We start from the raw sequence: 72,089 nt of genomic DNA, 5'->3' as shown, positions 1-72,089 counted from the left end.
TCTTCTTCAGAGTCACTTGAGGCGGTGGCTGCTTACCCTGCCCTTAAAATGAAATGAATGAAATAGTTTATTCAGTACATAGGCCCTTTCCAGGGCACTTATACAGGGTGGAAACGATAAGTAATCTCACTCGATTATTTTTAAACTATACAAGATATCGAAAAACTGGTTACCTACTGATTATCAAAGTGCTTCACAAGCTCTTTCAGAAGGTACCAATAATAGGTTACAGAATAAACTACAACTATACGAAACTTCAATGTTTCCAGCTTCCATACCTACTAAATGTATGCCAACCACACAATATTAGAAGTTTAATTTATTTTTGTTAAATACTAAGCTTAAAAAGTCGATTAAATAAACTCGTAATTTGTAAATTATTTGTGGAAAACATTCGTTTTAGGCTTTACTTGCTTTAATATTATCAAGAGATGAGTGCCATGACTGTGATAGTACTAAATGTATGGAAGCTGGAAACATTTAATTTTCGGATAGTTCCAGTTTATTCTGTAACCTATTATTGGTACCGTTTGAAAGAGCTCGTGAAGCATTTTCAGGATCAGTAACCTGTTTTTCGATATCTTGTATAGTTTAGAAATAATCGAGTGAGATCACTTATCGTTTCCACCCTGTATACACGTTCCAAATATAGCTTGCCCTACCACCACTTCGGGACAAAATATTTGCTGGTGCTGAGAAGTGGCGGAAAAAACTCAGTCTCATTCAACTCTTTTTCAATCAAATACCTTGCTGTCGGGGCTTCGTGCCGTCGGCTTGAGACTTCTGTTCCACCTCCTCCACATCTTGGTAGTACCAGAGCAGTTTGTTCCTCATGTGGGGAAGGAAGAGCTGGTTGATGTCGTCCAGCTAAAACATTAAACTATTTAATAAATAAGAATGCTTTATAAAATCCTAGACTGCATCTCACTTAACACCAGGAGCGATTGCGGTCAAATACCTGCCTTGTTATGCATTAAAAATCGTCATTACTTAGTAGATTAGTGTAGGACAGAAAAACATTTCGAAAATGTTTCGACTAATGTGTAAAATTCTTGATCTATATAAATAACCTCCCTAGTATATTGAACGAAGGATGTGTTTTGTTTGCCGATGACATCTCAGTTCTAATTCCCTGTAGTAACACCGCAGAATTGGAAATCAAGCTAAATTCGGTGCTGGATAGGATTATGGGTTGGCTTGATTCACATAACCTACAACTTAACCTGAGCAAAACCAAACTTATACAATTTAAACCCTACCAGAAAAAAGCGCTACAGATATTATATCACTACAACAATATAAAACTAGACACTGTAAACTCTGCCAAGCTATTGGGCATACATCTTGATACACATTTGAACTGGAATAGGCACATTCAATACTTACTGAATAAAATATCGTCATTCATTTATGCACTTTATCATTTAAAGCGGGTAACAGATTTCGGGACGGCCCTAACGGCATACTACGCCTATGCGTATTCGAGACTTTCCTATGGTATAATTATTTGGGGGAACTCTTGTGAAGCAAACAAATTATTTATACTGCAAAAAAAGTGTATTAGAATATTAACAAATATAGACCAGTTGGAATCATGTAAACCGCACTTTATCAAACACCAAATACTCACGCTAACGTCTATATACATATTTGAGTCGTGTAAATTTGTTAGGAGCCACCCAGAGTTATACTCACCACTGGAAGGTTTAAAAAGAAACAATAGAAACCAAAATAAACTTAAAGTACCTTTTTCCAAATTAAAATTAGTTACATGTAGCCCTCCGACGATGCTAATAAAAATTTACAATCATATACCGAATAACATTAAAAATCTAGAAAAATCAACACTGTTCAACAAAACACTAAAATCATTCTTAATAAATAAAGGCTACTATGACTTACCAGAATTTTTTAATGACAAGCTTGACTAAAATTTTATTAATCATTTTCTGACATATTGGAATGCTTCGACGTCTCAATTCAAATTGTTTTTGTAATTTAATAAAATGGAATAACGTTTTTTTTTCCGTATAATACTGACCATTTAAGACTAACTAAATGTTATTTAAAATTATTTTTAAGGTAAATACTAACCCTCTCTCTGATGTTTTGCTGTGCCCTTGCAGGGCGTCACATGTATACCTACCTCTATTTTGCAACAACATATAAATTGTAATGTGACATGCAATAAACGTTTTGAATTTGAATTTGAATTTGAATTTGAAAATACAAGAGGGAAAAGGTTTTTTAGGAGTATGTGTGATTGCAAGCAAAATAGGAGACTGATTAATGCTACTTTTTTGCGATTTACATCTATGGGGTCTTTGAGAATAGAGTTGAACCTGGTATATTTTATTGTAAGTACTTATAAAATTCCCAAACGTCTTTTAGTCAGTCCTTAAGAATTGCGTGTGTGTAAATGGGTAGGTAAATACTTTTTTTCGATTAGGTAAGTAACATCCAACCAAACACCATTTTTATGGGAAATGTGGCCAAATCGAGCCTCGTATTGTGAAAGAATTTAAAATCTTTTTTCAGAAGATCTTACATTTTGTGTAGAGCCATACTTTTAACTCTACAAGCCCTAATCCTAACTAACTACATGAACACAGAACACCAGTCTACACCTGATTCAAAATATGTGGCGTGGCCGTTTCGCCATCGTCACATGGGCGTAAGGTGAATTTATTAGTTTTCTTTTGTACAATAAAGTTCTTGTAATAACGAGTTACTTGATGGAAAGAGTAGGTATGTGTAGATTATAACTTAGGAAGGATGTTATACCTAAGGAAATAAAAAGCATTGGAAAAGATCATTTGTTTTGTAAAAAAATAAAAGAATGGCTACTAAGTAAATGTTTCTCCACACTAAAAGAATTCTTTGATCTCAACTCAAGATAAATAAATAAATATGTATACCTAAGCAATTGTCTGTATTATTGTTATTTTGATAATTTTGATTTTAATATTTTTATGTATAATAATACTAGTTATAATGTTGCAATGCCCTTACAGAGCCATGATTCGGGACTCTGTATTATTATTTAAGATCCAAGTGTACCGACATGATGCAATAAACATTTATGACTATGACTATTATTGCTTTGTTTTCTAAATAATTGTGTTTTGTTTAAGAGCAACTTACCATATTTCCTTCGAACACATGGTCCATGATGGCGTGTCTGGGGAGCCCGGTGCCGTCGATGAGGAGCTGGAAGGTGAACTCCAGCCGGGGGTCCATCTCCCCCCTCCTCGCCTTGCGCTCGCATTCTTCCCGACGTTTCTATAAATATTAATTCCAGGTTATCTTCATGTGATAGGTAATGTTTTTTATCTGCACTTAAATCTTTTCATTCGTTCAGCACTTGGCCTGGACAAAGACTCAACGATTTCCACAGCAACCGGTCCTGCGATGCCCGCAATCAAATCATAATAAGGAAAAATATCCCATAAATCTCTGGTCTCAACTCCCTGAATTTAGCACTGATTAATTTTGGTATTTTTCCTTGATACATGAGAAAAATCGTCTTAGTAAGTAGGACGCGAGTTATGAATTACAGCAGCTGGTCGGATCTTTTTATAATTTTAAAGCGTTTTTTTTTAAATATCTCTATCGACACTTTTTCAGATCAGTTTAAGCAAAGTCACTATGTAAAAAATATAGGTGTATCACTGTATCAAATGTGGCCTCTACATAATAGAAAAACTGATATTAATTAAATATTTACAAATTTTGCTAGCTTTTCTTCATCCATGGTGGTTTTAAAATGAGCTCAAGTATAACTAACAAAGGGCACCAAGATGCACCACGATATTAACAAAATAATTAATTGTTTAAAGGGGTAGCAATCGAAAGCTTTCGTGTAGTTCGAAAAAATATCATTTAAATGTCGAACTTATTAGACAATCGGGCATGCAATTAGAGTTCTGCGTCGGAGGGCTTAGGCCAAACCTGGAGAATATCCATGACATCTTCTTCTTCTTCTTCCTCGCTAGATCCTGGCTTAATCCCATGGACGAACATTTTGTATAAAATTCAGAAGTACGTATAAAATCTAAAGTGTCCCGTGCCGTTGTTCTCAAGGAAAAATGAGCGACTAAGTCGAGCACACATAATAATGTGTGAGCTAATTGTGCTTCAAACCGTCCACAGACCTACCCACGATCTGATTGTAAATTTTAAAGTTAGCGTGTTTAATCTTCTTTTTGCTGCGACTACAAATTTTGTAGGAAACTTTTGGTGCTTTGTGGCAGGTCGTCCGCGCTGTGTCGCGCGGCAATGGTTGTGTAAGTTAGTCTTGTTTTAAATGCAAATTAAATGGACAAGTAGTGTCATTTCGGGGGAAGGGGGTGGTACGCCGTCGCACTCGCCGTCAGTAATACGGGGGCAGCACGCAATGATTTAAATTGATCGACCATTTAATAAACAGGTGGAGGCGTCGCCTGAAAATAACGTCGTGCGTCACAGCCATTGTATCATCGCGAAAATTGTTCTTTTGATGGATAAAGATGGCTGACGGCATGTGTTTGCGGTTTCAAGAGAGCCAAAATTTTGAAGGTGCAAAATCCACGCTGTTTATTGCGATATAAAATGTTTTTTACTGATACTGAAAACAAAGAAGAGTTCCCAATATTTTATTTATGTAGGTCCTAGCTAGACGATAAGATATTATTGTATTTTTTAAAAGGGTGATAATAGAAATGAACTGACTTTAATTGGAGATACGAAATCATAACAACTAACTCTAACGTGAAATAAACTTTGTAGAGTTCCAAGTATGAACCATACTGGTCTAACCATACTGTATGGTTAGACCATGGAACAAACCTAATTAAAATTATTCAATAGGAAAGAAAATTTTGCGCTTCAGAGGTTCCACTAAACGTAGAATAATAGCTAGATAAGTGTTGCCGTAATAGTTGCCTGTATAGTTCTTAAATGCTGCAGACTTCAACAATGCAGGGAAAAAACTAAAAACAATAAACCATAAAAATAAAACGTACTTAGTAATGAATTGCTCTGTCCAATAAGCTTGATAAGCAAAAGCAGCCAATGGTTTCAATATAAATTTTTCAGCTTCAGGATATTATGAAAACTACATCATGCAGCGTACCCGTTTGTAAGAATCTAGAGTTGTCGTCTCAAAAATAATTTTATTATGCTTGTGAGGGACAACTTACGAGTATAACGAGCTATATAACTTTATTCAACAGATATTTCAATATTAAGAAAACTGTAACAATATAATACTTAGTCATAACAATAACCATCACACATTACACAAATCACATATCAGGTGAGATACAGGCCAAGAGCTTCCTCGTTGTGAAAAAAAAAATTTTCTAAACTTCAATATAAAAATGTTCACCACATCACACTTAAACGTTAAAAACAATGAAGAATGATCATAGAACGCTAGGTTCCGCTATCTATTTCTAGGCTAGTATTAACTAAATTAAAAATAGCGAAGTGTACGGAATTCTGATATTATTTTGCAACCGCTCTTAGCTACTTTAATCAAAGGCACTGTCTCGTTAAGAAGTATTCAGTGCATTAAATATTACAATTTGTGTCGTCCACAATTTAGCTTCCAAGTGAATACAATTCTGGTGCATTACTCGACAGGGCACGGAGCGCTATGATGGTTCGCAAATGAAATTGTGAGTACTTTTAAATATAATATTTAAAAACATTTTAGTTACAACAATTTTTAAATAAAGTGAAAGCCGCATAATAACAACAAGTATAAAACGGTGATAAAAAACTTTCAAATAATTTAATGGTTATTTGTTCGAGTTTCACTCATCCGAAAAAAGTTAGATGTGCCTTTATAACTATCAGGGGCGGAATTACATGCAATTTGTTTAAACGCGCGCAACATTTAAACCAACATTTAACCAGTACATCGTAAATTAATACACAAAATGGTTTTTTTAATAAGATCCGCTGCAAACATTGTTGATTTTCTTTATGCACACTTTTGCACATTGTATTCTGCGTTTAATGCTTTTTAAGTGCATGGTAAATAATTCAAATAATTAATAAATTGATGATATCCGTTTCATGAAACCACACGTGGACTTTACTTCTTCTTGAGAGAATTTGATGGGACGCGCACGATAAAGTTTTTCCGTCACAGACAAAATTGAACGCGGGCGAAGTCGCGGGCGGGAAGCTACTGGTAGTATTCAATAAACTCACATCCCATCAAAAACAATACTTGTCAAAAAAACCAAGTCTCGCAACTCAGTTGTTCTACGGTAAAAAGTTGTGAGATCCATGTAATACCAAGTCCAGGCCAGGAAATCTTTAACGTTTTACATAAATTATTGACTTGGCCATCGCACTAAATAATTTAATTTACACGTGTTTTCATGCGATGGCCAAGTCAATATGTTTATGTAAAATAATGTTATTGTTTTAATTGCGCACTTGGGGGCCGCTAAAAGGACTGGCTGGAAAGATTTAATTAATGTGTGTGTGTTATAAAACTTATTTTTGTAAAAGTAGAAGAAAGCGTTATGGAAGTGGAAAATGTAATAAGCACGGACTTATCTTGTACCTATATGAAAATGTTTTATCCCTGAAGGTTCTACTTAGTCTAATCTTCAATAGTGTGCCATACCGTACACCAATATTATACGACTGTTAGTATTAATTGTTTTGGCTTAAAATGTACATACAGGATGTCCTAGGAAATAATTAAAATGCATATTATGATAAACATACACGTTCATACTTTATACAGGATGGAAACGATAAGTGATCTCACTCGATTATTTCTAAACTATACAAGATATTGAAAAACTGGTAAACACTTTTATATTGTGCGGCTGGCATACATTTAGTATGGAGGCTGAAAACATTGAATTTTCGGATAGATTCAATTTATTTTGTAACCTATTATTGGTACCGTTGGATAGAGCTTGTTAAGCACTTTCAGGATCAGTAATCAGTTTTTGAATATCTTGTATACTTTTTAATATTATGTGGTTTTACTAAATGTACGGAAGCTGGAAACATTGAATTTTCGAATAGATCCCATTTATTTTGTAACCTATTTTTGATACCGTTGGATAGAGATCATTAAGCACTTTCAGGATCAGTAACCAATTTTTGGATATCTTGTATAGTTTAAAAATAATCGAGTGAGATCACTTATCGTTTCCACCCTGTATATACCTATTTAATGAACTCATTCTTCTTCCTGTTCGAAAGTGTGCAATTGCGAATCAACTCGGTAGGTAACCATAAAAAATTTAACTTCATGCTGAAAAATTACTCTAGTATTATGTTGACAAAATATTGTAACTTCACAAATTACATAAAAGTTAAATTACTGTTCCAAAATTACTGTCTGTAAAAAATATTAATAATGAAACGAATTAAAAGTTAATTAAAACTTGCCTGTAGTTTTTACATTTCAAAACTGACAGACTACCAAATGGAAATGTAAATTAAAAGTCACCACTTAATTAGTTAATAATGAAGTTTATGAACAATTTTATAGAGCTCTATATTTTAATTCAGGCTTCGTAAATACATTTTTAGAATAAGTATATTATTATTAATCATCACACTTTCACTTGTATTCCATCCTTTGGAGTTTGGAATCCTGTAAGCCACAGGAATTGCAGATACAATTATGTATTATCATTTTGCTTTTAATATTAACACTGATTATTTTGTAAACCAAAATAATTAAACCGTATAAGAATAAGATTTTAATTTAATGAGATTGGGCACATTATTATGAACGGTCACAAAATTAAATAACTACCTAACTTGTTAATAGTAATGGGTAGTTAGAACACTTAAGAACTTTCACATACGTTAAATTACACTTTAACGTAAAAAAGAATGAACTCACGAAATTGCTGATGACTTTTCCCAACAGTGTCAAATCCATTTCCACTAGTGTTCCTTAATCCAGCTCTTTATTAAGACTTAACCGCCATATAGTCACTACCCAAGGCCGCCTCGACGGGCGCCGCGGGTGGCACTCAAACCATAAAAACTCTTCATGACGAAAAAAATGCGCAAAATACCGTTGATGCGTGCAAACGGAATATCGCGACTAAACCATGATAGAACGATACCACTACAATGTCGCTCGCATTCGAATTTTTATGCTCACATGTCGAACAATAACGTATATCATGATAAAATATAGGGGACCCAGCACGAAACTCGATTCATATAAATATGACTGGTCCCGAGGTCGTAACTTATTGTGACCGCGAGCTGTGTTCGTGTCTGAGCCATCATACATGGTATACAGGGTGTCCCAGAATGGGTGAATCAAACTGATAGAGGTAGCTCTACTAATGTACTATCCCTAAAAAATATGAAAAAACTTTTTTATTTCGGTTTTTTTTTAATAATGTGCTATAAACTCGAAATCTAGTCATTATTTTCAAAAGTTTGTTTACAGATAAACGAAGCGATCACGTACAATTAATATTACCTAGTAAGAAAAAAGTACAAATAAACTCCAAACGCAGCAATTATAGCCAGATACTTAGGCAAAGCTGATTTATTTTCACTTTTTCAAAAAATATTTTTTTGTGTCCTTATGCGCTTTATTTTTTTTTTTCATATTTTTAGGGATAGTACATTACGCACCTTCGGTAGAACAAGGGCACAATTGCACTTTTTGCAATTTTACAGGAGAGCTATTAATTATTAGCTACACATTTTTAAAGTATTTCTGCATACTTAACTCATTTTTGCAATTTTTGACAATTGTGCCCTTGTTCTACCGAAGGTGCGATTAGTAGACCCCTATCAGTTTGATTCACCCATTCTGGGACACCCTGTATGTATACGAGATAACTTATATTCGGTTTTGGCGTTGATACAACATTTACATACAAGCGACTTGTCCTGGATACCTCTAGGCCTCTAGGGTATTGATAGAGTCACGGTTCATGCGAAAATGTTGCCAATCTTTTCATCACAAATGCCTAATCCTAATGCAAGTGATGTCAACATTTCTATAAAACACTCTAACGCCGTATTCACAAACGATGCTTGCTTAAGTGAAGCAGCAAATCCAACGCACAGCGTTGAATAGAGCTCTGTGATTGGTTCGTGTTGGACCCTGTGCGTCTACGTGCCCTGTGAGACATCATAGTATTTTTTGTGTATGTATGTTTTAATGTCATACATTATCATATCTATACCAAGAGAAATAACATAATATTTATGTCTCGAGTTTAAAATATTTTATGTTACGACTTTGGTTTGCGATTTGTCTGTTTGTACGTTTATTTGCAAATTTTATGGTAATAACTATTATATAATATTTATGTGTACATACCGCTCGCGTGACGTACACGATTATTCAAAGACAAGTTATTTATCAAACACGGTTTATTGCGACATTCACGCTCTTTCTGCCTTCCTGACCTTTTTCGCGAAAGTAAAGCTTAAAGTTATGTGAAACATGCATACACTGCTGACTTATATTTTCAGAAATTAAAAATGAAATTTTCACCTAAAACCACACAAGAACTTCAAAATGTAAATAGCTAGCTATAACACAGTATATATGGCTATAATATTGTAGATATGCAGGGGTAACAAATCAGTAAGGTGACTGAAATTAGTTCCAGCGTGCCTTTTCAGTGTTTAACCCACTTGTTACGGAATTAACTTTTTCTATCACTTGCCTTAAATCAGTCATGATACATTTATCTCAAAACAATCGCTCCAAAACTTTATAGTTATTTACGTCAGTGTACTTATAAGACTTGGACAGTACTGCGACACACCTCATCTTTCAAATGTTGCATATTAAAATTGTTTAAACTACCCACATTAGTAAAAATATTTATGTAAAAACTAGCGTTCTTTTAAAAGAACGCTAGTAAGGTGACACGGTAATATTAAATCATAAGATAAGAAAAAAAACAGCAAACAAGTAATTCAATCGAACTCTTGATGACTCAATAGTTCCTGAAATGAAAGTTTGTGAGGATGTATGGATGATGGATGTATACAATAATATTATGCACTTAGTTTTATATTTTTTCAAGTCTATGTAAGGCTTACCAGTAAAATATTTTATACAATTTATCTCTTTAAAAATTGAAAAACGCGAAAATTGACCATTAAAATAATATAAAAAATATGATATTCGGAAGCAAAACATCCATGACTCCGGGTATAAATGCTTCGTGCTCATCACACTAACATTTGCCCCCAGCGGGATTCGAACCCGCAACCGCCTGGCTTATGTCCGGTACGCGAACGATTACGCCAGACGGCCGTCAACAGCCTTGAAAATAAATGCAGTATGCTTCTGCACAAACTGCACCCAGACGGGATGAAATTGGGGAGGAGCCACGTCCGGGCATTATTTCATCTCAATACGATACCATATGCAACCATAACTTAGCGCCATCTATCCAATTTGCAACCAACCTAAACCTCACAAAAAGCAGCGAAATGATTACACAACCTGAATTTCTCCGTAAAAGAAAGTTCGTCGAAAATTTTCCGTAGCAGCGCTGAATCGACTCTAGGTACGGTGCGCTTTCACTGAGTCGTATCGGTCATAATAAATTATCGGTGTTCGTATTCACAAACATTACTATGAGGTCTCACAGTGCGCGCGGACGCACAGGGTGACACACGAACCAATCACAGAGCTCTATTCAACGCTGTGTGTTCGATTTGCTGCTTCACTTAAGAGCGTTTACGCCGTTTGGCGCNAAAAAAAAAAAAAAAAAAAAACTTACGGGTCGAATTGAGAACCTCCTCCTTTTTTTGAAGTCGGTTGAAAATGCTACGAAATAATCCGTAGCTGCTACAAAATAATCCATAGACGCTACGAGTTATCGTAGCAAGCGACTAATAAAAAATATAACATCACACATTGTTGATTATTTTGAGTTAAGGGTTATTATTTTAAAATAAGAGATTCATTTTCCTATGATATAGGTAATGATTTTGGGCAGTATTTCATAACCATGGGCTGCGTACGATTAATTTCTTAAAAGTATACTTGCTACGAACTGCTACGAGTTGCTACGAATTAGTATGTACTCACAATTTTTTAATGTTATTGTATCTCATTAATACTATTTTAAGTCTATCGAAATACTTAGGTATCAAAGTGCACTAAATATTATTAAGTATTAGAAAAAACATGGCATATTCGTCATACACTAGTATCCTGAGCTTCGGCAAGTACGTTATGAGTTGGTTCAGGGCATTGTCAGAATCCATATAAGGTTTGATAACTTCCAGTAAGATATATGGCAATTTCTTTCTACACTGGATCCATCCATGTGATATGACCTTGAGATTCTATTTCAATATTTTGGGTTAGTTGTTAAAGTTTTATTATTTAAACTTAGCAGACATCAGAGGCTTTAGTTTGCGCATTATAAAACAATAATAAGTTATCGACAAATGAAAACTTTTATTCATAGTATTTTAATGCATACACTTAAGTACCTAATAAAAATGGAAAATGCAATTTCTTAATTATATTGTAAAAGTCCATGTCCGCTTCATCAACTTAGTAGGTACATGACGCCATGTTTTAATTCGATGTGCAAATTCACATTTCATTTAATGGGTACTTCTCATTTACACTCAAATTTGATGGTCACACAATAATAGTTCATAAACGGTATACGTTAGAACAATAACTTTGAAATCAGATTATAAAATATCTATTTAGCTACATCTNAAATCATCGTAATTAAATATACTTTCCACACAATAGTCAAAAAAATATCTTCTTAGAATTATTTTGAATTGAGAAAGCGAAATACGTTGGTCACACGATTTTAGGTACCTAAAATTTTGAGTAATAATACAAGATTGCCGTTAAACCGAACATCAGCAACCAATCACAGTGTTCTATTCGGTTAACGTCAGTCGCGCTTCGACCATTGGGGAGGTGAGGTAGGTCGATCGTCGTTCCTCGAAAAAAATACGTAACTTTTTGTGATTATCCATAGACATACCGTCGCTTGCTTGAACAATATTTTCTACCTCTAAAATTTAAACAATTTAATTGAAACTTTGCCATTGAAAACTTAACATGTTAGACTTATTTGTGTAGTATTCAACTTGAACCGTTAATTTCAAATTTAAGGATAATTCATAAAAAACTAAAATTTTCGTCACTTTCGTGGCATCACCTTCGTGGTGTTTTATACACGAAGGTGATTTTAGGCCACGAAAGTGATTTCTTGCTTTGGTTTATTTTAAAATATAGTGTCTGGTGTTTATGTTTGTACAATATTTTAATAACTAATAAATTATACGTGGTAAGTAGGTAGATATCAGTACATCAATAAATAAATAAAGGCCTCGTATTTTTGTTGTCGTAAAGAAACACCGAGCATAGCCCTCTCCATAGCACGCTGTGCAACTTTGAGCTTCTGTATAAGGCCTATAGTGAGGGGCCACGTTTCCGAGCCATAAGTCATCACAGGTAACACACATTGGTTGTAGACTTTCGTCTTCAGGCACTGGGGTATTTCGGACGAAAAGATTACGAGATCGAATCAGAAATGAGGAGATCCGTAAACGAACTAAAGTCGCTGACATAGCCCGACGGATCAGCAAGCTGAAGTGGCAGTGGGCAGGGCACATAGTACGCAGAAATGACGGCCGATGGGGCAGCAAGGTTCTGGAATGGAGGCCACGTACCGGAAAACGCAGCGTGGGACGTCCACCCACAAGGTGGACCGACGACCTGATAAAGGTAGCGGGAAGGCGCTGGATGCAGGCCGCTACCAACCGTGCGATGTGGAAGTCATTGGGGGAGGCCTATGTTCAGCAGTGGACGTCCTGTGGCTGAAATGATGATGATGATTTTTGTTGTCTGTCTGTATGACTGTATGTATGTCTGTATAATTATGTGACTGTGTATCTGTTCGTAAGATAAATTTAATCTGAAGTTTGAGTTAAAAGTTGTACAACAAAAATACGAGGCCCTCTGGCCTAAATAAAAAATATATTTTTGTTACTGATACTGATAATCAGTTAGAGTTCTTTTTTATTGAGGTACTGATAATCCGTTTTTTGCTTCTTTAGCATTTTCTGAAATGCTTAAGAATGCCACCAGCAGTGTCACCCTTAAAACCAATTGCGTAGAATCTTGTAGGTAACTTAGTAGGTGACGTAATCGGTAAAATTTTATCTTGTATTTAAGTAGGTACCTATTTATATTATGTTATTGCTATTTATCTATGAAAATAAGACAAAATATATCTTTTATAAACACTTAAGAGTCATATACAGTTGTAAAGTTTGAAAAAAATATTGCTGTGAAGTACAAAATCACTTTCGTGGCATCAAAAAATTCAAAACGTTAAAGCTTCCAAACGAGACTTTCTATTTGACTGATTTACTGAGAATACAATCTTCACATCAAGCGCTACAATTTTTGTTTACAAAAAGTTGAAATAAGTTAGAAATAAAATTCGCCACGAAGGTGACGATGAGAACCGTGGCGATGAGAAATACCCTAATACTATCCAGATCCTGTAACCCCATATAAAGGGACAGTAGAGTAATGTATTTAAGCAAATAACGACCTAATGAGTTTCTAATAAAGTTCAACATCACGTCAAATCAAAGACCCCTTTACTCCATCCACACAGCGCGTTGACGTCATATTCGGTCTGCGAAATTCATCAATTAGGACAATTATTGAGGCATGGAATTTACAATTAGGCTAATGCCCATTTTCACCAAGAATCATCATCAAATATTTTTTATCATATTTTTTTACAATATTTTTGAGCCTGACTGGCATTACCAAACATAATATTTTTAATTACTTCCTATTTGTAGTAAAAACCAGTTCCTAATAATAATTGAAAAATATAAATACGAGTACGGTACAGAAAACCGCAAAGTTTCATTAAAGTAGATCATCATAGATTCATGGATGTCGAAAAAGGTGATTCTTAATCACATTTTATTAGCGCTACGATAACTTTCATGAGTTACGAGTTTGCGTCGTATTTGTCGTAATTAGTACATGCTACAAAAAATAAATTTAAGTTAACTAGTATTTAGTTTATAATGTACAAGTGGTTCAGTAAAAGTTGAAGAAACGATGAAGAATGTTCACTAATTTTGTTTTTTAGCTGTCTGTATTCTCTGTTGAAAATAAAAAATATTCGTGAAAGCAAGAAAGAATTATTTCGATGCGTCAATTAGTTTCCAAGTGAATGCTGGCGGCGGCGGGCCCTCGCTCCATGCGCGTGATATCATTTTATAGGAATTGGCTCAACGTTTGTAAGGGTGGAATCTTGCAAGCTGAATGAGGGTTTTCGCGATTGAAAAATCCGCCAGATGGCAATACGTAAACGAGAGGTCCAAATGCTGCGTGATTGGTGGATTTTGACATATCTGTCAATGTCATGTCAAAAATAACCAATCATGCAGCATTTGGACCTCCCGTCTACGTATTGCCATCTGGCGGATTTTTCAATCGCGAAAACCCTCATTGACCCACTTCCGGACAAACGATTGAGCTGAAATTTCGCATTGCTGGACATACCATGCTATATTATGATGACATGGAGCTGATCTGATGATGGAGCTGGAGGGTGGCCATAGAAACTCCGGATTAAAACTACTTAACTCCATCGAGTTTGGGCACATTTGCATTTTATGTAAAATCTCGCTGCCTGCTGCTGTCTTTCCCGAAGACTATAATCCGGGCATTTTCAAGGCGAGAGTGAATAGGCACTTACAGGACAGATATTATGTACCATCCTAGACTGCATCCCACTTAACATCAGGTGCGAATAACTGCCTTGTAATGGATAAAGAAAAAATCTTAACTGTAACAAAGGTTTCAAATGATTTTACACAACTAGACATTCTCAATTAGCTTACGAGCGCAAAATCATACTGATTCTTCATACGTCATACCTACTTCTCAAGCAAGCTTAGGAGCAGTAAAGCCAGAATACGTTGGCATAAGTTACATAATAGTTTGTCAAATGGCGTCTTGTCGTACATCAATCCGTTGATTAGATCAATTGACCCCTCTTTGCGTTAGCTCAACGTCGCGATGACGTCATATTCGGGATAGGGATCGCAAAATTTGTCCATTGAAATATTGAAATAAGGCGTGTTAGCTCAACCGGTTAGAGCGGCGGACTCCGTCCGCGGTTGGAGGTTCAAATCCTTCACACGCCCCACTAGCACCAACATATTACCAACGCTTATGTTTCTTTTATCAATATTTTTTTGTAATATCTAATAGTAATAATTAAATATAACAAAATCGCTTTCGACCGGTGTGCAAATACAGGATGTTTCCTGTAAGTTGTCAAGCCGAAGCCAGGTGATAGGTGAGAACCATAATACCTATCGACTTCATCCTCAAGTATGTTCTACGATTATTCGTAGCTTAACTACTACTTACTTACTTAATTCGTAGTTATCATTAATTTAGTAACTTTTTTAAATTTCTTGACGGCTTTTACATTTTGTTATTTTTTATACGTGGTGACTTTTCTCAGATTTCTTTTATAACAGAATCGCTTTTAATGAAAAAATGTTTATAATACATTCCTATTTTTGATGCTAGATACAAAATTATTGCATCTTGAATCAAAATATGAAATCAATTTTTGAGAAAAGAACTAGCTACATAATTTACATTATTTCAAAATCTACACACTGCTTTTAATGTATTAGATAAAAAATCAAATAAAATGATACTTTAATGTATTGGTAAGGAACTAAGGATAATATAAGGAAACCAAAATATGCAATAGATATTTTTTTACAATACGAGCCATCCTGCCCTCACAAACTTCGTACTACCGCCAGTAAAAAGTTGTCTTGTTTGTAGAATGGTGTATTGGCGAAATTCCGTAAATTAATGTGAGACGTGAAGTGCCAAAGTGCGAAAAATGGCGGAAGAAATACTTAATTTATTTTATAATGGTAAATTTTCAAAGTATTTTGACTGGATAACTTTTTTACGCATACATTTTTATTGTTTTTCATCCGCTGCATAGATGGCGCTGTTTACTAAATAGACACTTGTTTCAAGTTTTTTTCTAAGCCGCATAGTTGGCGCCCGTCGCATAGATGACGCTGTTTAAGAAAAGCGATTTATTATAAATATATTTTTACTTTAAAAGTCGAACATAATTCATAAGAAAATGATAATCGATTTAACTAAAATCCATTTTTTTTAACATCCCTATAAATGTCACTGTCAGTTATAATATGTCAATTTGTGTGTGGATGGGTGGTGGCAGTGTTGCCAGAAGGTTACTTTTGTAACCTTTTAGGTTACTTTTGAACTGCATTGGTTACTTTTAGGTTACACTAATGAAAAGGTTACTTTTAGGTGATTTTTCAGAAATTGTAGAATTAACTTTTACAGGTTATTCAGTAAAAATATTAATAGTGACAATTTAAAAATTATGTCATAAACTGCATTTAAACATGAATTTGATTTATTTTTTTGTTAAAGACAATGAGTTTTGGACGGTTTTATACGACCGGTCACTTTTCGGTCTTCATGGAATGGTCAAAATTTCGAATTTAGGAAAACATGAATCGCTCCGTATGAAGGTTACTTTTTTTTATATTTCTGGTAATTTCTGACAAGACCCGACTGGCAACACTGGGTGGTGGTGTATTTCAGTGCTGCCAGATTAGGCGAATTATCGCCATTTAGGCTACCTTCGGGGGTCAAATGGCGACCAAAAAATGCGAACGGCTACCGTAGGCTACCTAGAAAAAAAGATCGGGCTATTTAGGCTACTTCAGGATTACTATGGAAAAAGAAATTTTGCATGTAACAAAAGTAACGAAACGTAATAATGCACATCCACCTAACACTTAATCTGAGACATCCATCGTTCTTTCCATTCGCTCACTCTTCATAAGAGTGAGATAGAGCTATTGTGTACTGTACGTACAAGTATAGATATAAGATACTAGCTTTTGCCCGCAGCTTCAATTGCGTGAAATTTAGTTTGTCACAGAATATGTTATTCTGAGATAAAAAGATTGATGCTGTAAAGTTTCATCAAAATCTATTTAGCAGTTTTTGCGTGAAAGAGTAACAAACATTGTTAACATCCAGACATCCATACAAACTTTCGCATAATAATATTAGTACGATAGGTACTACTCGTATCTCATGGACTTGGCGTAACTTTAAAATAAACGCGCTCAGTACATACATTACGCACACACTTACACGCATTATAAACACACGATTTAAGAAAACAACATAGCCGCAATATAGGCAATCTGCTGACAAGTTTGTGTGTGTGTGTTTGTTCCGGCGTTTCTTCTCAGCACTTGCCATATGTTTGTCTCGAAGCGCTGGTAGGGCCCAAAAGATAAGGAGACATGTAAAGTGCCCCATAAGGGCTAACTTTTCTTTTTTATTATTTTCTATAATAATTTTGACGTTCATAAGTGCCACTTGTGGTCTAAACTGAATAAATACTTTTGATTTTGATGTGTGTGTGTGTGTGTGTAGTTGTCAGCTGATTGCCATGCTGTCATCTTAAATATAGTTCCAAAATACTGAACTGTCTGTCCTATGCATGTCATTGACAGTGGGGCGCCACCGTCAATACCGGATCGCTGGTTCCGATTTTTGTCATGTTGGAAATAATAACTCTATGTGGAAACCATATACTTGAACGATGGTAGCGCCCCCCTGTCATTGAGTTTGGTGGGACAGTTCAGCCANCATCGGCCGAATCCGGCCCATCATGGCGGTTGTTTACTATGCAGTTGATTTCGTTTGAGATTTTTCAAGGGACCTTATCATTGTTTTGTCTGAAGAAATGGTGCAAAATTGTATAGTGCGTGGTTGCGGTAGTTCGTGTTGTCCTGGAAGTGATATAAAATTCCACGCGTAAGTGTTTATTTCGTGATTTCTGACAGTGGATCATTGTTAACATATTTCTTTGTATTTTCACAGTAATTACTTCCTAAAACGTTTTACCAGTATTTAAACTTATTATTAAATGTTACATATGTCAAGAAAAAGAAGATTTTACATTGAGTTTCATTGACTTTGAGCAAATTTAAAAATTTTGTTTCTATAAGACATTTTGAAGTAGTATGACCATATTGAGGATATATCGGGGACTTTCTGTGGGACCTTACTTATCTAATTTTGCATAATGTTTTCTACGGCCGTTTACTGTAATCAATCCATATCCAAATCCGTCTGTCAACTTCCAAATTAAAATCTGTTTTCTATCAAATATCCACAGTTTTCAATGCCTTTACACTTTCTTAATGTTGTAATTCATCTTAAAACAAAAACATCGAAAACCTTTTTTCATAATCATATTAAGTGCACTTTATCAAGACACACTGTTTAAACGTAAATCAGTCTTTGTCGTCCTGAGAAAAATAAATAAAAGGTTACCCTACTTAGAAAGAGAGAGCCTGCCCACAGAGAGCGAGATAGTGATACATAGGTTGTGCTTCAAGTAGGTATTCTAAGTCTGGCCTCCATTTTTATCTTTAGCTTCATGAGTTCAGCGTGGGTCATCTATTTACTTCTAATCTTTGTATTTACTCGGCACAAGTCAGGTAGTGACGTCACATGAAAATGTTGCCAGAATGAGTACTGACCAAACATTATCTATCTCTTTTTTTATACGTCACCATGGGTATAATAAGTTAGAAGGAGATAAACAGCTGTTTGTCATTAATGTGTCGATTTGATATGCATTTGTAAGCAATTTTTGTATACTCAAAAGGTTAGGCGAATTAGGCTACTTTAAGAAGAAAAAAATATTAGGCGATTTAGGCTACTCGGTAGGAAAAATTAGGCGAATTGAGTTGGCTGATATCTGGCAACCCTGGTGTATTTATTGATCGTTTGCGAAGTTGCGAGCACTTGCGAGTTCATCCTTTTTGAAATTGATCGTAATTTTAAATCAAATTAAACAATGAATATTCCCTTCCCAGTACTGTATCCTCGTTTAGTCGATTCTAAGTGGTTCACTGCGGACAACCCTGTTGATGAGGACGCGGAATTAACAGCTTTGGAACAACAAAACCAAAATCGGGTAGGTACCTACCTAGATGTAAAAACTTTTAAAGTACATGAATTTTACCTATAATTAATTGCTCATTGTTCAATTAAAACTGTAGAATCATTTTATTTCACTATCGAAAACCGTCTATAATAAGGACACCTGTTTGTTATTTCTACATAAATTTTATTATTGAATAACTAGACTTTCCGCGCAACCAATTTAGTACCGCCATTTTAACCTTACCTGGACTGTGATTTAAATAAAAGAACTCGGCTAAATCCCTCCGTTTTCGAGCTTTAGCGAGACTAACGCACAGCAATTCATTTTTTATTTTAGTTAAATTCCGTTGGCCAACGATACATGAAAAAACCTCCACTTGGAAAACCTGAACCCGAACCAATGGAAGAAGCGGATACTGACGAGGAAGAAGGTAATCCCATATTTTTAGCTTTATTTTATAGGTAAAACATTATGTGCTGGGCTAGAAGCAAAACTGACTGATTTTAAGTCCGATCATGTATATGAATTTTTGGTTTATTTTATTAGTTTTGCCATGTTAAAATCTAGCGCCTGATATTCTAATTATTTTTAAATAAATCCTCTACTAAAGATATTAATTGTTAACTATTATAGGCAAAGCTGTTTTTCTTATGCCTGTTTTCACCATCAATCCCTAATTTTAAAGTGACCCCTATTTAACAAAATTCCTGTGATTTGTTACCATAGCGGTCACTTAAAATTAGGGATTGATGGTGAAAACGGGCATTAATGTCTTACCCTTGACTATAACTGTAAAACACAATGTATTTTATTTATAGGAAATGAAGAATCAGATGAATCTGAGGAATCTCATGATGAAGACGAAGATGTAGAATTGAGAACTACTTATTCACCGCCCAGGAATAACAATGAAACGGAACCGGACAGGGACAGCCTTGATTATTTAAACGACACTCTAGTGTTGAACACGTCTTCCGACAGGGACAGCCTTGATTATTTAAACGACACGCTAGTGTTGAACACGTCTTCCGACATAAGTATTGAATACTAAAAACATACTTATTTCATTTCAACCAAGCAAGACCCCCGCTGGTTGATAGTTGGGCCTGGTTTTAAGTTGTATTAATCGGCCCAAACTAAATCGGTGTAATCTTTCATAAATCTCCATACTGATCAACTAAAAGTCTGTGGTGTGCGCCCAGGCTAAGGCTTAAGTTATTGTTATTAGGTATAAATATTTTAATCATTGTTATTATAGATTAGGTTATGGCTTTTGCTTATACCATCTGAAAGAGGAATAGTAAATCACTCCATCAAAATAATAAATATATTTACACTGTGATGGATTACTTAAAATCATGATCATTATAGATCAGGTAGGACAAACAAGCAAATGCTAAACGTTATTTTTTAGATGTTCTATTTATTTGCTAGGCACTTTACTATACTTACCTACCACTGTACTTAGCACAATTTTGTTATAAAAAATAAATATGCATGTAGTAATGAAACAAATGCAGTTTAATTTCATGAATAATAATAGGAAAAGATAACTAGTAACCACACATGATAAAACATTTTTCCAATCAATTTGCTTTGCACTGAAAAATTTTGCCGACGCGGCTTTGCCCAAGCGAAATTCGTAATTCTACCGTAGTAGGTACTTATTATTATTCTGTGATTCTACTATTAAATTGCGAAAGCTTGTATGGATGTTTGTAACTCTTAGGCCCAGAACAGACGGCGAAACGAAACTGCAACTTCTAGTTTGCAAATCTAAGTTTCTGCCATAGCGTCCGTTGAGAGACCACACATGACGCGACCAGTTTGAAACTTTCAGTTTCATTCATCAGAAGTTGCAGTTGCGTTTCACCGTCTGTTCTGGGCCTTACGCAAGTTCGGGTTACACAAAATGGTGTGACTCAACGGGGACAAAGGAAAGTTTTACTGAATCTTTAGATTCGAGTGTGTCTTACCTACCCTACTATCCGTTCGCTTTAAGTTTGCCGCTGGCGATATGATGTCACTCGAAGGGAATCGTCTAGAACTTGAACAAACTATAATTAAAATATTTTTTGTTTATTATTTATTGATAAAAATTTTGTATTTGCGTAAAATAAGACACATTAATTGCGTTTTAAAATCACTAACTGCGTTTATCGCGGTTGGGAGAGGAGACGCGCATTCCACGGACCAGCAAACTTAGCGCGAACGGGTAGTACGTAAATATTTCCAATCTTTTATCCAAATACGGAATGTAGGTAGGTATATATGGAATAACCAGATCCAATCCAAACAAAAACCCTACCTGAAATACCACTTCATCCATATTTCAACACCTCTGTCAGCGTATTGTCAAGTCACAACACGCACTCACTATTATTTTGAAAAGTTAGCACAACTGTTATGTTTGTCCTACGCAACATTTCCGTGTTGTCGTTTACCCTCGAAAGTTTTTTTGACTGACTAGCAAGATCCGACGTCATGACATGACATGTTCGATACCATGCCTTACATAAAGTTATGGGTAATGTTCTTGGGACGGTTGCGTGAACATAATGAATCAGTTTTTGTTCAGATGGATTGTGAGGGGTTGATAAAAATCGAATCGTATCTAGCTTAGTTTTGCCGAGAACTTTTGCATATATTGGAAGGCTTTCATATTACATAAGCAACGACTGAATTGATGTACCTAAGTATTTTGAATTCATATGGGTGAAGTAGAATAACTGGCAGAGAGTGCCTTATGGCATTAAGTTCGCCTAGCGTAGCAATTTAAATACATAATGATATGACTATGTTATTCATTTTCAATTTGTGTTGTTAATTTGAAAACACCTAAACGTTTCTTTGGAACATCCTGAAAAAGTGGAGATCGTTATTTTTTTTACTCTTAAATGGTGTTTTAAATAAAGTCGTTGATGAAACTTAGAATGAAAAATGCGATAGATTGTAAATAAAATAATGTTTCGCGCACAATCAGTTGAGGACGACGTCATCTTTTTCTCTATTTAATTATTATACGTAAGATACTAACTTTTGGCAACGGCTTCGCCCGCGTGAAATTTAGTTTGTCACAAATCGTTATAAAAATTTAGGCTAATAAGTATAATATGTATTCTGATGTATATAAACAATAATACTGTAAAGTTTCATCGAATACCGTTCAGCAGTTTTTGCGTGCAAGATTAACAAACATACATCCACACAAACAAAAACCAACATAATTTATTAATGGTACGTGAACGAGCATATCACTTAGTTTTAAGAAACAAAATCATCAGCTCTCGTTTTTAGCTCATAACTAAATAAATGAAATACTTAGCGACTCTGTTGTCTTGGGACTTCATTATTTAATCCGACGCTGATATGCTTAAAGGCACTCAGGGATAGTCTACATGTGGTATCCATACAATACATTACTCTTATTAATAGCCACTAGAATATACTATCAAACATTTGATATATATGTGATTTGCCTACCTCAGAATTGTCCTCTTCTTCTTCCAAATTGTCATATTTGACAAACGCACAGCGTAGTTGGTTTTCAAACTGCTCGCGAGCTTCGGCCTTTTCTTGAGGTGTAAAGTTTTGCATCTTATAAATTTGCCGCCACTAATGTCCACTTATCTTTAGCATTATTTTATATCGATAAAAGCTGTCACATTCGTTTGTCATTCACTTTAAATTATGCAAAAAACCCGCATCTATGACGTGTTTCTGCGCCACTACAACTTGCAAGAGGTGTTAAAAGTATCGACAAAACAAAGTGTTATGGGCGTCACGAAAGCCCGATCACATACATGCCTATCTATTATGTAGAATGCAATATTGTTGGGGAAGTGTGCAGAACAAAGGGTATACAAACATGGCTTTAAGCTTTAGTAAATGAAAAAACTTAATATAATGTTGCTTGAGTTTGTTTGTTTTTAATTGATTATGGTAACTTGAACTATACAATTTGAACCTATCGCACTTTACTGCAATCTTCATCAATATTAGTCATATTTAACAGTACTTGTGAAATCATTTAAGATTAGCATTAAAGGAAATGAAAATGCAGATTTATATTATAACATCTGAATTTCGATTGGACTGAAGATATTGTTTATTTGCTTGTATTAACAATTTATTATAAAGCAGAATAATGCTATAAAGTCGAGCTAACATGCTTTAGGTGGCCGTCAAACTTTGAAGGTAAGCTCAATGTCGAGCTGTGTACGTAATTTACGTTAAATGTTACGTTATTTCAGTGGCTTGCCACGGTAGAAACCATCTACGTGATTAATCGTATTTTTTAAGAAATTTGAAAAAAGTTGCAAAATGGTCTGAGTGTCATTCACATGTTAAGTCATATGAGTCACAAAGTGAAAATGATGGGTACATCTTATCACTGGTTTTCAGAATTAACACTTCTTGAGACGACGTAGGTAGTTAGTCGTGTGTAGTAGAACAGTGTCACAGAATAACTAATAGTACCAAGGACAGTGTTAAGTAGGCACCTACTATGAGTCAAAATACCTTGTCGACTTTCAGTGTGATATCACATGTAGCCATCACACAGTCACACTTTTTCTTTACCTTGGCAGCCAACACATTCCATTCTGCTTTTTATTAGGGTTCCGTAGTCCTGCAAAGGAACATTTAGTATAACCCTGGAGGTAAAGGCAGAATTTCCTTCATGTATCAGATAGTGGTACTTAACAACTTTATTTCCCGCTCCCAGTCTCCATATTATAAAAGCACCAACATTTTTGTACACTAAAAGGCGGCCTTAATCCGTAAGCATTCTCTCTAGTCAATCATTTGATGAGGCAGAAATATTTGGTTAATTTCTTTTAAAATATAAGACCTACCCACGACATAAATCATACTATCCCAACTAATATTATAAATGCGAAAGTAACTCTGTCTGTCTGTCTGTTACGCTTTCCCGCTTAAACCTCGCAACCGATTTTGATGAAATTTGGCATAGAGATAGTTTGAGTCCCGGGAAAGAACATAGGATAGTTTTTATCCCGGTTTTTGAAACAGGGACGCGCGCGGTAAAGTTTTTCTGTGACAGTCAAAATTCCACGCGGGCGAAGCCGCGGGCGGAAAGCTAGTTAATATTAAAATGTGAGAGTTTGTGATGAATGGATGTGTGTTAATGTTCACACAAAAACTGCTGAACTATTTTGGATAAAACTTTACAGTTATTAAAATAAATATTATCTAAATTTCATGTGGCAAAATAGCGGGTAAAAGTTATGTAAGTAGGTACTTACGATAATTTAGTCACACTACGACATAAATTATTAGTAGGTAGGTATTCACTAAGCTTCGCAAAAATATAAAATGTAGCTTGATCATAATCACTTCTTCTGGGGAGCATCAAAGCGTGCGAATATTATGTGTGTTCATGCTAAATTATAGTAGAAGAATAGTATGTTTTAATTTGCAGCCAATTAATCATCATCATCATCATCATTTCAGCCACAGGACGTCCACTGCTGAACATAGGCCTCCCCCAAAGCCAATTAATAATACCTACTTATACTATGTATACCACTGGAAGGCAATCCTTCCGTGGCATTTCATCAAATTATCTGACCAATAAATAAATTCTTAAACTTGGAGACTGGGGTGAGCACTGAGCAAGCCAATGTTATTATGGGGAACAAAAGGTGTTTTTTGCGACTCAAGAAGCCAGTTTTTGTTGACTTGACTACCTAGCGGGGAGGTAGCAGGTGAGCTCGGATCGTTTAACATGAGCTACTGGACCGCGCCGCTTTTGCTGAGCGATTGTGACCATTAATCATGGCTGGTTACCCGTACATTTGCGGATTGATCAACACAATTGAGTACGGAGGCCTTTCGGCCGATCTAATAACGCTTTAGTTCTGTATTAGTAGAACTCTCACCGAAAACTTTGTTACCGCGATTCAGGTTTGTATGCCAGCGCGGTATGTTGTATAGGCGTAATGTTTCAGCGCCATCTATTGACGCCTTGGACGAATTAAAGTGACGCCTAACTTCAAACCAAGCTAACTCCATTTAAAATGAGAAACTTTTTTTTGTTTCTGCTATAAGATTTCATTAAGTGAAATTAAAAACAAAATGCGTTTTTACTTCGGAATGTCTCGAGATAAATCCAACTACTGCCTAATCTAAATCTCGTGACAAGATTTTATATCATACTACTTTCCGCCCGCGGCTTTCTCGGAAATTATTCGAATTTATCTGGCCGTAAAAACCGTCCTTTAAAAAAGAATTGGTAAAATTGTCCCTGACGTTATTGAGTTATGCGCTTACCAACACATTTTGTGATTCATTTTTATATTAAAGAAGAAGATACGTTACGAATACTCGTAATTATTATAAAAGCTTGTCGCGAGATTTACTACGCGAGTACACACTCACTACACTCGTAATTTAGTAACGTAATATTATGGATTTGATTTAATTTTAAACTTGCTTTATTACTTTTAGAACATTTAAAAAAAATATAGTTTTTAAAAAGGTTTTTTTGATATTAATTTTAAATTGTTAAAATGGTAGGTATTACGTTACACCAAAATGACTCAAATATTTCATTATGATGGAATAAAGTTCGCTTGAAGTTAAGCAACACTACTTATTTAGGTCTATGCCCAATTAAATTTAATTAAAATTATTACTTTTATTACAAATGCAAAATAATCCATGAAACAATAGATCCTACTAGGTAGTTAGATCTTCCGCTTTGATAAATACTTATTGGGACAAAAGCGTTATACCACAGAATAATAATCAGTACAAGTTATACTCGTACCTACTAATTAGGTTAGGATAATTCTTTCAAATCATGAAAACAAAAATAAAAATCTACTCGTCTCCTTTCTAAATTAAGCAAGCAAACGATCATAGCGTGTCAAATTGTGGCAGGTTATTAAACTTCTTGGATCGACGTTGAAGTGGCAAAGTTTGCTATTGAGCCAGTTAGGTATTAAATGTAAGAGCCCGTCAATCTAACGACATTCACCGTCGCAGAGCATCCAACCAAATGCGAACTAACCGACATCAAAAGGCAATAAAACTTCTTTTTGATGTGTAGTGCGTGCTGTTATGAGCCTCAGAGNTATAGGGTGCGAGGGCTATCTGTAACAGTGCGAACAAACGCACACATTATAACGCCGCTCCAACGGTCGATCCAAAAGCTTATGGCTCTCATAACCGCCTCTCTATACCCACACGCGTATAAGTATGAACCACAATAGACCGACTTACCCTACTAATCTCCTCCTCCGTCAGCTGATTCACTTTAGCCATTTTCCGAGCAAATTATCAGATCGGCTGATAAAGTTAATTGCGGAGCGGTATAAAAAAAGACCGATGTCAAAGGGAGCAAAAAAACAACTGGTACACATAACGGGGGACGTTTTTCCTGTGGTTTATTAAAAGAAGCAGATAGCGGAGGCAAATTAGAGCAATATGGTTTATTAATGGTTGGAGTAATTTGGATGCGAGTGTGCGGTGGCGTGCTGTCACGCGGGGCGGCGACGTCGCGGGCCGCGCCATCGATTGTTCGTGGCATGTCGCCTGTGGCCGCCGCGCACGAACTGCCTCGATACACCAGATAAGATAGATTCGGAACTTGCCGACTCCGCGTGATAAGCCAGAACAGTACATTAAATTAATTAATGGGTTTCTGGGTTAACGACCCTCCTGGACATTTAGGGACTTACTCGAATCTTTAGGCTCTGGTAGTATAAATGGTTCTGTATTTTTCAGTTGAAAAGCTGATCTATGATATAAATAAATGGAAACTAACCCAGGTGCATATCCATTGTTAACACTGTCTCCTTAGCTCATCTGGCCTTGACTCCTCATTTTTCACCAATGTCTGGTTTCCGTCAATTTCTAAGGACCAAAGAAGAATATTATTATTTTTATTTTTAATATTATACAAATTCAATGGCAAAGAACACATTGTGGGGTCTAAGTCAAGCCAAATACTCCATTAATTTGTCTCTGGTAAATTATAGTTCTCTTACAAAGGGAACCGACGAGTATCTTCGTAATCTCATTTAAGTAGGTAAGTAGGTACCTATGAATATTAACCCTTTAACAGCCGTTCACGTGCTTAGTCCGTGATTATATTATGACTCGCTTTTCGCCCGCGGCTTCGCCCGCGTGGAATTTTGTCTGTCACAGAAAAACTTTATCGCGCGCGTCCCAGTTTCAAAAACCGGGATAAAAACTATCCTATGTCCTTTTCCGGGACTCAAACTATCTCTATGCCATCAAAATCGGTCCAGTGGTTTAGGCGTGAAAGCAAGACAGACAGACAGAGTTACTTTCGCATTTATATTAAGTATTAGTGTAGAATAATATTAATATTCCGGCGGTTATAGTGTTAATAAATGGATTTGAACGCCTGTTGTACCCACTCCTCTAAAGGTTAGAGACAATACACTCGAAGTTGTTGACAATTATGTATACCTGGGACAAACAGTTCAGTTAGGTCCAACTTCGAGAAAGAGGTCCATCGTCGAATCCAACTCGGGTGGGCAGCGTTCGGGAAGCTTCGCGATATTCTCACGTCCGAAATACCGCAGTGTCTCAAGACAAAAGTCTTTGACCAGTGTGTGTTGCCAGTGATGGTATACGGAGCTGAGACGTGGTGGCTTCTATGGGCCTCATAAGAAGGCTCAAGGTCACCCAAAGGCCGATGGTGCGTGCTATGCTCGGAGTTTCCCTGCGTGATCGAATCAGAAATGAGGAGATCCGTAGGAGAACCAGAGTGACTGACATAGCCCGCAGAATCGCTAAAATCAAGTGGCAGTGGGCGGGGCACATAACTCGGAGAGCTGATGGCAGCTGGGACAGGAAAGTTCTTGAGTGGTGACCACGAGCCGGAAGACGTAGTGTGGGCAGGCCTCCCACTAGGTGGACCGACGATCTGGTGAAGGTCGCGGGAGGTGCCTGGATGCGAGTGGCGCAGGACCGGTCTTCGTGGAAATCCTTGGGGGAGGTCTTTGTCCAGCAGTGGACGTCTTTCGGCTGAAACGAACGAAATGGATTTATATTGAGAAAACTGCGTAGAACAGAAACAAATGTATTATTTGGTAATAATCAGTTTATTATTATAACATTACATTACTTACAATAAAATTGGAAATACAGTTCCCAACGTGGATTCACCTTGATGCATTTCAAGGCACAATACACAAAAATGACATCACATTTTACTTAAAATCTATATTTTCGTATATTATTACGTGTTATTATTTTCAGATTTTTATATAAATCAGAAAAAATATTGATTTAACTATGAACAATACGATTTCATAAAATAAATTTATTATTTCATAACATGTTTTCATATTAATAAGATTATTTCATACTCACTCATAATAAAATGTATTTGAATCGATTACACAATAAAAGTAGGTACATAAATTTTTGTTATTGTATTGCATAAAAGGATGACCCGAAATAAGTAATTGAATATGAGAATTTCTGTAAATCTTATTTGGAACACCGTGTATAAAAATGCAAAAAGAATTAGTTATACTTACATATTTTGTACACTTTGGCAATTTGTAAGCGAAAAGTATTTTTTTTCTATTTCATGGAAGATTGGAGTACTTCAATTATCTACATTTATTTCAACATAGAAGGCAATCTTATGCATATTTTGAACTGGGATTTAGTTATTGAGTACGGAACAATAAATCTTTCAAGTAAGCGAGAATCTGGAATGTATTTTTTCGGCGTGCGTGACCCTTAACGCCGAAAAATATTCACATTCCTGCTAAGTGCTAGGTTTAATGTTAGTGACAGTAAATTTTATTGCAATTTTACGCACAAAGTTTCTGAGATCAATATGATTTCTTTAAAATATTAAACATAAACAAACATGTTAGTGTACAATATACTCATTGTCTCCATTTATTTTTAAATTTTTGGAGTAACAAATATTAACTGCAAATCAGACTGGTATCGTAGACTGGTCCTACTTATCACAAAAATCATTAAAAGCTTCTAATTTTAACAATTTTACATTATAAGAGACACTGATTTTTAAATAAAGTTTGTTGACTGTTCACAAATTTTATTTGTTAGCACCCAGCATGTTCCTGTTATATTACTTTGGCATACAAAGGCAGTGATCAGAAAATATATGTTTGCATAGTTACTGAGGAGTTAGCAGTTAGTGTTGTGCTAATACGATTATAGTTCTTGCAACTCACGAAGGCGAGTGAGCTTTACTTGTGTGTGTGTACGTGTACCTACATGCAAATAACGATAGCTTATGATTAATGTCTATCAAAACCTTTGAAAAACCAACAGTAGCGACCCCCCACACATGTAAAGCTCACTCGCCTTCGTGAATTGCAACAACTATAGTAGATATTATGATTACTAAAGTAGGTTAGTTTTATCATACGTTGCTGGAATGTTTTGTTAAAATATTATTTCAAGTTACTTGGTTATTTTATGATTACATTAATGAATAATTTGCATTTCATAAACGGCGCTATCCTCAAAATTAGTTTATACTTGTAATTCCTATGCAAATTTTTTTACGATTTCATTTAATTTAAAAAGTTACACCATACTTACTTACTCAACAGGCTTTCTGTTACAAAAATACGTATAGTTTTAAGCAACAAGCACAAGTTATCGGGAAAAGTTTAAAAACAGTAATTATATCTATTGTTATATAAATTGATTAGTTGTAGGTACACGATTTTATCAAAAACTATTTATAATTAATAAACTGGTAACTAGAATCGTAAATTGGTCTAATTTCAAACAAGCTGCCCGAATTCATATAAAATAATGTACGAAAGAACGAAGTTTTGAAATAAAACATACTTGTGTATAAATCATTGCGGCAAAAAAATTGAAATAGATAAAAAAGTTTTGGGTCGAGTTCGACAGTAAAAAGTTTAATAGAAATAATAGAAAATTAAGAATTCTTTCTTATTTCTTTTATTCTAATCACTTTAGCTTGTTTGAAATCTATAATTATATTTTCTAATCAACATTTCTTACAACGTTTCTAAATTATTATTATTATTTTAGTCTTACATGTCAAGAGGTCTTGACGAAAAGGAACAAATTTTTTATTGTGCCAATTGTTTAAAATGATTAATTTTACTAGCACCGAATCAGACTTATATCATACATATATCTTCATATACATAATATTCATCACCACGTCTCTATGTGTTTTTATTATCTTTTATTACATTATTTATAATCTATTATACAATTATTAGGTACATTATATTCTTAATAATTCATACGTGTAGAATAATTCATAATTATTGATAAAGCATTCAACAATTTTAAACTAACATACCTTGTGACTTTATTATTCTTTTTGTTTTATTTTCCCTGAATATGTTTTGGTTATTTATATAATAAAATATGTATTTCACCTGTGAAATATTTTGGCGTACACATAACATTCAAAACCTTGGTTATATATTGATGTTTCTTATCTTTTCAAAATATGTACTTTTGTAATATTATTCGAGAAATTTTATAAAGGATAATTTGAGAAAAAAAAATTAATGCAAATATAAATCTCCGACTAAAAAAGCACGGATCTAATCTTCTTTTAATTTATTATAGTGACGGATGAAAATAATTATCACAAAATTGACTTTATTTGTACTACTTTCGGCCATTTGTATACCTGATCTGATCAAATCTGTATGTAGGCATGTCAGGCATTTTATTATTATTAGTTTAATATAAACAAAGGAGGACATTATGTCGTCAATAGATATTATAATTGTAGTAAACTAACTACAAAGATCGGACAATTACCTACATCATTGTTTATTGTACGTCCACAGATTTAACATTACGTTGAATATAAAAAGGTAGTAAAATTAGGCTTGAGTTTTTGAAACTTTGAGTTGGCAAGACGCCTCGATAAATTATAAAAGGCTATAAAATACTTGATTAATAAATAACTACCTTTATGCGCTTTACATAAAACTACATTCTTTAAGGCGGCATTTTATTCAAGCGATTATAAATCCATAAATTCAAGAATATGGGGCAAGTATTTTGTTTTGTGTAAACTACATTTGGTATCACCGTAGACTCTGCCACATTGGCGTTAGTGTATCTGTCGTAATCTATATAAATAAAAATGAATTGATGTTCGTTAGTCTGATTAAAACTCGAGAACGGCTGGGCCGATTGAGCTGATTTTGGTGTTAAAATGTTTGTCGTAGTCCAGGGTAGGTTTGAACGGTGAGCAAATAAGGAAAGATTTGCTTATTTATTGGCTTTAAGGCAGAACAAAGTTCGCCGGGTCAGCTAGTTTGAAATATAGATGACCCACGCTGAACTGTCCCGCCAAACTCAATGACAGGGGGGCGCTACCATCGTTCAACTATATGGTTTCCAACATGGCAAAAATCGGAACCAGCGATCCGGTATTGACGGTGGCGCCCCACTGTCAATGTCATGCATAGGACAGTTCAGTATTTTGGAACTATAGTACACTGGATTTAGGAAACTTCAAAAACCACGTGTTGTTTGTATCACGCTGATAATGTGGCAGTAGTGCGTGTGTTAAGTTCTGACAGTTTACGTGAATTAATTTCCACAGACGATCTTTATGGTAAAAGTCAATTAAAGATTTTTTGTATGGATGAGATCTTTCAGATTTAATTTTTGAATTATCACTTCTTACAAAATAGGCTCGTTCGAGAAAATAGGAATAGGTTGTTTTAATGTTAATAGTTATTGATAAATAGTTACATTGCTCTCCTTTAAAGTAGCTAGGTTTTAGCAACACTGGGACACCAGAAGCTCCGGAAATTGGCAGATCTGAGGTTACAATACTGGTTCTGACGAAAATTATTTAAAGTCGACTGCATACGACAACACAACATTTTTTGTAAAATAGAACTACAATAAAATAAGATGCCAGTGTCTAGCTTGATGTACCGTACCTGTACAATACAAAAACTTGTGCACATTTTTTTCTACAGAAAAAAAGATCTATAAGGCACAAGACCTATCATTATAATAATAATAATGACCTAATTCACTGTCAGAACTTCACAAACACTGTGGCAATACTCGACGTGTTACTTGTAAATGACATTACCTAGACGTCCGCCATTTTGTTATTACGTGATGACGAGCCTGGGGGTAGGCAGAATCTCCGTGTGCTCGCCGAACATTAGGGCAGCCATCCACTTGAGCTGATCTTCTGTTACCGCACCAGCGATAGTGCACCCGAACCATGGGCGGTCTTTTCCTCTGTAAAGGTAGATATGATAAAGGTTAGGCAGAAGATCCTGTAAGTACCTATCTAAATATATACAGGGTGTTAGGTAAATGGGTATATGAGCCGACACTAGCCCATGTTAACATGGGCATATAAATGGTATGGTGAAGTCAGAAAATTGATATCTTCATTTTAATTATTTTAATTTTCATACAAATCGGATCTTATAAAATTTATTTTGTATGAAAATTAAAANAAATCGGATCTTATAAAATTTATTTTGTATGAAAATTAAAAAAAATAAAATGATGATATCAAATTTCTGACTTCACCATACCATTTATATGCCCATGTTAACATGGGCTAGTGTCGGCTCATATACCCATTTACCTAACACCCTGTATAACTCAAAGGTGACTGACTGACTGACTGACATAGTGATCTATCAACGCACAGCCCAAACCACTGGACGGATCGGGCTGAAATTTGGCATGCAGGTAGACGTTATGATGTAGGAATCCGCTAAGAAAGGATTTTACGAAACTCCACCCCTAAGGGGGTAAAACGGGATCCAAGCGTACGAAGTCGCGGGCGGCCGCTAGTTTCTTATATTTTATTTACACACATACAAGAGCTGCATCAGGGCCCCGATTGCGCTAATTTGTAATGTCAAATCATTTGCGTTTCATCTCCAGTCACCCTCCATTTTCATTCCAACTGATGTACAATTCGGTATCGTGATAAAGTTCACGCGTAAACAAAATGATTAAGTATACACTTTTCATTAAGAGTCCGAACACCTTATTTTTGAAACTAAAATTACTAAAACACAGCAAAATATTCGTGAAGCGTTTGAATTGCGTTTGAGAGCTTTCTGTCAACATTAACGTTAAGGTGCAGTTGTGCTCCGTTTACATTACATCTTCTTTTCAACTTACTGTCAAAACGATACCGCGATACGAATTTATCAACTGATTTTCGTTCGTCTTCCAGTCGCGTTGCAGTTGAAATTTTTTAGCGTAATCGGGGCCCAGTTGGAGGCGTAAGTAGTTGGGAATGGTTATGTCAATGGACAGAAGGTCCAGAAGATTTGACTTCACAGAAACTACAGTAATGGGACGAGATATACTCCTATTTGTAAACAAAAGGAAGTGCCGCAGTGGAAACGAGAGGTAGGAATAGCCCATTTCATATTTAAAAGTTTTTGTAAAATGTATTACCTACTAATTATACGAGTGACAACAAATGGAAAGAGAGGTGGAAATAGTTATTCACATGCTTGAGTAGAGGATCCTATAGCTGGATTTTGGCTACAAAGGAACGGTAGTGGGAACGAGTAGGAAAAAAGATCTTGTTCACACTGCCTGACTACACTTGAATTTCCTTATTTAAACCACAATCTGTGAAATGTTTGTAGCCTCGAAGAATTCAATCTGCATAGATCGTGCCATCCACGAAGACGCCCCCACCATTCTTCCGCTAATGTTTGAGTGTTATCGGTACACGCGAAATTATCCATGAGTGCACACGTACCCTACAATAATGACGTTCGGATTGCTCGGATCCATAGATCACAGAAAATAAAGGGAAATGTGAAAAGGGGGCGGGGCCGGTGTCGCAGCAATATGCTCAAAAACAGAACACATTGCCCGCGACAGCAATGATGACATAAGTGACATCATATTTTGTCAAAAAGTTTATATTGCTTGCATTTGGTACTACAAATATTATAATGAGCACATTCACACTAACATAATGGACATGGTGCACAATTTTTGTTGAAGATGCCAAAAAAAACTACAAAAAATTAGAATGAATACTGTATTTTTATTTTTTTGATATCTTTAAAAATTACTGAAATATTCAAGCTCAAAGTGCGCTCTTCCGCTCGGAGCGATTTTCCGCGCGGATTTTGAAAATGTGACGTAGTAACATGAAAAGCAGCATGCAAGATATTATCTGTGTACAATGGTTAGAATGGTTAGTAGGGGAGCCGAAGCGGGGATTTCGGGACTTACTAAAGAGTGGCAGACTAACATACAAGGAAATACTTTGTACCTGGTTGATTACCTCTAAGTATGAATTTTTGATATAAAACGGCATTAGTTCTTATGCCTCTCACCCAAAAAATACCTCAATTAAGCCCAAATTTGAGACCGCAGCCAAACTTTGAGTGACGATGGAAACTAGCCTAGATGGAGGTCACATGAAATTGAACTTCTGCTTCTTCATTGATAAAGACTTATCATTTACCATACCTTATAATTTTGTATTCCATTTTCAAGTCACTTTTTTTTCGCTTACTGTTTAAACAAAACGTGGTAAAATTTTATTTTAGTTGGAAAAAGACAAAAAGTGGTAAATGGGTTAACGTGCGGGGGCTGCAAAATCATGTTGTAACGTCACGCGCGAATATTGGAAATTTTTGAAAATTTTAAAAAGTCCGTAAACTTCTCGAGGCTCTATCTTCGGTAATACTGGATGGATTGAGGTGAAATAAAAACTAGTGTAATGTGTGTGATCTAAACTTTAAATTAAGTCATAATTTAACTTAATATTACAACTTATGCGTGTTGTCCATTGATTCAATCGCACTTCACTGCGTATGTAGTGGTGTTGTACGTACATTACTTGCAACCTGGTAGGTATGCGGATGAATAGTAGCACTGAATGCAATGTGTGCAAGACACTCTCGTCGTATTGTTTTTATTTTGATTACTCTGTATGTGTGAATTTCTAATGCGACAGTGAGTCGAACTCAACGCATTAGTTGGCATCTCTCTAGATCGGATAAAACTCCCCGCATCCCGCGCTTCCCTCGACCAAAAATTGGTGGGGAGCGTCTTCGTGAATGAACTCACCTCTTCTGTTTGTTATTACGCGGAATGAAAGTGATGGCCCACCGAGACTGCGGGTTCCGTTTAGGTTCGTGCCCGGTGTACCATAGGATGTCTTTCACATTCCATTCTTCGATCTTGTGCGAACCCTGTAAAGAAAAATAATATTGTTTCTATTTAACAGCAAAATGGAAAAATGCATCAAGCTGTTTAATATTTCATCTCATCAAAATCAAAATCAAAAAATATTTATTCAGTTTAGACCACAAGTGGCACTTATGAATGTCAAAATATAGTAAATAACAAAAAAGAAAAGGTAGCCCTTATATGGGGCACTTTACATGTCTCCTTATCTTTTGGGCCCATCTTCATCATCATCATTTCAGCCACAGTAGTCCAGTCATTTAAGCTTAAATTAGGTAAGAATCTCGGAATTCGAGATACCCAGCTGTAAGTCTGTAAATAGTTGTAGGTATGTTGACATCCTAAAAGTTGTCTCAAAACCTACATATGGTAGGGTGTAAGCAACTATTAAATTTTAAGGTCAAAGGTCACAAAAATCGTTTTTTTGCGCTTTTTTTGGAAAAATCTCATTTCCTATGGGTTTTTGCTATTTGTATTTATTATCAATATTGTAGAATACAAAATTCTCTACAAATTTTTTTCAAAAAAATTTTTTATACGTTGAACCGTTTTCGAGATATTATAGTCGGCCGCTAGTACTTATAATACATCTGTAGAGAGGTCAATTCTGTACATGAAATATATTTTCAAAATAACTATCAGGGGGTGATTAGTGATCGATACTGATGCCAAAAATGCAATCAGTAAAATTTTTGTCTGTCTGTCTGTCCGTCTGTATTCTCTGTATGTTCCTTATAGAAACAAAAACTACTCGACGGATTTTAACGAAACTTGGTACAATTATCCTTCATACTCCTGGGCAGGTTATAGTATACTTAGGAATTCCCACGGGAACAGGAATTAGCGGGAAAATCCTTTTGTATGAAAAATCTAAACCGCTTAAGTTAGACGCTTGAAATTTGGCATGTAGGTAAGTATCTTTTTTTTTTTTTAATTTGGGCGCTTCGAATTTCATAGAGAGCGCGGCGCTATCGGTTTACGCGTTGCTCTCTCCTACGTGATTTGGAATTTTAATTGTTGAAAGATTTTAGGTTGCTAACTATGTTTTCAATGTGGGTGGTAAATGTTGTTATAGAATCTTGCTTAGTTATAATTTGTTGGAAATTGAATGGGTCGATGTTGTAAATTTGGCAAACTATAATTATGGCTAAGTCTTGTTGATTGAAATCTTGGGCAGTCCAACGAGATGCAACATTGATTGGGTGATTATATTATCACAGGGACATGTGTCGTTGTCAGTAATCTTGAATATGTGGAGGTATTCTTTATGGTATCCGTGGTTTGTGAGTAACTGAGTAATAGAAAAGGAGGGTTTGATATGTGATATGAACTCGATAAGATTTTCATACGAAGGGAGCCAGGATTTGGTGTACGCGCAATTATCTGGTGTAGAGTAGAGTTTTTTGGATTCCTGTTCTGATATTATTTATTTTTGTGTTTAATGTAGCTTATGGGAACTTTATTAAAATCAGGAATTGTCTCTAATGAAGCCGCAGCCTTAGCAGCCAAGTCAGCTGCCTCATTACCACCAATGCCTACATGAGCCTTGACCCATATTAACTCTATGGTTAATCGTGCAACATGAGCTTTATGGATTAAGTGGTGTATATTAACAGCAAAGTAAACTTAAAGCTTAGTTACAATAAGGAATTCCCGAAATTACCACGGGAACGGGAATTAGCAGGAAAATCCTTTTGTATGAAAAATATAAACCGCTTAAGTTGATCTGAAGTGATGCAGTGACTGCGCGCTCTCCGCCCTCTATCTCGAAAACGGTTCACCATATAAAAAAATTTTTTAAACAAAATTTGTAGAGAATTTTGTATTCTAAAATATTGATAAATAAATACAAATAGCAAAAAACCCATAGGAAATGAGATATATCTAAAAAAGCACAAAAAAACGATTTTTATGACCGTTGACTTTGAAATTTAATAGTTGCTTACACCCTACCATATGTAGGTTTTGAGACAACTTTTAGGGTGTCAATATACAAGTATTTACAAACTTACAGCTGGGTATCTCGAATTCCGAGGTGAACTTACTATAATGACTGGACTACAGGACATCTTATGGCCTAGGCCTATATTCAGCACTAACATAGGCCTCCCCCAATGACTTCCACATCACACGGTTGGTAGCGGCCTGCATCCAGAGCCTTCCTGTTACCTTTATCAGGTCGTTCGTCCACCTTGTGGGTGGACGTCCCACGCTGCGTCTATTGCGAACATTTCATGTTTTGTATGTTAAATGTAATTAAATGTTCTATGACTTGATACAAAGAATTCTACCGAACGAAGGGCTTGAAAGTCACTTTCATACCTGTTTGTCCTTGAAATAGCAAAGTTTGCTATTTTGTACTTCAAACATGTGCAATTTGAAGGATCTCATAGATTCCGTTGCTAGCTTCAGTTCTCCGCAGACGAGGGAATTGGAGTGCCTCAGAGCTTCGATCTCGTTTAGTATTTTATTGTCTTTCACTAGAAGGTAGTTGGCTTTTCTGTCTTCTTCGTCCCAGTAGCCCCACCTAAAACAAAAAAAAAAGAAAGAATTAATCATCAAAGTAATGACAACAAATCAAGCAATGGTAACTGATTTATTCTTAAACTAGCTTTTGCCCGCGGCTTCACCCGCGTGAAATTTAGTTTGTCACAGATCGTCATAAATTATCCTACGTGTTATTCTGGGTTATAAACAATAATACTGTAAAGTTTCATCAAAATCCGTTCAGTAGTTTTGCGTGAAAGAGTAACAAACATCCACACAAACTTTCGCATTTATAATATTAGTAGGATTAGTAGGCACAGTCGTCGACACGATAAGAAGAAAAAGTAGGCACAGGCCTAATTATCTCCCCGAGAAGGCATCGAAAACGGGCATAGTAGCAGACATTTTTTAAATATTTTCGCAAAGAAATTTCTGTACGTAGTACATATTATTACTATTCTGTGGTAGGCGTCAAATATAAGAAAATTAACACTACTAAAGCCCGGTCTGTGAGCACGTAGAATTTTGTCCAATGACCCCAAGCTACCCATCCGCGCACTGTGCGGCGGGCGCCCGCAGTAAGTGTGCGAGCGCGACAGCAACATAATTACGCGCGAGCGATAAGGATGGGTAGGTTGGGGTCATTGGACAAAAATCTACGTGCTCACAGTCACAGACCAGACTATACCACCACTGATACATGATGCAGACTGCTACCAACTTCCAATCTGGAAAACATTGAAGGAGTCCTGTGTTCAGCAGTGGGCGTCCTGTAGCTGAATAATGATGGCGATCAACTGATGATGAATGAGTTTACTGACCTTAACACCACATCAAGGACCACCTCATCGATGTGGACTATGCGCCTCATAGACTCGTTGCAAATCACTTCCTCGATCATGAGCTGATGTGACTCCATGTTGGCTTTCTCACAAAGCTCTATGCATACATCTGCACACGTCTTGTTTGGCGTCAACTGTAAATAAAATAAGAAGGTGTGTAGCATCAAGAACTCACTGGATGATAAAGTTAAGTTTGCAATTGCAATTACATATCGCTTCAGTTATCAGTCAGCCAAACTAATTTCACTTTTTAAAAATCCCAATTAAGAAAGCAGCTTCCGATTCCAATGAGGTCTCCGGCAACGACTTAAGACATCTAGAACACTTTTCGATCGAAATTAAAATGTTTGCCATGAATTTCATTTAACCAATCATACACCAGATTGCAACCCTTTCATATTTTTATCGACAATGGTGATCTGATACGTACCGTAACTTGGTGACACGTGCTTCTGTTCTTGACGTAGATCCACGCTCGGAGGTCTCCCGCAGCCTTCTTCGGCGCGGGCGCCGCTGCCCCCAACACCGTCATTAGAACGCGACGGACTGCTGCTTCCCGTCTCTTTTCCGCATCAGTGGGCTCCCACACCGCTTCGAAATTCGCTATCAGATCTCGAACCACGAACACCTCTCTGGTGGACCACGCAGTTTGGAGTTTGTCGCTTGTCTGAAAAAGTGAGTAGGTGTGTCTTTGTGTGATGTTCATTTAATTATTTTTGTACTTTAGCCACCGTAATTATAAAAATTATTCACTCGTTTAACGCTTGTTTATAGTGACGTTAAGTATAAAAACGTCACTTTACTGTTCAACGAGTGTAACTTATTTATTTATTTAGTTTATTCAGAAACTCAACAGCTATATTACATTTTTTTAGAATATTTTTCTTACAATGGTGGCACTTAAGCTAAAAAAGAGTTCCATGACATGCAATAATGTTCGTACATTATAATATCTATTGTTATTAATATTCATTTATACATTTCTTTCTTTCCATATACATTATACTTACGCAGGGTGAAACCGAAAGGCACCGCCAAGCTTTAGGAGCGACTAAGGATTAGTAACTTAATTTAATTTAATTTAATTTAATTTAATTTAATTTAATATAATTTAATTTAATTTAATTTAATTTAATTTAATTTAATTTAATTTAATTTAATTTAATTTAATTTAATTTAATTTAATTTAATTTAATTTAATTTAATTTAATTTAATTTAATTTATTAGTAACTAGCTTTCCGCCCGCGGCTTCGCCTGCGTGGAATTTTGTCTGTCACAGAAAAACAATATCGCGCGCGTATTTGCTCACCGTTTAGACCTACCCTGGACCACGACAAACATTTTAAAACCAAAATCAGCTCAATCGGCCCAGCCGTTCTCGAGTTTTAATCAGACTAACGAACATCAATTCATTTTTATTTATATAGATAGATGTACGAAATTACTGATTTGCACATTAAACCTGTCTATACTGTTAGTCATTTTCAGGTTTACTCTTGATTTTCTCTAGGCATCCAAGGTAACAGAATAATTTTGACTTTTACTTAGAGTGATCCTATATAGGATCCCAATAAATCTGATTTTTACGTATAATATTTGGACAATAATTAGAAGTGTTTTCACCAACAGCCAGACAGTTTTGACAGTTCCAACTCCTTGCCAGACAGTTTTTTTAGGGTAGCTCCCAAAGCCACGATGACCCAAACTTCAGAATTTACCAACATTATATCCTATATTGGGAGCATACGCTGACAAACTTTCAGCTTTTATAAAATGACGTAGGTCTGGCGTTCACTAGCTCTTAGTCTATAACTTACGACTGCAGCGGGCATGATGGTGGGCGCCCATACAGACGCCAGATTCTCCGCGCTCATTTTGTTGGCATGCGCCATAGTCGTCAAAAAGTGCAGGTGCGCGAACAGTTTCCTGGCGGTGTTGCGCGCGACCAGAGGCAGTGACGTCATCACATTGCGGTACTCCGCGTGGCGTGCTGCGTCCTCTTTTATCTCTGGAAAGAAAGCGATGGGAATCAGAATGAGGCGGAAGCAGCAATAGGAATAATATTCCATGTTACTCATATTAGGAATATCAGAACTGACGTCATACTGATTGTTGAGGCATCTTGGATGAAAGACGGGTAGATTGAGCTCAAAACGCCATAACAACTATCAAAAATGATGTTCTTGGTACAATGTAATATAAGCCTGATGGCATGCCATGTTGAGTAGATGATTTCGCTGTTGCCAGATGAATGAATCGGTTACAATTTTAATCAATTTTATAAGTTTTTATTTTTAGTTAAAAAAAATAACAGAACCCAGCTTACCCAAAGCAGTGGTCAAGGCGAGATGCTTCTCCTGAGGCACCAGGGCCTCTGGGAGGTCCCTAAAGAACCTCTTCAGGACCCCCGCCACGTCGTGCTCGGAATGCTGGCTCGGGCTGAGCTGCACCGACCATGCGTCGCGGCGGAACCTCGCCAGCAGTTCCGAAAGGACCGTACTGCTGCCAGCTCGGCGGTATATGCCCTCCGATAGGCTCCCTGCAAATGGTCAGTGCGACGTTTTTAAAGTCTGTTCGCCGAGAGTTGATAAAAAAAAAATATCAGAGGTTCTAAAGTCATTATAAATTACGGCCCGCTAATTATTTTTGTCGATATAATGAAAAAGTTGGTAGATTATTTGGCCTGGCCTTTTTTTTTGGCCTGGATTCTCGGCTCGGTTACAATTTAATTTTGGACTACCATTTATAAGAATGTTCTAAAAATACCAATTATCTACCAAAATACAAAACGATTTCGCACTACTAAATCATCGTTCTCTTTGCCTCAAATCTACCAAAAAAGTAGAAATCTACTAAAAGTGGTCACGCTGTGGCCGCCGCCGCCCGCCGGCCGGGGCGCTTGACGACAGCTGCGTGGCTCATACCATGGTACTCAGTGCGCGTTGTGACAAACGACGCCCGAAGCGACAGTCGCTATTACAAGACATTTCATAATATTTATCAACTCTCGGCGAACAGACTTTAGTACTTTTTAGAACGTTTTTCTGTACATTAGTGCTTTCATATTTTTAGCACTTTTTTACAGTTACAATTTTTACTTTTATTCTTTAACTTCTGTATTGTAAAAGTTGTAGATTAAACCATTTAATGGTAACAAACAATATTATACTTGTAGTGCTTAATTCAGGCAGCCCCTGAGGTTTGGAAGCGGCACGGGAGTGGTTTCTCGCTGACATTTGACGAAAAAAACACCCTCACGTGCTGCTCCCTAAGCGCTAGAACTATAGAATATAGTAGCAATCAAATGCCATCTAAAAAAGTTCTAAACTATTACTGAAATCAAATTGACCGAAATTGACCGTTTATGACTTGTTTTTGACCAATTTGACCGTAAATGACGGTCAGTGAATTTCAGCCGCTTTTTCAACACTACACAAGACGGTGTTTAACCGGTTATGACGGAACTACTACTCTGATAAGTGAAAGTAGCATGTGAATCTAGTACACAAATGTAGATGGCACTAGCGCCGTGTAATGTAGTACATTTTTCTACGATAGATGGCGTGACAGGTAGCATCGCTCGCAGACCAGTGTTTTATGAAGACGGGTAATATTACAAGCTTTTATTTATACAATTTATTTTTACAAGCTTTTATTTACTTTTACATATCTGGCTGGTGTAGGCAAATCTAGTAACTTAAAATTGACCAACTTCCCGGTTTCCAATTGAGATGAAATTTTGCATGCAAAGGATGACAATGCAATATTATGATAACATGGAGCTGATCTGATGATAGAGCTGGAAGGTAGCCATAAGAGCTCCGCAATAAAATAACACAAGCGTATCGAATTTGGGCTCATTTAATTCGTATTGATGAGAACTTTAATCCTATACATACAGTAACCATCAGGGTCTTATGATGGAGCCGGAAGGTGGCCATAGGAAATCCGCACTGAAACGACACAACCCTATCGAGTTTGGGCTCATATAATTTGTATTGACGAGAACTTTAATTCTATATGGTCCTTTCAGCTCCATCATCAGACCAAAGTTATCATATTTGATTGAAATGCTCGCCAATACGAATTAAACGAGCCCAAACTTGACGAAGTTCTGTCGTTTTATTGCGGAGTTATTATGGCTACCTTCCAGCTCCGAGTTATGATATGGGATTGAAGTTCTCGTCAATACGAATCAAATCAGCCCAAACTCGATAAAGTTGTGTCGTTTTAGTATGGAACTCCTATGGCCACCTGCCGGCTTCATCATCAGACCCTGGTGGTTATCATATAAAATTTAAGTCCTCATCAATACGAATGAAACGAGCCCAAATTCTATGGGGTTGCTTGTGTCGTTTTATTGCAAAATTCCTATGGTCACTTTAAAGTTCCATCATCAATCATCAGACCCTGGTTACCATAAGATTAAAGTTCTCGTCAATACAAATTTAATGAGCCCAAACTCGATACGGTTGTGTCGTTTCGGTGCAGATTACCTATGGCCACCTTCCGGCTCCATCATCAGATCCTGATGGTTACCATATAGAATTAAAGTTCTTGTCAATACAAATTAAATGAGCCCAAACTCGATAGAGTTGTGTCGTTTCAGTGCGGATTTCCTATGGCCACCTTCCGGCTCCATCATCAGATCCTGATGGTTACTATATAGGATTAAAGTTCTCATCAATACAAATTAAATGACTCCAAACTCGATAGGGTTGTGTCGTTTCAGTGCGGATTTCCTATGGCCACCTTCCGGCTCCATCATCAGATCCTAATGGTTACCATATAGAATTAAAGTTCTTGTCAATACAAATTAAATGAGCCCAAACTCGATAGAGTTGTGTCGTTTCAGTGCGGATTTCCTATGGCCACCTTCCGGCTCCATCATCAGACCCTGATGGTTACTATATAGGATTAAAGTTCTCGTCAATACAAATTAAATGAGCCCAAACTCGATAGGGTTGTGTCGTTTCAGTGCGGATTTCCTATGGCCACCTTCCGGCTCCATCATCAGATCCTGATGGTTACCATATAGAATTAAAGTTCTTGTCAATACAAATTAAATGAGCCCAAACTCGATAGAGTTGTGTCGTTTCAGTGCGGATTTCCTATGGCCACCTTCCGGCTCCATCATCAGATCCTGATGGTTACTATATAGGATTAAAGTTCTCATCAATACAAATTAAATGACTCCAAACTCGATAGGGTTGTGTCGTTTCAGTGCGGATTTCCTATGGCCACCTTCCGGCTCCATCATCAGATCCTAATGGTTACCATATAGAATTAAAGTTCTTGTCAATACAAATTAAATGAGCCCAAACTCGATAGAGTTGTGTCGTTTCAGTGCGGATTTCCTATGGCCACCTTCCGGCTCCATCATCAGACCCTGATGGTTACTATATAGGATTAAAGTTCTCGTCAATACAAATTAAATGAGCCCAAACTCAATAGAGTTGTGTCGTTTCAGTGCGGATTTCCTATGGCCACCTTCCGGCTCCATCATCAGACCCTGATGGTTACTATATACTATTAAAGTTCTCATTAATACAAATTAAATGAGCCTAAACTCGATAGGGTTGTGTCGTTTCAGTGCGGATTTTCTATGGCCACCTTCCGGCTCCATCATCAGACCTTGATGGTTACAATATAGGATTAAAGTTCTCATTAAAACAAATTAAATGAGCCTAAACTCGATAGGGTTGTGTCGTTTCAGTGCGGATTTCCTATGGCCACCTTCCGGCTCCATCATCAAACCTTGATGGTTACAATATAGGATTAAAGTTCTCGTCAATACGAATCAAATGAGCCCAAACTCGATGAGGTTGTGTCGTTTTAGTATGGAATTCCTATGGCCACCTGCCGGCTTCATCCACCCTGTATAATGCTATGTATGGCGCACTCTGCGTGCGTGGAAAAAGTTTGTAGTTAGGTATTACTAGCTTTCCACCCGCGGCTTCGCCCGCGTGGAATTTTGTCTGTCACAGAAAAACTTTATCGCGCGCGTCCATGTTTCAAAAATCGGGATAAAAACTATCCTATGTCCTTTCCTGGGACTCAAACTATCTTTATGCCAAATTTCATCAAAATCGGTTCAGTGGTTTAGGCTTGAAAGCAAGACAGACAAACAGACAGATAGACAGACAGAGTTACTTTAGCATTTATAATAATAATATTAGTATAGATAGTATAGAAGTATAGATTATTCCAGTCAATGTAGTCTTAACTTTGCCATTTTGAGGTGGGTAGCTGAAACCAATGTCAGTCATTTGCGTATATGCTTTCACAATAATACTATGTAGGGTTCTGAATCACCAGAAATATAAAAAAGGAGGATGAAAGAAAGAGAAAGAAGGGTTCAAAAATAACGATTCCCTTAATATTTCTTTAACAAAAGGAGAAAACCTTAAACAAATCAGTGATAGAGAATTAAATTCTACACAAAATTATCTTGTATTTTTTTTATAGGTACCTACTTAATACCTATCGTTCTGAAAGCATAAACGCATATTTTGGCGTTGGTTTCAGCCACCAACCTCAAAATGGTAAAGTTCAAACCCATTAACTCGACTATACTCTTTGTGTAAGTACCATGGGCGTAAATGAAGCTGATGCATTTGTCGACTATGGTTGGCACGTCTTCCTTGGTGAGCTGCTGGTGGTGAATTTGCGCGCCGTTGTTGAACGCCGCCAGGCGGATCATGTAGCGCCAGCCCTGCAAAGAATTCGGCTCGTAGGTCTAGGGTTCCACACCACACAAGGTTGAGGGAACCCTTCTATAGTTCCAAAATACTGAACTGTCCTATGCATGACATTGACAGTGGGGCGCCACCGTCAATACCGGATCGCTGGTTCCGATTTTTGCCATGTTGGAAACCATACAGTTGAACGATGGTAGCGCCCCCCTGTCATTGAGTTTGGTGGGACAGTTCAGCGTGGGTCATCTATACTCGTATGATCACGCCGTCCGTTGTCTTTGTGACATTTGTAAAGGAATCAAAATCTGTTGAGTCATCTGAGAAATTTAATTTGCTAAAAAGCAAGATCTTGCTGTAAAATTAATAATGCTTGAAGTTTGTAACCTATATTTATAACTTATTATATTTATAACTTATTATATTTATTTCAGCTACTGAATAGGCTCTCGTGCATGGACGGGGCCAGGATGGGAACAGAAATAAATGTGGGAAGTACTAAAACTGCTCAGCTCGCATTTGGAAAGTCTTAAAGATTGAATTTAGCAAATAGTGTGTGACTTTCATGACCCTCAATGGTACAGTAAACAACTCTCATTGTGCTTATTTATTCAGGTACCAATAGTTACCTAAGGGTATTACCACAGAATAATAATAAGTACTGTATGTATTACCGTTACACGAGTCACATTATGCTTTAGTTCCTTTGTGGTTAAGCTGAGAGATGAATGATGATAATAAGAAGCACCTAAACGGCTGAAATACATAATCAAGTCAAGGTTATGCTTTTTTTTATAAAACTTCTTGAGTGCAAAAAACAGAATTGCCAGTAATTCTACTACTGACAACGCCATTCTAGTGGTGGAATTTTGGGCTGACGCTGTGTAGGTAGGACGTCCACCCACAAGGTGGACCGACGACCTGGTAAAGGTAGCAGGAAGGCGCTGGATGCAGGCCGCTACCAATCGGGCAACCGTGCGATGTGGAAGTCATTGGGGGAGGCCTATGTTTAGCAGTGGACGTCCTGTGGCTGAAATGATGATGATGATGATGATGTGTAGGTTTGTTGTCGACACGACCACTTACCTTCAATTCCCTCTCATGGGGAAACCTTAGATAAAGCGTGGCATGAGGGCAGTCGAGAAGAAGGTTGCCACTTCCGTCGGTAGGGCACGATAGCTTCGTCTCCTCGTCAGCTTCTTGTGTCACTGGGGACAAACATCAATATCATTGTTAATGAAGTCATCAATAATAATGTAAAAAGCTTGCGAATTTGTGAGGTTATGGGGGTAATCTATTTAGATTTATTAATCTATTTTCAGTACATTTGTACTGAACAAATTTTAAAAATTATTTTACAAAAGCCGCGTTATTAAATTTTGTGAGTGAACTTTCTGTGACAGAACTCATGTGGGCGGGCTAAAACTAGTCGAAATATTTTGTATTGTAATGATAAGTGTCAAAAATTACAGTCAACATCTACTCACATGCCTAATTACAGTGGGAGTGCTCATAAATATCGTAAGAGTAAAACGTATGATATAAAAATATCTCTAAACATTACAGTATGAACACGTTGGAAAATGTTGTGTAAGGCGCTTAGCTATGGAGACGCCGAGTTGCCGCCGGCTCGGTGTGAGCGACATAATTTGAAGTGACATTCTTTCACATTAGGTAAACGACGCATAAACACGCAGGAACAACTAGGTGTGACGTGTTAACATAGGTGTAAAGAGCTCAAAGTTTGCTTAAGGCGATTAGAGTCCTCAATCCGCGTCAAATGGGCATTTTGTAAAGCCTACTCCTCTTTTACTGCTGGACAGAAATAGTTGAAAAAAAAAATGTTATACAACAGTTCAAGGACTACATTTGTGACGTTTGAATTTTCGCTACGTCTCTTTATTTTGGATTAAAAAAATAAATACGGGACATCGATTTTTTACTTAAATTCCCTACTCCTCCAAAAGGGCTATGTTAATTTAAAAGATTTTTGCACGAATAGATTAGGAATTCTTGTTTAGAAAATTCAGATGTGTTTTCCAAAAAAATTTATTTCCTTTATGCGTCACATTCCGAGCTAAGAACCCCTACCTAACCGGTTTTTACCCCTGGTTTCCTGTCTCTTTCGTTCACAATGGATAAAAGAGAGAGGTTCTTCAATTTTCTCCCCTCGCCATAACATTCGGCACGGACAGACAGCGGTGGGTCAAATCGATGTCTTACAGCACCTATGTGTTGCTTTTATAGACAAAACTGACAATTATTATTATTAGAACACATTAGACTGTGTGCTGGGATTACGCTGAATAAATATACGCAAGTACCTATAACTCACTACACCAATCAATGTTTCATTTCAAATACAGTGTGAGTCACGTTAAAGTGTACATATGAAAATATGTGAAACTAGACCTATTTTTATCGACAAAAAAGATGTCAAAAATTTTTTGACATTTTTTTTTTAAAATTATAGATTTTTTTTCTTCCAATTCTCGTAAAGAAAATGTAATAACTTTTAAACTAAGAGGTATATCCTGATAAAATAAAAACAGTAATAATGCTAAATAACAGGCGATACTAAAAAAATACATAAAATACCCAGAAAATGCCAACAAATAATAAAAAATGTTCCTTTTTAAAGAAAATCTGCTTAAAAATTTGTATTTTTTTGTTTATTTGATAAACTCAAAAAAATGCCCCTATAATAATAGGTGGTTTTTATTACTTTGTATTATTTTCTATCGTATTATCTTTGTAAAACCAAAAATCGCATGTCTCTATCCCTATCACAAAATTTGCTATGATCGTTTGAACAAAGGCCTGCCACAACATTATTCTCCGCTACAGGTAGAGACAATTTTAATTTTAACTAAAATGCTTATTTTACTTCGAAATCTTTGGTTTTTATTTGAAATCTAACTTGTCTTTATCAAAATTATAAATCTAGAGCCATTTTCAGTATCGTTGTTAACGAAGCGTTGAATGGCGCGCCCGGAGAGGCTTAGTTCAAACGATCATTGCAAACGTTGTGATAGGGATAGAGACATGCGATTTTTGGTTTTACGAAGGAAATACGATAGAGAATAATACAAAGTAATAAAAACCACCGGTTATAGGGGCATTTTTTGGAGAAATTTATCAAATAACCAAAAAAACACGAATTTAAAAGCAGATTTTTTTCAAAAAGTATTATTTTTTATTATTTGTTGGCATTTTTTGTGTATTTTATGTATTTTTTTAGTATCACCTGTTATTTAGCATTATTACTGTTTTTATTTTATAAGGATATACCGCTTATTTTAAAAGTTATTACGTTTTCTGTACAACAAGTAATTGGAAGAAAAAAAATTCTATAAAAAATTAAACAAATCTCACAAAAAATTTGACCTCTTTTTTGTCGATAAAAATAGGTCTAGTTTCATCTATTTTCATATGTACACTTTAACGTGACTCACACTGTATATGTTTGTTTGTAATTGTTTCCAATATATGTAACCCTGTTATGTTATTCTAAATCTAAGTAGGTACCAAAGAAAGGGCCGGGTAAGTGAAGAACTAAGCAATTCCTATTAACTTAATAATAATAAAAACTATTCAACAAAACTCGCCTCGAAATAAAATCTATTTTAAGGAATCCTAGTCGTTGTGCCTATAGACATAGACTACCATAATGAACTTTGTACTTTATTTCGCCTAATCTTAGCAAGGTTGAAGTTTCTAGAGATATAGACAAAATTGTTATTGTTACGTTTATACAATTAAAGTTAAGGATGTACCTANAGATTCCACCTGAAGTTACCTACATATTACATGTTCAAATTTCGGGAACGGCTGAACCGACAATAACATTAGAAAATTTACGAAAAAATAAAAAATAAAAATATCCCGTACAAAATGTTCATGGATTGTGTTATTTTTATTAAATACCTTTACGCCTGACTTAAATGACACCGACATCAAGGTTCATCAATTCAAGTTTAAAATAATAGGCAGTAATGTCATGAAAAAAGAGCTTCTATTCTGTATCTACCTATGCCCGTGTAATTTTGATCGGTGTCAAATCGGAGTTTTCGTGCGGGGTACGCGGGTGTTGCGCGTGTCGTGAAGGTCAAACGCCCAAGGTCATTGAGGACTCTAATCGCCTTAAGAAATACCTACTTATAATACAAAATGTGTACTTAACAGCTTTTTTTTTGACAAATAAGACTTATATTTTATTCTAGATTATGATAATGGAAACCATGTTGTTATCTGATAAATACACAATTATTTTATGCTAATTGCTATTGCTACACTGCCAGGCGAACGTTCCTTCGACCGCTGAGCTGCGGATTACGAACATTCGTTTGAGATGCATCTAATCTCTTAAGTGCTGTATTAAAATCCTGATTATCTACAGATGCACATAAAAAGTAGAAGCTATTAGAATTTTTGAAAGTTAAAAAAAATCAAATGGTATGTTAGGTTCAAAAGGATTCTGATACGATTAGTTAAGCGTTGATTTTATAAAAATTCAACTATCTGACATTCTGAATGGACCTAGAATTAGGTAACCCTAAGATTAGGTTTCAAACATTAAAAATATAATATAAATGTCTATGGGTGGAAACGATAAGTGATCGATTATTTCTGAACTACACAAGATATCGAAAAACTTGTTAATGATCCTGAAAGTGCTTCACGAGCTCTATCAAATGGTACCTGTATATTATGGCGGTAAGATTACCATTTATATTCTTGTAAGATAAACATTTTTGTTAAAACGGACTGTTTATTAAATGAGCACAAACATTTAATTAGCCGTCTTAGAAAAGCACTACGTACCTATNGGCTCGTTTAAAAAAATGATATGAATTAATTTATTATCCTATGGGAGATTCAACATTTCAGATCTCTATTTAAAGGAAAATACGCAAAAGTTTGGCATTTCTTCCCTAGCACGAATACGAATTGTGAAAGTTAAGAGTTATATGAAAAAAAACTAAAAAGTCATTTGTATAGGCTCTTAAAAAGCACTTTTACACGTCCCAGTATTAACCCTACCACCATTACCCTACACTACGCATGAAATAGGTACCTAATATTCTTATATACCAAACATGACCCACGGCCATACTCCCTTGGCAAAGGGGATCGACTATCAGCCTTAGGCCCGGTTTCCACCAAAGCAGAGCGGAACGGAGACGAGAGATGTACGACGAAGCTGGCAGGCTATTTCCACCAAAGCGGAGCGGAGAAGAGCGCAGCGGTGCTGAGACGAGAGGAGATGCGTGAGCTGTGCGTAGCTGTTANATCTTACGTGAAAAAGACTATAGTCCTTACATTTTTGAGTCTCCACTACAGAAGATCGAGCCTCTCTAATTTACTAGAGAGGCAAATGGAGGATTTGATCTACACTCACTTCATTGGTTTTCGACCTTATTACAATATGCAAAGAATCTACAATGAAGTAATCTTTATTTCTCACGCTGATTTGACCCTTATTTCAATAGACCAAGAATCTACAATGAAGTAATAATTATTTACCTGGTAAATAGCACCGCATTCCTTGCACTGAGTGGCGCCAAACTTCTTCTGTCCCGCGTCGATGACGTATTGGTCGCTGGTGGTTTTCGGTAGACGTTTCTTGCCGTTTTTGTCCGAACCTAATAAAAATAAATAATAAATATTTATAAGTAAAAATAAGTATTTAATAGCTTCTTACGTTTTTCACGAGCTGAGTAGGGGTGTTTCTATTCTACTCTGCCGAACCCACATAACTATATCGGGCTATATCATATTTACAGTGTTTGTGTAGGTAGTGACCACAGATCACAGAAACTAAAGGGAGATGTGACAAGGGGGCGTGGTCGGTGTCGCAGCAATATGCCCAAAAACCAGGGTTCGAAAATATCCGATATTTATGATATATATCCGATATATATCGGATATATATCATAAATATCCGATATTTATGATATTTATCAGATATATATCTGATATATATCATAAGAATATTTTCGAACCCTAGGTTCGAAAATATCCGATATATATCCGATATTTATGATATATATCCGATATATATCGGATATATATCATAATATCAGATATATATCCGATATATATCGGATATATATCATAAGGATATTTTCGAACCCTGCCAAAAACAGAACACATTGCTGCAGACGTCATAATTTAAACACTTTACATTGCTTGCGTAGTACTAAAGATTATTCGAACGTTGAGTACTGATACCGCAGTGGTTATTGAGCACATATTTTGATTACTTTGTTTGTGTCAATTTCTAATGCGACACTAAGTTTCGAATTCAGCGCATTAGTTGGCATCTCTCTATATCTCTATGGTACTGACCTTTGCTAGTAGGCGTACTAGTCCCAGGGTTGGGATTGCTGAAGATCGGGAACAATTTCGTCGACTTGTCTTCTTTCACAGTTTCGTCAACTGGCATCGTTGTCGTGGCATCTGCAAATAAACTTACGACTTTAATAAAGTATAGTTGACAAATCCAAGTCTTTATTTATAGGTACTTAGTTATGAAATAACACTAATTACAACTAGATGAAATGATGTAGAATCAAATCAAAATCAAAATTTTCTTTATTTGTTTAGACTAATTAAATTAGTTCTTGCAAATCGTCAAATGCTCTTAAGGAGCCTATACATGTCTCATTCTTTTTTTGCCCTACCAGCGCTTCGAGACAAACATTTGGCAAGTGCTGAGAAGAAGCGCCGCAACAAACTCAGTCACCACTGTCTGCCGGTTTAAAAATATAAAAAAGTAGGAAGTTACAATACATTCGGAAGCAAGTTACTTACCACGCGCTCCCGTTGATAGAAGGTGGCCTTTAAGACGCCCTTCTAGTACGAGACCGCGTGGCAGTTTTGAATATATTTATTTAGTGCCGTGCTAATTTCTAGGTTAATTGTTGCGTTTTGATACATATATATTTTTAGTAGTATTTAGCTATGTGCTGTTCAAACACTAACGTGTTCTAACTGCTAAGATGGGGATTTGTAGATATCAAAAGGACTTCCACTGCTTCCACATGAACATAATTTTGCAGATCTTAAAAGATCTTATAGCCACATGAACATAATTTTACTTGGACACATTTTTCGACGTAAAATATTTTTATATTTAACTAGCTACGCACGCGTGAAATTTTGTTTGTCACAGATCGTCATAAATTATAGCCTAAGATATGTTATACTGGATTATGAACAATAATACTGTAAAGTTTCATAAAAATCCGTTCAGTGGTTTTTGAGCCTATTCATTACAAACATACAAAAATAGGTACAAATCTTTCCTCTTTATAATATTAGTATAGATAAATTACAGTTTCATGCTGTTAGGTAAGCATCAAGAAACCTAATCATTTATGTTAGATTGACCACACAGAAATTAGTCTTAATAACAGGGTTCGAAAATATCCGATATTTATTATAAATATCAAAATATCGGATATCTATATATATAAAAATGAAACCCGTTTCGCGTTGTCACGGCATCACGTGTGAACGGCTGAACCGATTTCGATAATTCTTTTTTTTAAATGTTTGTGGAAGTCCAAGGATGGTTCTTACGGAAAAAAATATTAAGAAAATCTCTACGCTAAGGCGGTACGAAGTTCGCCGGGTCAGCTAGTTTATGATATACAGGGTGTTTGGCGCATCGTGTGCCAAAATGATTTGGCGGATAGAATGGGTCATTTCCTATATTTTCAGCCCCCATAACACGTTCCATGCCAGGCGGCTACTTTTAAATTAATGTTTTTAGTACTTTCACCAAAATACCCAAATCGCATCATTTAATTTCGATTTAAAAAAAAACTACTAGGCGCAGCTCTAAAAAAAATAATTTGTTTTGACGTGCATTAATGTAGGGTTGCATCAAATCTTAATTTACTGGCAAATATCATCTACTTTTTTTTTAATTCAGCTTTGAAGTTTTCCGAAAAGTTAAAAATGGACTGAACATTTAAGTTTACATAGGTATAAATTTTTTTTTAAAAGAGATAGCGATCTTCGAATTTTATCAAAACTTCTCTAGTCTATCCTCATTTAAACGGTATACTAATCTTGTTTAAATAATTACAACAACTTCACAAATTCCTTAAAAGACAATGCCGGAAATTGGCGTCTTTTTTTTTTCGCGCGGCCATCGACCAAACTTTGTTTTTTGATTACAAAATAGTGTAATAAACCAAACCTACTATGACATGTATACCTCTAAACTCAGTCTGAACTGAGTTACGAGCATTAGAAGTTTGATGATTTTCATACTAGATTTGCTTTTTGCGCGCAAAGTTTTGTAAGAAATTGCAACAAAATAGTGAGATTGTATGTGTAAACAAACAATACCATCCATTAAAGGCTCCAGACATCAGTATGGAGCAGAATCAAGATACTGGGCAATTACTGTGCTTTGATGTGGGCAATTAGTGTAAGTAATGGGCAATGACTGTACTTTTTGGACGATTTTAAATTTATTTCAATATTTTCTAAGTTACGTAAGTTTTAACTAAAAACTGTTAATATTCTGTTTAACAGTTTATTGAGTTATAAGAAAAAAGTCATAAATGGTCGATAATTAAAATACTTTCTTTAATTTTTCATCTCAATGTGTTTGAAATCTTTAAGTGGGCAATAGCTATACGGTTTACCCTATTTGTAAGGGATAGCCGCTAGGGCCGGTCAACGCGGAAATGAACAGTCCTGCTCAAATCAAGGAAATTTATTTGGACAAAAAAATGCCCTGACAGTTGTAAAAAAAGGTATCAAAATGTATAAAAAAGTATAAAAACAAAAACCAATATAAAAAAGTTTAGTCCACCTATTTGTTCCCAACATTATATATACTAATATTATAAATGCGAAAGTAACTCTGTCTGTCTGTCACGCTTTCACGCCTAAACCACTGAACTGATTTTGATGAAATATGGCATAGAGATATGGTTTGAGTCCCGGGAAAGGACACATTTTTATCCCGGTTTTTGAAACAGGGACGCGCGCGATAAAGTTTTTCTGTGATAGAAAAAAATCGACGCGGGCGAAGCCGCGGGCGGAAAGCTAGTTCTTTCTAAGTGATGACTGAAAAACGAAAAGTTATACCCATGAGAGTTGATCTCCTAAACATGTAAAAAAATTCTTATAATGCAATCCAAGTGACTACTGCATAATAAACACAGTCATTTACCTTCGTTATTGTGGAACAGCTCGGGCAGGTAGAAGAGCTCGGGGATGAGCTCCTTGACGTCGGTGGGCGAGTCGTTGGTGATGAGCCGCCACGTCGTGGCCAGCGAGTGGAACGTGCGGTCCGGCATGTCGAAGTTGTTGTCTGCACAAGAATTAACACAAAAGTAAGTCAATCAAGATCTAATTGTTGAATGTTTGATTTTTGAGAATGAAATAGGACCACGGGCGTACTCGGGGGAAAGGGAGGGCAACTGCTTCTCTCTGGAAGTCTCGCAGAAAATTACGAACTTGCCTAAAAGCGCTACAGTCGCTTTGAAGGAGCTAAGTTAAACGGTCTGACCTAAAAAAAATGTGACTTGTCCCCTCCAAAGCAAATTGCGCCCGTGGACAAGACAGGGACCTCTTCGATCTTGAAGTCCTAGGTGCCCAGGGTGACCAATAGGAGAGAAGTCCGATAGTGGCGGGTTGAAGTGACAAGTCTAACTAGGAGAGTAGAAAGAAAGAAAGAATGATTTATTTGGCACACAAAAAAGAAATAATAAATCAGGACATTAATATGGAAATAAAAAAAAAATTACAATAACAATAATAGATAGAGAGTAGGGCGGCCAATGTCCAATAGTGCAGTGAGGACACGCGGCAGTACCTTGGTAGTTGAGGAACAGCTCCGTGAAGGGCGGCAGGCGCACCAGGTAGTGCAGCACGCCGCCCGAGTTGCTGTACAGCGACGCATAGTGGTGCGGCTGCCGCGCTACCACGGGGCTGCAGCCCTCGCGCCGTGCCGCCTTCAGGTCCTGAAAACAGGGCCAGAAAGTTATAAGTCATTAAAAACAGAAGAAACATAATGACTGTGCGAAATTAAAACTAAACAGCAACATATTCCGATTTACTTGAGCCAAATGAAAGATTTGGCCTGTTGCCAGCCAGATCCCATTCTGCTTTGCCAGACATAGACAACAATCTTAAAACCTGCGCAGACAGGGGCTGTTCTCGCGGTACTTTTTTTCCCTCAATATCAGTTAAACTGTAAATAACGCACACAGACAACTAAAAACCAGACTCAGAAACGGGACTTTACTAAATTACAACAAATCAATGCACACTGTGTACGTGAAGTCCGCAGCAAGTTATAAGCGGACAATTTTGTCACGATTCAGGGATTCTCCTTTGTGGACAAGACTCATAACCTCGTCTGCGCCAGCCTTAGGCTGCGTTTCCACCAGAGATGTGAGAGGATGCGTAGCGAGGGATGTGTTCGCAAAGAACCAATAGAATCGCTTCATTTACTTCGCCTCGGTAAAAGAAGCGATTCTATTGGTTGTTTTGGTGGAAACGCAGCCTTAAACGTGCACTCACATTGTAGGTGTTGATATAGTGTTGCTCCCGACTCTTGCGCTGCACAGCCATGGGCTTGGTGAGGTCTCGGAAGGTCTCCGGCGCGGTCAGGTCTAACACTCGGCTGGTGTAGTCGGCCAGCACGAAGGGCAGGACGGGGTACTGCATGAGGTCGTTGTAGGAGCGGCCGGCGAGCCCGTTGAGCCGCATGAGGTACTCCCAGTTGGTGATGCTGCCGTTGCGCCACTGGTTCATGGCTTCAGCTAGCGTGTCTTCTTCTTGTCTGGAATAAAGTAATCTTATCACAACAGACAGAAGACAGAAATTTTGAACGTCAAAATATAGTAAATAAAAAAAAGGTAGCCCTTATGGGGCACTTTACATGTCTCCTTATCTTTTGGGTCCTACCAGCGTTTGAAGACAAGGGATCTTAAATAAAGGCTACAAGAAAGCGCTAGATGTAGGGCGCTACGAACTGGTCACTGGTCAGTCTGCAAATAATTGGGTAGATATCTCGGTAATGAAATAGAAATTCTATTCCATTAAAGAGATAATAAAAAAACGTATTTTTTTTGTTTTTTTTCCCACTCACATATTGACGGTGGAACATTAAGGCTGGGTTGCACCATCTTACTTTAACTTCGACAAATGTCAATAAGTCTGTCAAAATTCATACATGTATTCATGGTTAACGTTATAGTTACGATCAAAATTAGGTAGTGCTACTCGGCCTTAGTTGAAATATTGCGTGACGTCATGCCTTTGTAGATTTTTTACTGAGAAGTGACGTCACGCGACATTTCAAGTCAATGTCGGACGGACTTAAAACTTTGTCACCTAGCCTATTTGGGGGAGGGCCATGTTCAGCGTGGTTTTCTGTTTCTGAAATGACGACTAACAAGATATCTTAGAGCGGCAATACACGGACCGCTTGAAGCAGTCAGGGTCAACAACTTCAAGCTGTCGACTGCACAGTGAACTGCAGAGTTCTATGAACGCACATACACGAAGCGCTCGAGCAGTTGCAACTGATTCGGGCGGTCGATAGCTTGAAGCTGTCGACCCTGACTGCTTCAAGCGGTCCGTGTATTGCCGGCCTTAGGTAGTTATAGGAAAAAACTTACTTGTTCGGCAAGTGGCAGTTCTTGAGCGCCTTGAGGAAGTTGGCGCGCTCAGCCTCCGAGTCGAAGGCCAGCAGTTGAGCGTGTCCGGACGACAGGAACAGCTCGACGGCGCGCTCCTGCAGGCACCAGCGCCGCGTGCCCACCGCCGTCACGCTGCCCAGCGCCCAGCACTGCGCGCGGCCCGGCGCCCACGGCTCCCAGCTGTCGTCGTCCGAGCCGCTGTCTTCGGGCACGAAGTGGATGGATCTTGGATAAGAATAAACCATATTTCAACGATGACGTAACATACGTAGCGGATCTGAGGTGCAATTGCTGTATTCTGTCAAACGCCTAGGTATAGATGACCCACGCTGAACTGTCCCACCAAACTCAATGATAGGGGTCCGCTACCATCGTTCAACTATATGGTTTCCATCATGGCAAAAATCGGAACCAGCGATCCGGTATTGACGGTTGCGCCCCGCTGTCAATGGATAGAATAGTTCAGTATATTGGAACTATAAACAGATTTTATCGTAAGTTTTGAACTGTCAAATGAATATGATTACTTTACAAAATTGCACCTCTAGTCAGAGGTGCACCAGGCAGTCTTCCAAAAAAAAAAAAAGGAGATGGCAGGAGATCGTGCGTAGAGTATCTGCCTCTACAATAAACGTGGACACCTCAATATAACCAACCACTATTACTCAGCTAAGGAGAAGAAAGTATGTAACGACATTTTTAATAATAATCTATACTTATAATAAATCTGTAGAGAGGTCAATTCTGTACATGAAATATATTTTAAAAATAACTATCAGGGGGTGATTAGCGATCGATACTGATGCCAAAAATGCAATCAGTAAAATTTTTGTCTGTCTGTCTGTATGTTCCTTATAGAAACAAAAACTACTCGACGAATTTTAACGAAACTTGGTACAATTATTCTTCATACTCCTGGGCAGGTTATAGTATACTTAGGAATTCCCACGGGAACGGGAATTAGCGGGAAAATCCTTTTGTATGAAAAATCTAAACCACTTAAGATAGACGCTTGAAATGGCAATGCCAGATTTTGTATGGTAAGTGGCGTCTTTTTTTTTTCGCGCAGCCATCGACCAAACTTTGTTTTTTGATTACAAAATAGTGTAATAAACCAAACTTACTATGGCATGTATACCTCTAAACTCAGTCTGAACTGAGTTACGAGCATTAGAAGTTTGATGATTTTCATACTAGATTTGCTTTTTGTGCGCAAGTTTTGTAAGAAATTGCAACAAAATAGTGAGATTGTGCGTAAGTTTGGTTTATTACACTATTTTGTAATCAAAAAACAAAGTTTGGTCGATGGCCGCGCGAAAAAAAAAAGACGCCAATTTCCGGCATTGTCTTTTGGCATGCAGGTACCTTATTAAACTTAAAGCTTAGTTACAACAGGATATTGCAAAATTCCCACGGGAACGGGAGTTAGCGGGAAAAAACATTTGTATGAAAAAATCTAAACCGCGTAAGATAGATGAAGGGGGTAAAACGGGATCCACGCGTACGAAGTCGCGGGCGGCCGCTAGTAATAAATAAATATCCTTGGACTTACACTGCGCTTCTAGTCCCAAACTAAGCAAAGCTTGTACTATGGGTACTAGACAACGGAGAGGGTAGATTTTAAGTTGGAACGCCATATACTTGTTCAGTTGCAGCTGTTGACAAGCTTATGAGGTTATGATCTTGCAAATGCTCGTGTCAATTGAACATACGTGCAATGACGTCTTAATGATACGTTACCTGTCAGTGAGCAGCAGCTCGCCGCAGGTCTCGCTGTCGTGCGTGACGTGCGTGACGCGCGCCATGCACGCCACGCACTCGTTGAGCTGCAGCCGCGCCGCCAGCCCGTCGCGCTCCGTCGCATACGCTGTTGCCGACAGTACGTGCGATGACGTCACAGTGCTCGTGCCCTTACCTGTCCGTGAGCAGCAGCTCGCCGCAGGTCTCGCTGTCGTGCGTGACGTGCGTGACGCGCGCCATGCACGCCACGCACTCGTTGAGCTGCAGCCGCGCCGCCAGCCCGTCGCGCTCCGTCGCGCTGCGGCCCAGCACGCTGCGTAACGGAGGCGGTCGCTTGGCGAGATCTATGGTTGACATGAAAGTTACATTTTGATATTATACGAGTTTGATCGTTGTTGTTATAATTTTCAGTGAATATTGAATGCTGATTTCCAGTGGCCTAAAAGACTACGGATTTCTAAAAATGGGTATCCTTATTTTATTTTAGATTTTTCAAATAATGACTGGCAACTAATGGTGACTGAGTTTGTTCCGGCGTTTCACTTTTTAGTTGCCATTTTATGTTTTTCTCGAAGCGCAGGAAGAGGACACATGTAAGTGCCCCACAAGGGCACACATTTTGTATTATCTTTGATGTTTATGTGTCAAAATACTGGTTTTAAATAAATTTTTCATTTGATTTGAAATATTAGATATCACTAGAACTAGAACCGTTGCAAGTGACAGTAAGGGTTAAGTCAAATAACACATAAGTGCGCTCACCGGGCTTGTACTGCTGCGCCGGCTGCAGGAAGCGCTTGTGGATGCGCAGGTGCGCGCGGCGCAGGCGCACGCGCACGCGGCCCGGGCCCTCCGTCGGGTCCAGCTGCCACGACGCCGGCCAGCTGCGCGACTCGTGGAACACCGCTGTACGACACAAAATACACGTATTTATTTATTTATAAGGTACATCAACAAAGTCACATACAGTTTATACATTTCAACATGGTTATCACATGATGTGTATTGACCTTAATTACAGGTATACACAGCATTTATTTTTGCAAAGTTAAGGTTATACACTAGAAAAAGCAAAAATCAATTAAAGTTGAATTTAAGCACTGAATAATATAAATAATTTAATATTTGTTCATTTTGTTCAGTGCTTAAGTCGTTCCGAATATAGGCTTTAGAATTAGACTATGGAGCACTTGAATTTTTGCATGTATAGTGAATGAGCGGATCTTTTGGTCGAGCCGCTCAAGTGGAGACGCCTGAGCCGAGCCTGAGTATTCAGGTGGCTCGGCCAAAGGAGTCGCTCATTCGCTTGAGCATATCGCTCAAGTGGATACAAAAGGCTCCACGGGATTCATTACTTTACAGAACGCACTACGAAATTGCTAATGAAGGTGGCTAATATATCATGTTGCAATACTCTAGCAGGGTCATGTTACGGGTCTACGTCTATTGTGTAAAATCTTTATTATACAAATATGGAGTAGTTAAGAATTTGAACGAATATTGTTTGGCGAAGCGATGGACTTATCAGAGGGTGAGGAGGAGAGGTCCCAGGAAGCTAAATTGCTGTATTTCGTTCACTTTCACAGCTGGTTTTTCAGACTTTGATGTTTTGACGCAAGAGCAGCGTCCGCGCGCGTTCGTTCTGGTTGTATGTGTGCGGGGAAGGGGGGAGGGTGACAAATGACAGGAGCAGTGTTGCCCAACGCTTCTAGAACGTTCCGGTCGCCGCTATCTTGTCTATGATGTCAGAGATTATAATTCTATCGCTAGCAAATATGTGGAATGCGTACCCCGGTCGTGCGTGTAGTCGCGCACGAGGCGCGCCCAGCGCGTGGCGGCGGCGTGGCGCGCGGCGTGGCGCCGGCGCAGGTGCTGCATGAAGCCCTTGCGCTCGGCGTTCTGCGCCTCCACCGCCGCGCGCGTCACCGCCATCGCGCCCTCCGCCAGCCGCGCGCATACTGCCTGCTTGCGGAACACCGCCCTGCAGACAACCACATACATAAGTTAATGAGGGCTATCGTTTTTATACTTAACAGTTGGCACCCCTGGCGATTGACAGGACCTTACTGTACAGGTCTGTCTAATATAACGGCCTAGTAAAATTGTAAATGTCGCTTATGTGCGACCAAACTCCTTGGCCGCGCGCCTGGCCGGCGAGAAACTTCTTTTTACTTTTTATGTTTTTTATCGATTGTCACTTTTTTCTCTTCTCTTGACTTTTCTACTCTCGAACTAAACATGTAGAAAAAAGCGCGGGANATGCAACCCTACATTAATGCACGTCAAAACAAAATATTTACTTTAGGGCTGCGCCTAGTAGTTTTTTTTTAAATCGAAATTAAATGATGCGATTTGGGTATTTTGGTGAAATTACTAAAAACATTAATTTAAAAGTAGCCGCCTGGCATGGAACGTGTTATGGGGGCTGAAAATATAGGAAATGACCCATTCTATCCGCCAAATCATTTTGGCACACGATGCGCCAAACACCCTGTATATCCGATATATATCAACTTTGATATATATCAATTTTGTATGAAAGCCATAGTATTATTTTATTGTATTATTCATGAATACTATTGCATATGTGTTATATAAACATGTTTTTAAAACTTAAAATCAGACAAATAAAGCAAAAACATAAAATATCTCTGAAATACGGCAAAATCAACTAAAATAATAAAAATCTTATGTCAAAAAGTACAAATACAGTAACAAATTTTAAAAGTTGATATATATCATCAAAACCGGCTTGATATATATCGGATATATATCCGATATATATCTTGATATATATCTTGATATATATCCCTTGATATATATCCTCGAACCCTGCTTAATAATAGGAACACAATCTTTAATATCCATCTGACATGGCGTATTTATTATTATATGTAATTAGCTTACAATCAATATAATTATTACACAGCCATTCTGGTATTTTTTACCTTTAATTATTATTTAATGTGCAGCTTCTATAAGCATCCGGAAAAACACACAACAATGAGACAATTAAATTCAAATTGTGTTTAAAAGATTGGCAGCAATATAAATAGTAAGTTATAAATATGATTAATGAGCTTTTTCTCGCATTCCCGATTCTACAACTACATTTAGCTGGCGAAATTAGCTCAGGAGTGTCAACTCAAAAGCACGACCCCCTCTAATTTACCAAAAGCAAATTGAGGATTTGGCTTACACTGCTTATGTTGGCCAGAAGGGTTTAGGAGACCTGTAATCACGCCATTTTATCGATTTTTTCCCATACATAACATTTTGACGTCGATAAAAGTTATCACGGCGCGCATCTTAGGCCTACAGGCAAATAGAGGATTTGGCCCACCCTACCAACACTGGTCAGAAGGGTTGAGGAGTTTGATACTGGGCAGGTGTAAGAAAGATTTTTAAGCAGGTCCACCACTTTTAGACAGTTAAAACGAAACATGGTAAGTAGGTACTTTTTATTGCGCTCATCTGCTATCAGTCCCAAACTAAACTGCATGGAACAAATATGCAGATTTGTTCCATGCTGTTTTAACATGTTCAAGGAGCTCCCCAGCAGAACACTCCTTCACCATCTGTCACCGAGTATATCGTGGCGCTTCAGTCGTTTAGTGTAGCTGATGGTTGCCAACACGGTAGCCGACTGATTTTCCAGTCGCGTTTTATATTCATTTATTCCCTGTTAAAGCCCGGTCTGCGAGCACGTAGAATTTTGTCCAATGACCCCAAGCTACCCATCCTTATCATGTTGCTGTCGTGCTCGCACACTCACTGCGGGTGCCCGTCGCACAGTCGCGACAGCAATATAATTACGCGCGAGCGATAAGGATGGGTAGCTTGGGGTGATTGAACAAAATTCTACGTGCTCGCAGACCAGACTATAGCTTTAGTAGGTATAAAGGGATTATTTTACACTTACCGGTTACAGCGGGTACAGCCAGAGTCTCGGTAGACGCGATCACGGCTTGCGGGTTGATGTTGTTGGACTCCGCCATCTTGAGGATTTGCTCGTCAAGCATCTTCAGCTCGCGCTCAATTTCGTCCAAGTCTGGCAGTTCTTCTTGAACTGGAATATTTTGGTGTTGGTTAGTTTTTGGTTTAGAAATCGTTCCAATTTATGAATGTAAATACCTAGCCATGTTTATTGTTACTATTATGGTGGTAAGTGGTAATAAAGCATTCAATTCTCCAGGTATAAAATCAATTTGGGAAGACGGCAATTGAAAGCAGTCCCTAGCACTATTTTATCTAATTAATGCTTCATTACTTTCTATCTATACTCAAATGGTAATCATCATAATTTCAGTCAGTAGCAGTTCACAACTGAATAAAGGTACCATGGGCTGACACTATTTTAACACAGAAATATCAACTTTGCTTTGGTGCAAATGGTGATAGTATGTAGTATGTACCACAGTATTTAAGGTGAGCAGAGCACTCTTTCATTTTAGTCTTTAGGTGCTTCAAGTAATATTACATAGTAAGTTTCATTTTTCATGATCAGGTGTTTTGAAAATAAAAGGTATATTTTAATTTCAAAACCGAGTGCACGTGTGCTTCTTTTCTTCGCATATTAATAGGTATACTGTCATGCATTATTTTCCATATGTTTCAGGTAATAACAATGAATGACCTAGACTTATGACTTCAAGCAAGAAAATCTATACATATAAACGCGAAATACCACTCACTGATTAATCACGAAATCTCAGAAACTAAAATACCTAAAAACTATAAATTTGGCAGGTAGGTTCCTCTTAGGGTGTAGACATCCACTAAGATAACGGATTTTACGAAACTCCACCCCTAAGGGGGTAAAACGGGGTTGGAAGTTTGTAACGTTTCATACAGGCGAAGCCATGGGCAAAAGCTAGTTCAAAATATGCAGTTGAGCCAGGCAACAAAGTTTAAGCATATTTGGCACTGTTTACTTTAAGTTATATTTGCATACAATGACTGTTTTCTCTTTAACAATTAAAATAACTTGAGACGAGAGAGTGATGTATTTGTGATTATTTGCATAGGTGGTGGGTACCCATTGTACTTTTACAGGTAAAGTATATTGTGTTTGTATTTAACTCAAATCTTATGGGCATACTATCTTCATTTACCAATATTTGAGGCTTTTCAAAGATTTGTTAATAATGCTTAGTACTTTCAAAACTGATCTCATTATGAATTTATCTATTTTTAATTTATTTGGCAATGTATGTGAATAGTGCAAGGTTGTGTGTAATTAAGTTATAAATTGCAGTGCCTGTTATTTTCAGTGTTTGCCATATGCTTGGTAAATTGGAAAGAGTCATGCTCACAGAATATTGTCTAAATGACCTAATAATTATGATGATGATGGAGTGAGAGTAAGTGAAAACATTTATAAATATTAATAAAATAATTTATTTGGCAGAATAGAATAGGGTGAGTTAGCACCATATTTGTTGAAGAAATCGTCACGACGGCGCGCCGCGACGCCCCAGCGTCAAATGAGTAGACTGCAACTGGACCAGCATTGGGGCACAACTTAGAGTAATGCCACACGGACGTTGATGTTACGTTGCGGTGCCGTTGCGGTGCCGTAGCGGTGTCGCTTCGCTCTTACAGCTAACTGAAGCGATTTTAATGATGCGGCCACAGTCTCAGTCCCTTGCTAATTGCTAATCTGAAATAGCTAATACAAATAAACAGTAAAATTACCTGGTCCTCCATTTTCAGCGACGAATATGTAGCCTCCTTCCACAGGCAGGAACTGTCCATTCTTCGTCATGTCTCCGTGGTTTGCTGAGTGTCCAGGTTCTGACATAACCACGTCATTCACTTCGTTGTGAGAGGTTTCACTTTGTGCCAATTTAGCAGCACTTGGTGCCAATGTGACGTGGTTTTGTGTTCCCAATTCCACAATAACTGCTTCTCCATCCTGTGGTATGCTTTGTACGGGGACTGGAACTGCGGTAACCGGCTCAAAAATTGAGTTAGTCTCTTCAATGACCGTGCTGCTGAAACAAGGCACTTCTTGTCTTGGCTTGGAGTATGAAAGCTCTGATTCTGGAACTTCCTCTTCTGTCCACTGGCTGAGGAGAGCTTCAATTGTTTGCTTCTCCGAGTCAAATGGGTCAGCTCGGTCTGTGAAAGAAAGAAGATTTTCTGTCAGTAACATTTTAAAATTCACACATTTATATTTGGTATAGAATATCCTTCTACAATACTACAAGAGAGATGATTTGGTTATGGTAATTTAATATTTTAATTGTTTACTAGCTCTGACATTCAAAATAGTTATTTAGTTAAATGAAACTGAGAAAAAGAAACTTACCAATTCCAAGGTCTTGTGAAGAGTTCTGACTTTTCATAGTCAAGTCATTTGTGCTCACATTCGACATAGTACTGTTGTTCAGTACAGTTGTATTTGCTGTTGTGTTCATAGACGTATTCCCTCTGATAATAATCTTATTCTTGATTTTAGGCTTCCTGATCTTATGTCTGACTCCAGAATTGATTTGGCCTGGACGCCTCTTACGTCTGCTAGAATGGGACTGCGAGAGTGGACGGCGGTGCTGGGTGGTTGTGACTTCAATAGCATTAGATATCTTAGCTGTAATATTGGGATTAAGCTCCGGATTGGTCTTCCCATAGAAAGACTTAGCAGAAAGGATTTCCTTAAGTCTATCAGAGTTGAAAAGAGACAACCGGGCTTTGGGCACAGTATTATCTAGTCTAGGATATTTAGAATTTGGACCGGAGTCAGATAGGCTGTCGTTTCTAAGTCTTTTGTGGCTCTTCTCGCTGTCGCAAGTGGATTCTGGGCTCTCTTGAATCTCTACCACTGAACGACGGTTGTGGCCCAGTTTGGGAGGCGACTGGTTAGTTTCAGTCGTATTGTGAGGTGTCTTGAGCATCTGTGTGGGGGATAGCACACTGCTCATATCCATTTTAGTCAGGCACACCACAGCAGTCTTCATTGGAGAGATATTCTTCTTCTGTTCCATCAGGATTCCCTTGAAGTTGAGGAACTGGGGTGTCTTCTGATTACGCTTGGATCTACGGATAGATTTAGTTGGAGTGTTTTCTTTAGAGTCAGTTCCTGAGTCGGTATCGAAGTTGAGGTCTTTCAGAGAGCTGCTACAGCTTTCTGTGTCAGCAATAAGGCTTGCAAGGCTCTTTCTGGCCCTGCTTGAGGTAGATGAGGTGGTGTGCACACTGTTGCACGAGTGAGTCGATGACGGTGTGCCTGGGTGGTTGTGGAAGTGTGGTGTGGCCGGGGTAGATAAAGAACCAGAGCATTTTTCTGGGCATGAGTACCGAGTTTGGTACTTCTTGAGTGTGAATGGAGATTTGATGAAGTTCTTCAGATCTTGGGTCTCTTTGAACCTTTTCGTTTGGCTCCTTGTTTCAGCTGTAACAAAAGAAAATAGGTTAATGGATATAAGTTTAGGGTAAATTAAAGTGTGGTCTTATCTATCCACACCAACCAAATCTTAAGGTGACCTTTTATAATTGCAGTTTAACATAAATAATTATGCTATGTGAGCAATTATATAATTTTAAATAAAGAAAACATTAACCTTGAACAATGCAAATGTAGTCAACTGCATAATGATGAAAAAATATTGTCATTGGTTTTTTGAAATTTGTTATATTTTCATAGCTGTCTCTTGTTCCTAATTCAGACAATTAGATGACAAGATGACCTACTTTACACAATGATAAACAATGGCTTTAACTTTAAAAGCTAGCAAAAATCATTGGAGGTTATACTACGGAATACTACCATACAAAAACATGCCCTAAAGTCAAGTAAACTCATAAATTATAAGGGTGTACAAGATCTATCAAAACAAGTGATTTGTTTATTAACTGAATAGGTTCAAATGAGTTCACCAGATCTATTTTGGCAATCATCAATTACATGGGTCATTGGCCTAAGAATCAGTGCCATAGTACAATGTTATCGATTTCAGCTTTCAAATGACAAACTGATCAAACATTAGAGTAAAAAATACGTGAAAAATACCACAAAATGGGGTGAAAGTGACAAAACAAAAAAAACTTACGCCATAGATTTCTATTGGGTTTCCTCGGCGTGCCATGCTCAGTCTCGTCTCCTGAGCTGGAGTCCAGGGTACTGATGATGCCCAGGTCGCAGTCCTCGCTGTCACTCTCACTATCCACGACCGGGAGCCGCCGGTGGGTCGTCAGAGACTCCCTTGTTGGCTCCATGTCGCCTTGGAATAACCCCTTCTTTCTTTCCGACATTTTCGGCGTGTGGGCATGAGGGATGCGTGATGAGCGCCGCGGCGTCGTCGCAGCCATTTCTCCGATGTTAAACATTCACAATTTCACTAAATCACACACAGTCACGATGGCAAGTGAGCATGGAATGAGCAAGTAGATTATTTCTCTGAGCTTTTATCTGATGGACACGCACAAACACAACACATTTTGAGTCTCATTAACTAACGATGCTAATTATTACATCTATGCGTCAAAATCAATTAGATCACTCGGTAAAACGTGTAGAAAACAAGAAATTAACGCTTCTCCAAACGTTAGCCAGCAGCAACCATTGTTGTTTGGCGCGTAAACATCTGTCACCTGCTAGCTGTTGACAGTTTTATTTTTTTAGGACGCTTACTTTGTAAACGTGGATTTTTTATTTATTAATGACACACCGATTAATCTGTTTATAAAACGTTACTTATTAGTAGTTTAATTCTATTTAAATATAAAAACTAAAATCTTATGTATTTTGTAGAGAGATAATAGCTGAAAATTAATTGTGGCACAAAAGCTAATGCTCAATGCCATAAAACGTGTTCCCGCCATTAAACTCAAACATGTTTTTCCACTCTTCGGTCTTTTGGAGTTAAATATTGCTTTGGAAAAAGCGCGGGAAACGTCGGGCGGTGTAGACGTCTTTCTATGGTTTTATTATTTTTTGTTATNAATATTCTGTTTAACAGTTTATTGAGTTATAAGAAAAAAGTCATAAATGGTCGATAATTAAAATACTTTCTTTAATTTTTCATCTCAAAGTTTTTGAAATTCTTAAGTGGGCAATAGCTATACGGTTTACCCTAATTGTTAAACAATTTTGGGGTGGAGGTTATAGACTCCAACGTGCAATCAGTCCGATTCTCTCCAATAGAATCAATGTCAAAAAGGAACGAATGAATAAGTATGAATGAGTGACTGATGTTTGCATTGAACACTTTGCTCGTGCAAAGGCGGTCAGATCGCATCAATACAAAATGTATAGAGACCGACAATGTTGTTATACACGGTGCGGGCTGCGTTCACTTTGATCTGACCGCAGAACGCACCCAGTGTGGCAAATCCTTAATTGGACTCTTATAACGTCATCAATATTGCACGCTGCAGTCAAAGATAGGTGTTTATTTGCTTTAAGTAACACTCGTAACAGTTCTGGAAATGAAGAGTACCTACTCATAGTTTATCTAAGGAAATTAAGTACTCGTAGGTACCTACTTACAATATCTTTATTAACAATATTAGTTAACAGTTGAACCTATCGGCTGAACCGATTTTATCTGAACTTTTACTGCTATCTTTTTATATAACTAAAGAGATTTAATTTTTTGTTTGTTTGTATTGAAGCTCCGAAACAACTGGACTGATTTGAAAAATTAAAATCCTAAGTTATTTCTGATCAACATAGGGCGTTGTGAAGTCAGTCGGGGCAGCTAGTGTTACTTTAAGGAGTTTCTTTAAAAAAGTTCAAACCCACGAAATTGTGAACAAAATCAGACACTGCCTAAAATTCCACCCAGTAAGTCTAATAACAAGAAGTATGATTTTGTATGTTATTAATTATTATTATGCCCCAGGAACACGTATCTGTGTTAGTAAACACCCAGTCCAGTTTAGTGGATTTTACAGCTCTATAGCGAGGTGAAACTAGAATTTCTAGACCTCGATTCTAGAGACACTTCTAGAAACTTAGATTTAGATTAGATTTCTATATATTATTAACTGACCCCGCAAACTATCACTTACTTACTGCCTAGTAGCCATGTCGTATTGTATTTTTATTCAGAGGACGATGCACATGATGATGATGACGCAACCTTGACTTCTTAGACGTAGTAGGATTTATTACGAATTCTGTAAAAGTGTTCTTGAAAAGCCAAAAAAAGTATTAGTTTACCTTTAATTTGGGAAATCCCCTAGTGTACCCAGGGCTTAACAGCATCTTAACACCCGAGACCCCAATAAGAGCAAATCTGCATACTGCAGATAATGCTTTGGAACGGGTTTGCCTTTACATAGCAAGTACTGTATAGTTGCGCAGTGGCAGGAAAGAGGTCAACTAAGTTCAATCTAATACCTGAACCGCGCAGGTGGTTTCTCCTTGCGTTAAGTTAAGAACATGTGTTCTGTGTTGTGAGACAAAACATATTAACGCCCGTATTCACAAACGATACAAATCGAACGCACAGCGTTGAATAGAGCTCTGTGATTGGTTCGTGTGATCGTGTGTCACCGTGTGTGTCCACGCGCACTGTGAGACCTCTTAGTAATGTTTTTGAATACGGGCGTATAAAAATATTTGCTAGTGTAGGTCTTTACTTTCTTTAAAATCGTATTTTTTGTTTCTTACTATCGGCGATCGGATTTAAAGATCTTGCAACAAATATTGGGGAAAGAAATAGGCTAGTTGCCTAAAAAAATTTTTTTAGTCCGTAATGTTTAATATCAAAAAATATTGGACACATATATTTTTATTTGTCAATCTAACAAATAATTACATAGTTATGGTGCGTTGAAGTTGCGCACGACGTCACAACGTGCGGCATTTTTAAGCAAGCGTTGACGTCACGGGCCTCTTCTTATGAACTTTGGGGCGCTTTATCTCTTTAAATTTTCATTAGTTTGAAAAAGTGAAAAATACGTGTAGAGTATTTTTTGATAAGTTAACTGACGGACTAATTAAAACTCTTGCTTTTTGACCCAGGCAACATCCCCATTGTGGTCTTCTTCTATCAAGAAAAGCATTTCAAATCAAGAATTTGTTTTTCAAGGAATAACTTTCAGTCCGTTTTAGACTACAAATAGGCTAGTTTCCTAAAAACAACATTTAGTCCGTCAATGACATTATCAAAAAAGATTGGAACGTATATTTTTAGGGCGTATTCCTTGAGGATTCACAAAATTGTTTGGGCCGTATCCTTTTGCCCTGATAAACTCGTTAGCATTCTTGAGTAACTTCGTAAAGTACCTTTGGTTACAACGTACAATGACATCATTTGATAAGGCTATAGAATATTAGCGTCTGAACGAAACACAAAATGTGCTTGACATTGATACTAGTAGAGATAAGGTGTTATAAAAGAAAAAGCCAAATATTTGCATATTGTCATCAGCTACTTCATCTTTGAATTTATTGCGACATTTTTTAAGCCTTGCAATAATTGCAAGGCCGTAAAAATTTCGTTGAATCTATACTATTCTATGTATGTATTAATATAATGTATCAGCTGCTAAAATAGTTCGCCTAATTTTTTCGAAGAAGCCTGAAATAAGGGATGAAAGACAGATCGTAATAAATCCTTTTTGTGATAAAGAAAGTAGTACGCACAGTCTTCGGTTTTTTATTCTTCTCTTCGTCTTTTATGACTGAAGTGTTTCTCTCTTTATACTCTGCAAGTCATTTGATCGAATGTCCTAAAAGGCACAGGTATCAACCATGGCAGATTCTCATCACGTTGTACATCGCCAAGGCGATATTGAAGGTTTCCGCAGTGTGAACTTAGTCATCCTGTACTGCGTGTTATTTGGAGCTTTCCTTAATGTTTTTAATAGCATATTTAAAATGTATGATAAATACCAACCACCATGGTTCTTAGTAGAGCTGTAGATCCTGACTACACAGGATTTGCAACGGTAGCTACGAGAGGTGGGAATAGTAAGCACAGTCACGGTTAAATGAAAATAACTATTTAGTGAATATAGCAAAAATCACCCAAGTAATGTCGTATCTACCATTACAAATGCAATGACCCATGCGACTTGAATCATGATGCATTACGACCACGCCTTCAAACTAAAGACGCCATTGTTACAAAAACCAGATGTAAGAAAAGTAGTCTTAAATCAGGAACCAATTATTCCAGTACAGTTGGCCATGAAACTGATCTTCCTAAAACGTCACTTGTTAACATTCCAAACGAAACAAATATAGTACGAAAATATGCAGTTGATTTATAAAATCATTACAACGATTACCTATGTATAAAGTACATATTATTTTCGCGGCTAAACGACAGATCAGATTGCTGATGATAATGATTCAACACAGTGGAAAATACCAAGAAGTTTCAACGGTCATACATCCAAACTTTCATGGAAGGCTTTCGATTTGTTCTTCTGATTAACTTCGTTGCGGGTACAATGACAGTTTATCTTTCGCCCGGGACATCTTGACCTTCACTGGTTGTGTTTTTATTGGCTGTCAAGCTGTAGATCCTGGCTACACAGGAGTTGAGTTGAACGAACGAGGTGGAAATAGTCCCGTTATTGTAATGTCGGTATGGTTATTTTGCACTGTTTTCAAAGAGTAACCTTTATTTTAGACGGGATGTTGGAAACAACACTGATGATTTAAAACTATGTAGAATGATATAATTTCCCACTAGAGTAGTACTCACAAAACGAGAATGTCGTAACTGGCCAGTTGCGACTTCCTAGCAACATAGTTAAGCTGCCATACATGTACAGCGTCAGTGCGCAACATCCTAAACATATTAATTTCGACACCCCTTTTTGACTTTCTAGGAGTAAAACATATTACTCGTTATGTTACGTATTCTGTGAGATTGTGAATACTTGACCTAGAAAATAATATGGCGAAAATAATAACACGTATGAAAAAAGAAGCATCACTCGTTCGTTATCTTTGATATTTTTAATGAGAAGGACATTCTGATTTTCTATATATCTATTCTATATTCTATATATCTATATATATAAAAATGAAACCCGTTTCGCGTTGTCACGGCATCACGTGTGAACGGCTGAACCGATTTCGATCATTCTTTTTTTTAAATGTTTGTGGAAGTCCAAGGATGGTTCTTACGGAAAAAAATATTAAGAAAATCTCTACGCTAAGGCGGTACGAAGTTCGCCGGGTCAGCTAGTTATATTATAAATGCGAAAGTAACTCTGTCTGTCTGTCTGTCTGTCTGTCTGTCTGTCTGTCTGTTACGCTTTCCCGCTTAAACCTCGCAACCGATTTTGATGAAATTTGGCATAGAGATAGTTTGAGTCCCGGGAAAGAACATAGGATAGTTTTTATCCCGGTTTTTGAAACAGGGACGCGCGCGATAAAGTTTTTCTGTGACAGACAAAATTCCACGCGCGCGAAGCCGCGGGCGGAAAGCTAGTTTTCT

At 37.2% G+C, this 72,089-nt stretch overlaps 4 protein-coding genes across 4 annotated transcripts in view; 1 reads left to right on the top strand and 3 right to left on the bottom strand.

Annotated features, from left to right (window-relative positions):
- LOC114359223 (dynein heavy chain 5, axonemal) overlaps positions 1-7,909 on the bottom strand; it is a gene marked incomplete at its 3' end in the record, with an annotated part of 21,925 nt that extends 14,016 nt beyond the window's left edge. The window contains exons 1-4 of the mRNA XM_028313524.1: positions 7,871-7,909; positions 3,145-3,282; positions 747-867; positions 1-42 (exon numbers count right to left, since the gene is read on the bottom strand). The exon at positions 1-42 is cut by the window's left edge and continues 109 nt beyond it. Of these exons, the coding sequence (XP_028169325.1) occupies positions 1-42; positions 747-867; positions 3,145-3,282; positions 7,871-7,909 (340 nt within the window). The remainder of the gene's footprint in view (positions 43-746; positions 868-3,144; positions 3,283-7,870) is intronic.
- Positions 7,910-18,855: 10,946 nt separating this feature from the next.
- Positions 18,856-20,504, top strand: LOC114359102 (anaphase-promoting complex subunit 15-like). The gene is made up of 3 exons (XM_028313354.1): positions 18,856-19,058; positions 19,365-19,458; positions 19,847-20,504. The coding sequence occupies exons 1-3, from the start codon at positions 18,939-18,941 to the stop codon at positions 20,077-20,079; spliced, it is 447 nt and encodes a 148-aa protein (XP_028169155.1). The 5' UTR covers positions 18,856-18,938; the 3' UTR covers positions 20,080-20,504.
- Positions 20,505-31,450: 10,946 nt separating this feature from the next.
- On the bottom strand, positions 31,451-58,799 carry LOC114359214 (arf-GAP with Rho-GAP domain, ANK repeat and PH domain-containing protein 1-like). Its single transcript, XM_028313513.1, has 16 exons — positions 58,684-58,799; positions 56,923-57,168; positions 55,820-56,081; positions 55,110-55,257; positions 54,465-54,605; positions 51,617-51,727; positions 50,806-50,910; positions 46,352-46,473; positions 45,162-45,285; positions 40,897-41,109; positions 40,388-40,578; positions 39,000-39,236; positions 38,549-38,703; positions 37,563-37,767; positions 35,121-35,245; positions 31,451-32,291 (listed from the first exon to the last, which is right to left on the bottom strand). Exons 1-16 carry the CDS (start codon positions 58,746-58,748, stop codon positions 32,159-32,161), a joined length of 2,583 nt encoding a protein of 860 aa, XP_028169314.1. The 5' UTR covers positions 58,749-58,799; the 3' UTR covers positions 31,451-32,158.
- A 55-nt stretch (positions 58,800-58,854) lies between these two features.
- On the bottom strand, positions 58,855-66,993 carry LOC114359206 (uncharacterized). The gene is made up of 8 exons (XM_028313500.1): positions 66,735-66,993; positions 64,997-66,076; positions 64,381-64,806; positions 62,606-62,752; positions 60,751-60,763; positions 60,474-60,664; positions 59,446-59,589; positions 58,855-59,027 (listed from the first exon to the last, which is right to left on the bottom strand). The coding sequence occupies exons 1-8, from the start codon at positions 66,991-66,993 to the stop codon at positions 58,855-58,857; spliced, it is 2,433 nt and encodes an 810-aa protein (XP_028169301.1).
- Positions 66,994-72,089: the final 5,096 nt, after the last annotated feature.

This window comes from Ostrinia furnacalis, unplaced genomic scaffold, assembly GCF_004193835.3.
Source record: "Ostrinia furnacalis isolate ACB-3 unplaced genomic scaffold, ASM419383v2 OfSCF0312, whole genome shotgun sequence".
NCBI classification, from domain to species: domain Eukaryota; kingdom Metazoa; phylum Arthropoda; class Insecta; order Lepidoptera; family Crambidae; genus Ostrinia; species Ostrinia furnacalis.
The sequence above is the reverse complement of the archived record's forward strand: the minus strand, read 5'-3'. Positions and strand labels throughout refer to the sequence as shown.

What these genes read in the sequence shown, in the direction of transcription:
- LOC114359102 (XM_028313354.1), top strand. Translation starts at nt 18,939, where the DNA reads ATGAATATTCCCTTCCCAGTACTGTATCCTCGTTTAGTCGATTCTAAG. An exon ending in AACAACAAAACCAAAATCGG is followed by an intron (nt 19,059 to 19,364) that starts GTAGGTACCTAC and finishes TTTTTATTTTAG; the next exon opens with TTAAATTCCGTTGGCCAACG. An exon ending in GGATACTGACGAGGAAGAAG is followed by an intron (nt 19,459 to 19,846) that starts GTAATCCCATAT and finishes TTTTATTTATAG; the next exon opens with GAAATGAAGAATCAGATGAA.
- LOC114359214 (XM_028313513.1), bottom strand. Translation starts at nt 58,748, where the DNA reads ATGGCGCGCGTCACGCACGTCACGCACGACAGCGAGACCTGCGGCGAG. An exon ending in GAGCTGCTGCTCACTGACAG is followed by an intron (nt 57,169 to 58,683) that starts GTAACGTATCAT and finishes TTCTTATCCAAG; the next exon opens with ATCCATCCACTTCGTGCCCG. An exon ending in CGCCTTGACCACTGCTTTGG is followed by an intron (nt 40,579 to 40,896) that starts GTAAGCTGGGTT and finishes CTTTCTTTCCAG; the next exon opens with AGATAAAAGAGGACGCAGCA.
- LOC114359206 (XM_028313500.1), bottom strand. Translation starts at nt 66,993, where the DNA reads ATGGCTGCGACGACGCCGCGGCGCTCATCACGCATCCCTCATGCCCAC. An exon ending in TTCACAAGACCTTGGAATTG is followed by an intron (nt 64,807 to 64,996) that starts GTAAGTTTCTTT and finishes TTTCTTTCACAG; the next exon opens with ACCGAGCTGACCCATTTGAC. An exon ending in CGCTGAAAATGGAGGACCAG is followed by an intron (nt 62,753 to 64,380) that starts GTAATTTTACTG and finishes AAAATATTCCAG; the next exon opens with TTCAAGAAGAACTGCCAGAC.